The sequence below is a fragment of the Camellia sinensis genome, chromosome 7 (assembly GCF_055761805.1).
Source record: "Camellia sinensis isolate YWXY chromosome 7, ASM5576180v1, whole genome shotgun sequence".
Lineage (NCBI taxonomy): Eukaryota > Viridiplantae > Streptophyta > Magnoliopsida > Ericales > Theaceae > Camellia > Camellia sinensis.
In genome coordinates this window covers 176,554,117-176,615,064 of record NC_138967.1, presented here as the reverse complement: position 1 = coordinate 176,615,064, position 60,948 = coordinate 176,554,117, and the positions used below count along the sequence as shown (strand labels likewise).

Genomic DNA, 60,948 nt, shown 5'->3' with positions numbered 1-60,948 from the left:
AAAGAACAGAACCTTAGCAAGTTTACAACTCGATAAGCAAGACACAACAATGTTGATTAAACAAAGAGTAACAACTCGATATACACAACTCGTCAACTCAACAAAACTTAATACCTCGATAAACTAAACAACTCGATAAGCAAAATAACAACTCAGTAAGAAAAATAACAACTCGATAAGCAGGATTTAACAACAACTCGATAAACAAATGCATTTCGGACGATCGGGGTGACGGAACGCATCCGAAACAGAGGAAAACTCACACCTTCAACACCCCCAATGCATGGAAATGCTGGAAACTTTCTTCTAGAAGCTAGAACAAGACCAAAGCCACCTTTTTCTCTACGGCCGACCACCTAAGGGAGCTGGCCGACCAGCTTTTTGCATTGGAGGGGAGAGGGGTGGTCGGCCTACCAAAAAAGATGGTCGGCCGACCACCTAGCTTGGCAGCCACCAAATTTTCGACACGTGTCCTCCGAACAGTGTCTTATCCTCTTTAAAAGCTCCAGCCTTGTGGCTCTTTCATTTCATCTTAGTTTTGCATCAAAATGGAGGCGTTCTTCACCCAAAATCTCACAGCTTGGATTGCTTCTCTAGACGGCTCGAAAAAGTTAAACTTCCGGGGCTTCGGCTTGAACGCACTATTCACGCTGGGCCGTACTCCGCTGCATCTTCCTTTCCTCTATGCCGCGGCAAGGTTTTGGAATCCAGTAACACACGTCTTTAGCTTTAGCGGGCAAGAGATGTGTCATACTTTCGAGGATTTCCAAGTTTTGATGGAGTCCGAACGCAACGAGGAAGTCTTGCCTTAATTCCGATTCGGCCACGTCCAAGCCTTAGGACAAATGTGCGGCCTCACTTTGCATGATGCTCGATCATTGATTCATGACGGGGAGTTGGACATCCCGAGCTTGGTTTACCGGTTTTCTGATGCTGGTGACCGCGGTGACCATCATTGGCAGGGCTATTGGCAACACGCGCTTTGCCTATGCTTGTTATCTCATTTCTTACTTGCCTCAGGTTCCGGAGGATCCAGTGTCCGGTTGATCGAGGATGCCCAAGGTTTGAAGAAAAGCAAGAGCTGCATTGCTATGACATTAGCTGAGACATTGATGGGCTTAGACGCTTTTCACCGCTGGGAGACGGCTAGGCTTGCGGGGAGCCCACTACTATTGCAGGTAATGTTTCCCACCCAATCTCGCACATGTATTGCTCACATCACTCGGTCCTCAGGCTCGATTTTTTCTCGCAAGGCCCTTTTCTTACTTTTCTTTCATCGTACATCTCTCTATTCTTTATTCTCTCATTTTTCAATTCCTCCCCAGGTGTGGCTGATGGACAAGTTACAGATTGTGGAGTCTTGCCCCGCATGCTCAGCTCGCGGCTACTTTTTCCGACAATGCCTGGTCGATGCCCTTGATGAGGGATGGTGGTACAACTGGATGTGCAATTTGTCTGTAAACCGCATTGCTTGGCGCTGCCTTTGGCTCGATCTGCCAGCGATGAGTTACAACATGACCCATCAACCTGGGATTCAATTGATTGGCATGACACACTGTGTCTTCTATTTTCCGTTCCGGTTCCAGCGCCAATTCGGACATGATCAAACTTGCCTGCCAGAAGGGATAAAGTATCCTGCTGCATTCCCGGTTCAAGGCGCACAGCTTGCCCGGTATGCCACAGCATGGAGGACTAGAGAGCTCTTGGCCTCTGCTCCCACTTTCAGTTGCACTTTGTCTGATGAGTGCTTAGATTGGCTCAATGAAGAGGCACAGGAAGGGCCCACTTTGGCATTAGAGGCTTCGACTAGCTCTGGGAGGGGGCGCAGGAACACCTGACTTATCTATGCCCCGGATTTATTGCTTTATTAGTACTTTCAAGTTTTCTTTATGATTGTAATAAAAAGCAACTTCAATTTGTATACAAGAGAGGGAGAACTCTGTATTGAAATCAATGAAATTGAAGGTTGTGGGTACTGAAAATTTTTCGCTTTGGTCCAAAAATGGTCTAAGTTGTAAAAAGATTAATTTTGAACAAAGTCAACTTTTATTAAAACTTTCAAAACCATTTTCGATATGGATCAGAACTGGACACGCCTGAAATCTGTCACTGAGATGCACAACCCCGGATCCCAGCAACTGGAAAGTTGCCCCTAGTTTGAATAGTACTGCAAGACAGCGCAGTAACGGAAAGTTGCCCCTAGTCTGAAGAGCACTGCACCGGAGATCATAACCGAACTCTTGAATGCTGAATAGACAAAGATGGCCGAGATGATCAAATAGACAAAGTTGATTGGGAAAAAGTTTATGGCTGAACTTCAGGATGAAGTTGCCTACGTATCCCAAAGATGGGAATCAAGCCTTACGTAGTTCAGGCTTAGGTTCACTCGAGTATTTTCACTCTCCTTTTACGCTCTAACTTTTGCCAAGGCCGCCCTTTGCGGGTTTTCAACCTTGCGAGCTCAGTTTTTATAATTTCAAATTTTTTGTGCTCTGGCTTTTGCCTAGGTTGCCCTTTCGAGTTTTCAACCTAACGAGCCTCTCAGGGGTAATATTTCTTCAACTTGTCCATGTTGATCGGTTGCGAGAACTCTAGGCTATCTAGGTCCATTAGAACCACAGCTCCACCTGACCAGATAGACTTAATGATGTAGGGACCAGTCCAATTAGGTCTAAACTTGCCCCTCGGGTCGTGGATGGGAGCTCGGTTGTCCTTGAGCACCAAATCTCCTTCTTTTAGATTCCTGGATTTAACTTTCTTGTTAAAAGCCTTGGCAATTCTGCGCTGATAACCTTGAACATGGTATAGTGCTTTCAGTCTGCGCTCGTCAAAAAGCATGAGTTCTTCAAATCTGTTCAGTTGCCAATCTGCTTCGGCTATCTGACACTCAGCCAGCACTCGCAGAGACGGAACCTCAATTTCAATAGGTAGAACGGCCTCCATCCCATAAACTAATGAATACGGAGTCGCCCCAGTAGAAGTTCTAATTGAAGTCCGGTACCCCCACAGAGCAAACGGCAGCTTGTCTGGCTAATCCCGGTAGGTTTCCACCATCTTCTGCAATATGTGTTTGATATTCTTGTTGGCGGCCTCGACCGCTCCATTGGTTTGCGGCCGATATGTAGACGACTTATGAAAAGCCACGTTGTATTTCTTCAACAAGTCAATCACTTCCTTCTTGAAGTGGGAACCATTATCTGAAATGACCTCGTTTGGGACCCCATAACGACAGATGATGTTGTTTCTAATGAATTTTGCAACATGTGACGCCTTCAACACCACATAGGATTGGGCCTCAACCCACTTCGTGAAATAATCTATCGCGACCAGGATGAACTCATGCCCGTTAGACCCCTTCGGAGTGACAGCCCCGATCACATCGATTTCCCAAACTGAAAATGGCCATGGCGAAGTCATATTGTACAGCTTCGACGGTCGGATGTTCATGCGATTTGCATGGATCTGACATTTGTGGCATCGCCGAACAAAGCCGATACAATCCTCCTCCATGGTGGACCAGTAGTAACCCTGTCTGAGGATCTTTCGTGCCAGCAGTACTCCGTTCATATGCGCACCGCATTCCCCTCCATGGATGGCCTCCATCAGGCGTTTTGATTCTTCAGCTTCAACGCACAGCTTATGCATTCCCAGATGACCTCTCTTATACAATTTACCTTTGCAGATGGTGAACTGAACGGCCATTCTTCTTATTGCTGTTTTGTCCTTGGCATTTGCCCTTGGTGGATACCCCTCTTTCTCTAAGAAATTTCAAATATTGTAATACCAGGGGTTCTCATCTTGAACCTCATCTATAGTAGCGATTGATTCATATGCTGGCGCAAACTTCTGATCAATGATGACTGGACGCATCCGGACTCCAAATGGGATGTCTATCATGGAAGATAGAGTTACTAGTGAATCTGCGAACCTGTTGTTCTCTCTTAACAGATGAGCGAAGTTTAACTTCTCAAACCGAGAAATTAACAAATCCAAGGTCTAGTGATACATCATCATTTTTTCTTCTTTGACTTTCCAATCTCCTTTCGCTTGAGATACAACAAGGTTCGAGTCCCCGATGACGTCCAACCGTTTTGCCCCTAGTTCTAGGGCTGCTTCTAAATCGGCAATGCATGCCTCATATTCTGCTTCGTTGTTCGAGACTTTGAATCGGAGCTTGAATGCTAAAGGGATACGAGAATTGTTGGGTGCTATCAGCAACACTCCTATCCCATACCCGTATTGATTTGACGCTCCGTCTAGGGATGGCAATTTGAAACCGGACCGACGGTGACCCGACCCCCCGACCCCGAATTCAGAGGTTATTCACCGAAAAATATCCCCTACGGGCCGGGGACGGTATTTAAAAATTCATCCCCGATGATATCCGGGCCGGGGACGGGGATATGTGTTTCAGAACCGGCCCCGGCCCCCGGCCCCGGCCCCGGCCCCGCCCCGCATGGTCCCCGAGCTGAAATTACCCTTTTGTCCCTGGATATATATATGCATATGTTGTCTTGGTTAGGGTTTCATCAGACACACACTCAAAGCCTCTCATCATCTCACACAGTACTCACTCACGCGGCTCCTCTCTCTCTCTCTCTCTCTCTCTCTCTCGCCACTACTGGTCTGTTCCTCTCTCTTCCCTCCGTCACCGCTGCGGCTCCCTCCGTCACCGGCGATCCTCCATCCGTCACTCAAAGCCTCTCACACTCACTCACGCCGCTCCCCTCTCTCTCTCTCGCCACTGGTCTGTCCCTCTCTCGCCACTGGTCTGTCCCTCTCTCTTCCCTCCGTCACTGCCGCGCCTCCCTCTGTCACCGGCGATCACCGGCGATCTTGGCCGCTGCATGATCGATCGATTACCACCAGATCTAGTTTCTCTCTCTCTCTCTCTCTCTCTCTCTCTCTCTCTCTCCCTCCCTTCTCCGTCGTCCTCTCAGATCTGTGTCTTTTTCTATCAATTTTTTTTTTTTTGATGTTAATAATTTGTTGTTAATGTTGATGATATTGATGATTTTGTGCCTCTCAGATCTCAGATCTGTGTTGTTGTTGTTAATGTTTTTATTCATGTTGTTGAAACAAATTTAGGCCGGGTAATTTTCGGGGTCGGGGAAACCCGATCCCCGATCGGGGGTGGGGATGGGGAGAGTAATAGGTTCCCCGTCGGGGATCGGGGCCGGGGATGGGGCAATGTTCACCATCGGGGATCGGGGACGGGGAGGGTGATCCCCGGCCCCGCCCCGCCCCGTTGCCATTCCTAGCTCCGTCAAAGTACATTGTCCAAAACTCGTCGTCGATATGCAAAATAGCCTCATCTGGGAATAAGTACTCAACTGCTTCACTTCCTTCCACTGGATGATCGACTAAGAACTTTACTACCGCTCTTCCCTTGACTGACTTGCGCGTTACATATTTCAGATCAAATTCGGAAAGCAACAACAACCAACGAGCCAGCCTACCCGTAAGCGCCGGTTTCTCGAAAAAATATTTAATGGGATCTAACCGCGAAACCAACATTACGGAGTGAGCTAACAGGTAGTGCCGCAGCTTTCTAGTAGCCCATACCAAGGCTAAGCAAGCCTTCTCCAATGGTGTGTAGCGAGTCTCATACTCTAGCATCTTCTTGCTCAGATAGTAGATAGCCCTTTCCATTTTGTCTTCTGATTCCTGCGCGAGCATGCAGCCCATTGTGGTCTCAGTTACTGAAAGGTACAATATCAATGATCTCCTCGGTTCTGGTGGTGACAACACGGGTGGGTTCTGTAAATATTCCTTGATCTTTTCAAAAGCAGCTTGGCACCGGCCGTCCCACTGGAATTTCTTTCCTTTCTTCAGGAGACCAAAAAGTGGTTCACAAGTCAAGGTTAATTTTCAGATAAACCGTCTTATGAATTGCACTTTGCCCAGAAAGCCTCGCACCTCCTTTTCAGTCCTTGGTGGTGGCATTTCTAAGATGGCCTTGATTTTGGAAGGGTCGACTTCGATACCTCTCTGTGTAATGAGGAACCCCAACATTTTTCCTGCTGTAACACCGAACGTACACTTCTGAGGATTCAACCGCAACCGAAATTTTCTAATCCTTTGAAAGAACTTTTGCAAGGCAGTGTAGTGGCCCTCTCTTTCCTTGGACTTGACAATCATGTCGTCCACATACACCTCAACCTCTTTGTGGATCATGTCATGCAATATTGTGGTCGCAACTCGTTGATATGTAGCTCCAGCATTCTTTAGCCCAAATGGCATCACTCTGTAGCAGTAGGTCCCCCACGGGGTGGTGAATGCAGTCTTTTCCCAGTCTTTAGGTGCCATCACTATCTGGTTGTAGCCAGAAAAACCATCCATGAACGAAAGCAAAGCATGCCCCGCTGTGAAGTCCACCAACTCATCGATATGCGGCAAGGGGAAGTCGTCCTTCGGACTAGCTTTATTCAAGTCCCTGAAATCCACGCATACCCGGATCCTGCCATCCTTCTTCGGCACTGGAACAATGTTGGCCAACCAAGTCGGGTATTCGGATACCAGTAGGAAACCTGCGTCAATTTGCTTGGTGACTTCTTCCTTAATCTTGAGGGCCCAGTCCGGGCAGATCCTTCTGAGTTTTTGTTTAACGGGTCGGACCTTGAGGTCAAGAGGGATCCGGTGCTGTACAATCTCAAGATCAATTCCAGGCATGTCTTCGTAGGACTATGCGAAAACGTCTTTGAAATCTTTTAATAAAGCGACTAAGCGCTCGCGTTCCTCCGAAGACAACGTGGACTCGATCTGGACCAGCCGCGGATCCTCCTCAGTACTGACATTCACAGTAGTGATTTCATCCATTAAAGGTTTAACAAATCTCTCATGCTCTTGTTCAATTAAGCGTTGCAAAACCGGAAGAATTTCTTCCTCGTCGTTTTCATCAAAATTTTGAAAGTCTGAGTTAATGCAATAAATCAAAGGCACAGAAAAGTACTCAGAAACCACAGCCACATCATTCTCATTAAGCACATCCAAATCGTCCGATTCTTCGCTTACAACAGACTCAAAACAGAAAGAAAAAGACGACCTAGACAGGATTGTGGTATCCAGGTTATCACCCCTAGGAATACCGGACTCAGACTCAGTCGAGCTGGAACCTGATTCTAGCTCACAAGACTCGGTGGAATCAGATTCCGGCTCACTACCTGACCCGGTGCTGCTTGACAAAAATCCCTCTTCATATTGCCAAATGAGAGAGGGTGCGATAGATGCATCCAAAATGTTTGCTGGTAGGCCCGCAGCCATTTCATTCTTAATCACGCATACCGAGAAATTATCCCCCAAGCACTTCTGTTCGATCGGAGGATCTGAAAGTAGACATGCCAGCGCTACCCCCATCTCACTTTCGGCGTCCTCAGACTCCACTTTCTTGCTCTGCTCAACCTCAGCTAATGGGTCTGTTTGCTCTTCGGCAACGTCATCCCCGGGTAACTGCAGGTCAAAGAAGATCTCAAACCCCAGCACGCGCTTCCTCTCCGCGTTCAGCCACGGCTCTGGGAAGCCACAAAACGGAAAGTCCTCCTCCTCTCGGACGAAGCGTCCGTTTAGGGTACCCTGAATGGGCCGGTGCATTAACTCAAAAGGCTTCCCTGCCTTCTTCGCTTACCCTTCCTTATCCAATCCTCTTTGGTGGGCAGATAACCCAAGCCAAAGGTATGTGGGTTGTGTGGCACCTCGGCCAATGCCGCGACGCCCTTCCGGCCGCTCTTTCCCAATCCCATCCCGGGGATGTGTTGAAGCTTGTTCATGAGGTATATTGATTGAGCACTGACATACACCCCCTCATTAACAGCTAAGATGTTCTGCATGACCCGGGCCTCAGCTAGGGTAAAATCGGATAAGAACACATCCTCCATACCGTTCTTAATTTCCAAAACTGGCATAGATACTTCCGGCGGTGGATGGATGGATGAATTCCCAAAACAATGGTTACTCCCTTTCCATGGGGGTATTTCACCATTTGATGTGAGGTAGAAGAAACTACCTTCACTTGATGCAGCCACGGCCGCCCCAAGAGTAGATTGAAAGTGGCGGGAACCTCTAGGACGTGAAAGTCAATTTCATGCTGCCCCGGCCCAACCTTGGTCTGAATTTTCGCTGTCCCTATGACTTCTCTGCTTGTGTTATTGTATGCCCGAATCACCTGGGTTGTTGGCACAAAGTCCGCAGTCTTCAAACCGATTGCATAGGCAGTCCTCGCTGGACACACATTGATGGCGGACCCTGTGTCGACAAGCACCACGGGTATCCACTTGTTCCTGCACTCCACGGAGATGTAGAGTGGCTTGTTATGGTTCGCACGCTCAGGTGGCAGTTCTTTGTCAGAAAAGGTCAACATCGGGTAGCTCATCCCGGAAAAACTAGGCCCACCAGCTGTTCCGGTGTGGTGTCTATTGAGAGCTTGGCCTTGTCCATGGCCGATAAGACAGCTTGTCGATGCACTCGCGATGCCATAAGCAGTCACCAGATGGAGATGTCTGCCTGTATCTTTTTCAACTGCTTCAGTACAGCCTCTTCTTCGAGTTGCTTTTCTTTCTGCTTCTTTGCCTCCTTATCTTTCTTAGATGCCTCTAGCTGGTCTAGGTACGGGGGCTTGAAATACCGCCCGCTCCTGGTCATATGATCGACTTCGCCGATATACCATGTATCATCTGGCTGATTGCTCCCCCAATCCTCATCCGTGTGGGCAAGACATAAATCATCGTCCTCCCACCACATTCCGTCGGCAGCCAATAGACACTTGTCTGGCTCCGGTTCAATTGCACCCGCAGTACTCTCCATCCACATGCTCGTAGCATTCTCTATCTTCGTGCACACAGCACTTTCAGTCCCCTCAGGGCCCTTGGCTTTCCTGATTCTCTCAGCATCCTCAAACCTTTCTTGTTCCAACTGCGTCAGTACAGCTGGCTGTTCAATAATTCCCGCATTCACAATGCCCAAGTCTTGAGCGAAATTCTTAGCACCGGCGCTCTCTGGCGATTCATTCTGATTTCTGGCCCTTCTGGCCACCACTGATATTCTTGCCCCTGCCGGGCCCTGTTCCAACCGAGTTTCGTCAACAACGTCTGGCAGGTCATCAAGCCACCCGGTGACCTCTGCTGACTCCTCAAAATCTAACCAGTTGACTACCACGCCCTCTAGCTCTTATTCATTGAAAAATTAGAGGTTGGCAAAGTCCTCTTCCACAGCTGCCAGGTCATCTATCCTCTGACCAGATTCATCCTGTTGTATCATGCAAAGCTTTGCCCCCACTGGCAATTCAAAGTTCGACCCAACTTGGCCCACTGATCGGATATAGTCACTCGGACTGTATAAAAAACTCTCAGATTACTCAGACCCTGGCTCGACAATCCCATTCTCCCCTGGAATCTCCCCTGTTTTGTCTTCGACAGCCATCACCAATGGTTTGGGTTGGGCTCTGGAGATGTCCAACATGCACAAGTCAGTACAGTCAGGAAGGAGCACCTCCAACTTGGGTAGGTGGGTTGTGGTAATATATATGCTGGGATCGTAAGACACGACCCCAGTCTGGATAAAGTTGATTCTTTTGGAAGGTGGAGCTTGGTTGTGCGGTGGGAGAGGGTTTGTTGTGACATTGGGGTTTTCTGGAGGCACAATCACCTGCTTGTCAACGAGATCCTGAATCTCGTGACGCAATCTATAACATTGGTCGGTGTCATGACCGTGTTATTGGTGATATGCGCAATATTTGGTTGGATTGTGGGAGGAGGGAAGTGGATTTGGCAATGGCCTCGGCTCCAGAGGCTTCAAGTGCCTTTTCCTGATTAATACCCTTAGAGCCTTGGACAAGGACATATACAGTGGGGTGAAGGTTCTTTGGCCTCTGGGTTGGAATCGAGTGGTTTGTGTGTTGCTTCCGGACGCGCCGGAGAAAGGTGTAGCTGCCATGGGTCTGGGAGGGGGGATGGTGGTGACCACGCTTACTTCTGAAGCTCTAGTATTTGTGGCATTGCAGGTGCCTGTGTTGTTGTTGCTGTTGAAAGTTCTTCGAGGTTGCTCTATATCTTGGTCAATCAGACCTTGTTTCATAGCGTCCTCTATTTGTACCCCCATCTCGTGCAAATCTGAAAAGGTAGGGAAGGGGAGCACAATCATTTTCTGCATCAGTTTTGGTTGGAGATTGCGCACAATCATCCGGATTTGATCTTTATCTGTAGGCCTTAGGGTCATCATTGAGGCTTTCACCCTCCATCGGGCCACAAAATTAAAAAAGCTCTCCTTAGGCTCCGGCTTTGTTGTCTCAAGATCACGGGTTGTAATCTCGATTTGAGTGTTATAGGAGTACTGTGCAATGAAAGCCTCGGCCATCTCGTCCCAGTTCCGCTTAACATCATCTTCTAATTTTGCATACCAGATAGCGGCCATCCCTGACAAGGTCCGACCGAATAATGAAAGCTTCTGTGGTTTGGTGAGGCCCATCGGTCGCAGTATATCTGAGAACAACCGAAGATGGACCATAGGATCCCTGGATCCGTCAAAACGGTCGATTTGTGGCATTTTGAACCTATCTGGCAGCGTCACAGCCACATCGGTATATCCGTCCTAGATGTCTGGGATGGACTTCACCTCTTGGGATTTCTTGAACAACTTCTCGAACTTGCTCAATTTCAACGCTGTATGGTCTACCTCAAACTCAAAGGGAGAATCCGGTTGATTGACAGGCGTAGGTGCCTTGGATAGTTGAGGTAGAATTGGGGGTGGGGCCGGCCCCGTTGGGATGTCCGTATCTGCTTGGACATTTGGTGCCTCCCCAGGCACCGGAATTCCTGGTGGGGGAGGAACTTGGTGGGAAGCAGATGCCCCAGTTTGTTGTTGCAACCTGGTAATTAATTCTGCCTGCTGGGCCATGATCTCGGCCTGTTGTTTGGCAAACTCATCTCGACGAGCAGCGTCCTGCTGTATGGCTCTCATGATCTCCTGCATCTGACGCATCATTTCCTCAACTCCTGTCGGTGCCGCCATACTGTCCTGATCTGTCAGAACTATTGGCAGGTCTATCTCTATAGCAACAATTGGGATCTCAATCCGACTGTCCACTGACAGGGTAATCCACTGCTCTGGCAGCCTCTGCTCGGATACACTGCGTCTTCTCGACCTCCGTCTGATAACCGGGGGTAGAGAATGGAACACTGGTTGTCCGTCGATCAAATCCTCAGATCGATTGAGTCGGTGACCTCTTGTCTAGAGTGCTTGGGGAATATCTGCTTGGTCTGAAGCAATTGTGCTAAACTACCTAGTAAAAAGATAAATAAAGCAATAAAGGAAATAAACGAGCAGACAAACGGACAGCATAACAGCGTAAATAAACACAACGCACAGTCGGGTATAATTAACACGCAATTGATACACCGTTCTCAAAGACTGATCATTATTCCCAAATCACTGTCCCCGAAGCTGAATCTGATACCCGCAGATAACTGATTCCGAAAATACTGAAATGGTGCCCGCAGGCCTGACTCCCAAAATACTGAACTGGGGCCCACAGGCCTGATACCCAAAATACTGAACTGGTGCCCGCAGGCCTGATGCCCAAACTTGTAAACTGATACATGCATTCGTATAGAGACGCACTCTAAAAGCACATAACAAACAAGTGAGAGCCAAAACACCCCTATGTTGGGGTAAGGTTTCCCTGCCCTATTTTGTCAGGAGCTAGGGTTTCACTACGCACGCAGCGGTTTCAAACAACCTATAAACGGGTAAGCAACCTGTCCTAGTTTGGAATAGTCACTATGGATTCCAAATATGCACTAGGTCGAATGGTCAAAAAGGTGCCCCGGTAAAGCCGGGGTTTGTGTTCCCGTCGTGGCAGGGCTCGCAACCGGTCAGCCTTATGACACGCTTCTCGAAACGAGCCTTTGACAAACCGTTCAGGAATAGCATACGGCAAACACGGTGTCCTAGGCGCACCAATGCACATGCAATGCAAAAAATACACAAGTGTAGTCAAAACCAGATATCACGAGTTCGAGTCAAGTTCTCTAAGTCCCCAGCAGAGTCGCCAGAAACTGTAGACGCGCCCTTGGGCCTCACTATAGTTCGGACTCAAAAGTCATGGTCCTGTATCTAATCTCGCGGAGTGCAATGCAAGACCGATGAATCATCAAAGAGTCCAAATCCGACAAATCGTTTTTGAAAACAGATTTTTTAAAAGAAGTGCCAAACATGGACTGCTTTGCCAGATACAGAGTCGCCACCTAAATATTTTATTTTGGGAAATTTAGGAAATCCTGACTCGCTGCCTAAGGCCACGTGTCCGTCCTCACCAAAGTTGCCTCGGCTCGGGAACTTGGGTACGATTGGGGAAGGTCACTTCGTGAGCACCCCCGCTCGCCCGATCAAAGATCGGCCTCTACTAACCATGATATCTAGTTTTGAAAACATTATGCGTTCTTATTCCGGTTATTAGTCTAGATTTACTATGTGATGCGCACAGCATACAAATATAGACCGGATCGCCTGAATTGGAACAACACATCTCATGTTTGTTTTGAAAATGGTTTGCTACTCGCAAGTAGGCTTAAAATGCAGATTTTGCCACCCTCGGGTGGGCTTAGAAAACAAGATGATTTGCCACTCTCAAGTGGGCTTAAAACTCACAATTGATGAATTGTTCCAATCCAAATAACCCAACCTTCACCCACAGACATTCAGGCAGGTATACCACGTAAGCACGTAGCCTCATGGTAAGCATGCTATCATGGCAGTCACTCACACACATGCAAGGATGCTAAAGCATAAACACTTACCGAGTACTCTAAGCCAAAACAGAAGCTATGTTAGAAATCCATGCATGATCCTAACTATATAGAAATGCCTAATGCAACACATGCAGGAATGCAATTACAATAGGCTTGACTATTCTAAAGATGGCATGTGATGATGCTACAACTAACACGTATTCAATTTGGAATTGAAATACATATGCAGTTAGTATGATACGCCGAGCCCGGTGCATGCAAGACAGATGAATGATGCAAATATGCAAGCATAAGTATGCTAATTAAAACATACCCTAATCTAACCGTCATAAGCTGGTAAATAAAAGGGAGAAAGACGTGGGGTTGGAAGACATACATCACACGCACGCACACTTATTACAATTGTGCCCTTGCTCGGAGGGTTCGAATAAATAATATAGTCCGAATAAATAATTAAATATTACAAAACCCTAATTAATTAACAAATTAACTAGGAAAGCAGATAAACTAGCATGCAAGCTTATGGACCGCCTCAGCTCTGTTCCGAATGATGAAAGATGCATGCTTGAGTTGCCTGGTGTGGAAATCCATCACGATGCCCCGATTTGCCTCTGTTTGCAATTAATGCCGGAATGCTGTGCAAGGCTTTAGAAAGCTGGTGATTTCTGATTTGCTGCAACAGAGAGCAAGAAAGGGGCATAACAAAGTATTTTCACATATGTATGCATGACTACTCTTCAAGGAGTGTAGTCCTCGATCCTCGTGCCACCAATCACGCATCTCAATGCATGATGGCCGAGGAGTCGAATTGCACGACTCGATGTGAAATGAATGTACATATAAACACAACAAGACCTAAACTCCATCATGGGTAATCCGGAGTGTCGGCAACCGGGAATTGAGACACGTTCCGTCACTCGGAGTACGAAACGTCCCTCGTTTCCCATGCTTGGGCTAACTCTTATCCCAAACACAATGCAAATGAGATGGCATACACAATGCGACTAACATACAACCTAGCATACACAATGCTATGAAATGGCATACACAATGCTCGATGTAACATGTCATACATAATGCTCTAACATGCAACTCAGCATACACAATGCTATGGACCGAAATGGCATACACAATGCACGATGGACTTACACCAACATGAGTGAACCTCAGCCACACTTGCATTAGTGGCCATTAGATGGAAATGAGACAACCGAAATGCGTGCACATATGCACGAATACCAAGGACCGAACCTAAGGCATGGAATGCCACTTTACCAAAGCATGGCAAGGATGAAACATGACATGGAATAGCCTAAATTACAGCTCTAAAACAACATGAAATATGGTCCCGAAACATGCAAATATGGCACACAATGTCGAAACTAGTGAAGTGCGTTACACTAAAGGTACCCAAAGCAATACACCAAAGGCAAAACCAACCCCAAACCGGTCTTAGGCAGATCTGAAACAGTGGAAAAATGGCCTAAAATGATGGCTCGGAATGCAACGGAATGGAGCTCATTCAATGGTCGGTAAATGAGGCATACAAGCCCGACTTTCAAATGCATTTAAAGAGATGAAAACATGGCAACATGGCATTCAAACAAGCTCTGAAATGTGATGAATGATAGGCTCAAATCATGGAAATATCTCAGTACATACATGCAACGAACCTCAAAACTCGAAGATAGACAAGTGCATTGAACTACAAGCATGCAAAACTAACATCATTCAACCACAAGACCCAAAAACAGAGCTAGGGTAGTGCAAAATGAGCACATTATCAGTTCAAGGCGTGGCCAAAAGGTGCCAACATGAAGGGCCAAAACAACATGCAACATAGGCTAGTGAACCATGAGTTGTTCTACAGCTATATGAAGCATATGAGGGCTCACCCAACCAGCCAAAAATAGAAGTATTTCATGCCAAATAAACCCCAAATAACCACTGAAATGCATCCAATGCATGCAAAAATGATGAGCTTCTTTGGAGGGCCATGCAAGGGGTTACTCAACACATACAACAAGGACATTTAGCATGGAAAAACCAACTCTGGAAATCAAGTATGACAAGCCTAAAACTCACCAAATTGGCCCTGAAATGGGTCAATGAAGTATACACTGAAAGGCCCCCTCAAAAGGCCTTGAATGGAATTGCTCTGCACATGCATTACGGACACAAAATAAGACCAAAGAGGCTCCGGACAGAGCTAAGGCAGGCCTTGAAACTCACCAAATTGAGCCCAAAAAGTGACTTCACAACATGCAAGTGAGGGTCCCTTTGGGAGGCCAACAAAGCTAGTAAAGAGAATGAGGGGTGCGAGCGTCACCCCTCTATGATTTTGAAGCTCAAAGGCACAATCAAGGCCAATGCAAGTGCTCACATGCATAGCTCAAAACATGAGGAAATAAGGCATGAAAGGGGGTAGATGACCCCAAACAGAGAAAGTATCTTAAACAAATATGTTTATAAGCTCAAAAGGAAACTTTTTCAAGTTTATGACAAATCTCAAAAATGCTCACAAGTAGGGCAAAGATATGATGCAAAATAACCCTACAAAGAGGGACAAAGCATACAAGGGTGTAGGAGACCTCAAACAGAAAAGTGTCCTTAATAAATATTCAAGAGAAGCTCAAAATGTGACACTTTTTAGTTTATGACAAAGTCCAAAAATACTTGCAAGCAAGGCTAATCAATGGAGAAAAAAAATGCAAGTTTAAGGGAAATAGGTGCTTACCCTTGAAGAGCAGCAAAGCTGGAGCTTTTGGACCACGTTGGTGAACCTTAAACCCTTTCAAATCAGTCCCAAAGTGCTGGAATGGATGGAGGAGGTGTGGTGCTAAGGGTTGTAGTGCAAATGGTCCAAGAAAACTAGGGTTTTGAGGGTCAAGTGTAGAGATATATATATATATAGAGAGAGTTATAAGTCTTCAAAGTTGGTCAACCCTTGCCATAGAAGATCAGCCTCCCCTTTATAGAGGAGAGGCTCTAAAATATCCCAAAAGGGCTTCACATATCCTCCATACACGTGTATGGAGGATGGTCCAATTGCCTCACAGCTGGTACAACTGTGATGCATTCAGAGAGGGCAAAAAGCAAGAAGCAGGCCGGCCAATTCAAGTGGCCGGCCGGCCACTCCCCCTGGTCGGCCGACCAGGGGTCAAAAGGTTCAAGAAGAATTTTTGGCCGGCCACCCCAAAAAGGTGGCCTCCTAGATGAGTGCAACACAGTTGTATAGTGAAAAACCAGAAAATGTGACCTAGGAAAGAGATAAACCAGATTTTTAGCAAGGTTCAAAAGGGTCAAAATGAATTACTGGTCGGACTACCCATATTGGTGGCCTCCCAGATGAGCACAACACAATGGTGGTATGAAAAGCCAGAAATTGTGGGTCAAAAGTGAGAAAAACCAGCTTTCTGTTAGAAAAATCGGCTTTTGGAGAGAGAAAAAGAGAAAACTGGTTTTTCAGGGGAAAATGTGGCCTCCCAACATACTACCACCTCGCTAACAATGAAAATAGGGTCGCTACCAAAAATGGACCAAGACGGATGCAAAACGAGAGTTCGGGGGCCAAAACGCGCAGTCCAAGGCCCTAAAAACAGGTTGTTAGGCACCGGAAGTGGCGTATGACCACGAAGGTGGTCTCCCGGCCACAGTGTCCCTCTAAAGGGAGGAAATTAGGTGTGTGCCAAAAATCAGAGTAATTGGAGGTAATTAAGCGGTCCCGAACCGAGGCGCACGGCCGACGACTCCAAAAACTAGAAACTGGCCTCCAAACGGGAAAAATGGCCTACAACCGCGAAACGTAGCCTACGGCCATTGAGAGATGGTCTACGGGACCTCTCCCTCCCTTCAGGAAGAGAAAACAGGACTTGGTTCACAAACCGAGGCAAAGCACAAAAGAGCCCCGAAGTCCGGAGGCAAGGCTCGCAGCCGAGACTCTGAAACCTCAGAACGAGCACAATATGCAACATCACCGAGCACTCAACTAGTGACGTCTGAGTCTTAAGGTCGGTCAAAAATGGGGTGTCTACAGGTAGCAATGTGAATTTTCAGTTTAGAATGGTAACAATCTTCCAATTGTGTTTCATTTTCAATGTAAATGATGTGAATGTTCAGATCTGCTAATGATGACTGATGTCAAAGATGTGAATGTTCACATCTGTTAATTTGTCAAACAGTCATGCAATGTATTACAGATTTGAATGTTCACATCTGTCATATTTTGTTGTTGTTAACAATCAAATCTGTCTATCATTTAAGTTGATGTTAATGTTCACATCTGTCTATCATTTAAGTTGATGTTAATGTTTACTGCGAATGATGTTAATGTTCACATCTGTCAACGTTAATGTTCAAACCTGTTAAATTCCGTATTGTAAAATGTTTGTGATGTTGTGCAGGGGCATGCGTTATGGGGAGATGACATCTAATGCGGCAGAGTCATTTAATAACTGGATTAAAGAAGCACGTAATCTTCCTATAACTCAAATGGTGGACACAATTCATACTCAGTTGATGCGGCAAATGTCTGCACAGCGTGACCAAGCAAACAAATGGAATGAGCTTATTTGTCCTACATTCGAAACAAGGCTTATGGATTCGTTCAACGACAGCAGGTCTTGGCAAGTTAGCAATGCCAATGAGGATGTGTTTGAAGTTTCTTCGATACCATCTGTTACAGTTGATGTTGCGAGGCGTACATGTTCTTGTTTCAAATGGCAAATCAATGGATTCCCGTGTGACTATGTTGTTATTACCATTCAGAAGAGCCGCTACAATCTCAATGATTGTGTGGAACATTACTTTCATGTAGAGACATATCGTGCAGCCTATTCGGGTGCCATATTCCCTATATCATCGATGGAGAAACTGACTTTTGATCAGACGGACTTCACTATATACCCGCCAACTGTGAAAAGACCACCCGGAAGGCCAAAAAAGAATAGGATCCCATCAAGGGGTGAGAAACTGAAGCAAATAAGGTGCAGGAGATGTAAGAAGTTGGGGAGCCATAATCGGAAATCATGCAAGGAGCCGATATAGGATGTACATTTTTCATTTGAACATTGTGTTTTGAATTGGATTCTTATATTCATTTTTGAAATAAGATTGTGTTGTGCTGGCAAGCAAAATAATGGTTTGGCAAACTTAGTAATTCATTTATGTTTTTTCTTTTTCTTTTTGGGTACGAAACTGATATTTTGTTAAAGTTGTGATGATGAATTCATGATGTGGACATTCATACTTACGTAAAAGAATCATATTATGTGAAAACTTGCACATGGGTTGAATTTTTTTACCTTATTATTGTCAATGTTGACATGAATATAAGCTGTGATGTGAACTTTCACATGCATAGAGATTGACATGGTGTGAACATTCACAACTGTTATGAATGAAAAGAAATGTGAATATTCACACCTGTGTATGTTATCCGTAATGATGTCATGCAAACAATGTGTACATTCATGCACAAAGTATGTGTATTACAGAAAAATCGGGTTCCAAAAATCGCATCAATTATGCTCATCACAATATGGCATTATGAATATCATAAGTGAATATGAACATTCACATTATTATAGTAACTGTGCACATTCACATCTGCAAACATTAGTGCATATGAATATCATAAGTGAATGTTGACATTTGGCAGAGAATAATAACATTCACAACTGTTAGAAACAAGAACAAATGTGAATATTCACACATGTGTATGTGATCCGTAATGATGACATATAGACATTCTTGCAGAAAATATGTGTACTACCGAACAATCGGGTTCAAACCATCGCATATATTATGCTCATCACAACACAGTAGTATGAATATCATAAGTGAGTATGAGCATTCACATCAGTGTTGCAACTATGAACATTCACATCTATAAAACATTAGTGCATATGAATATCATAAGTGAATGCTCACATTTGGTAGAAAAAAATACCATTCACAACTGTTAGAAACAAGAACAAATGGGAATATTCACATGCGTATGTGATCTGTAATGATGTCATGTAGACCAAGTGTACACTCCTGCACAAAATCTCTGTATTATAGAACAATCGGGTCCAAACAATCACATAAATTACACTCATAACAACATAGCAGTATGGATATCGTAAGTGAATGTGAACATTCACATTAATGGTGCAACTGTGAACATTCACATCTGTAAAACATAACAACACCAAAGGTAGTTCAAAATTCGCAGAAGGCTTTTTCCCATTAATAGATGTTGTATCACTGTTTTACAATCAGTTGTTGTGTCAAAATGTCAAAGCATTCCATATTAACATTCATATCGAGTGTTGGTTAGTTTGTAGGTGGACACCCCCCACCTATAGGTTTTAATGAAGCTCTGATTTCTTATGATTCCAAAAACTATGTACTAACAAATCTCATAGTCCATACCATTTTGCACTAGTGAGGCTGCCCATAATTTCTTCATGGTATATGGGCGCCCGCATGATGTAACATACTGCAGGTCCGCAGTACACTCTGTAAAAGCGAAATGGTTTTGATTAGCAGTTGACATGTATGTTTACATAATGGTTATGGAGGATTTGTAAAAAATGTATGTTTGCATAATGGTTATTGAGGCTTACGAGTCGTCGTCTTGCTGAGGACAGACATCAACTGCTATGATTGATTGTGATGGATTTTGGCCTCCTAACTTAGTGCATAGCGGTGATGACTCGCCAATAACGCGCACAACATGCTCGATGTACTTCCTCTGTGTAGGGAATTTCAAATTAGGCAGCAACAAACATATGTGTGTATACAATCATTTAATGCATGAGAACAAGTCATATTTGTGTTAAAAAATAGCCACTTACAACTTCCTGTGCTTGGTCGATATGTGGGTCATGTATGCTTGTCCTTGGGCGCAATGAGTTGTAATGCCTCCACAAATTGTCTATAGCATCATACACAACTATCGTCCAGTGGTACTCATGATGCAATGGGAATAGTAGGTATCTCTCTCCTTGGTAGTTTTTGACATATGCATCAATGTGTTTACTCCTTTTGCGAGGATGGTACTCTCGTATCACTTTCTGTACACATTAGACAAGTAATTAATGGACAGTGAAGTTTCGCATTAACATTAAAAATAATGGAATGATAGATTTTACCAAACACATGCTCGTGAAGATGAATGACGCTTCATCCGAAGTTGGCTGACGACCTCTTGTTGTTCATGTAATAGTTCGGCATATGCATCTATGAGCTGCACAAACATGGGTCATATTATTTTATTTGTGGTGGGTAAAGAATGTGTGTCTGTGGCTGTGAGTGTGTGTGTATCTCTGTGCGTATATGCATGAAGAGTGAATCATCTTTGTAATGGCATACATTGTTGTATATCGATTCCTCCTTAATAAGGTTGACAATGTCATCAAAACACACATGTGTAGCCTTTGAATCTCCTCTCTACACCAGCAGCCTATGCATTATGAACAAACCAATGTGAATATTTACATTGCACAGATCTAAACAAACCAAAACAAATAAGCACAGTGATGAATATTGACAATTGTGGAATGTGAATGTTAACATGAGGTGTTTGTACAGCCACTTACTCATCGCCTCCACTCTTTTGTAAAGCTTGGACCTTTTGCTTGTCTTGTTTGGACATCTTACTCCAAACTTTGAACTTGTTGGTCAGGGTTAATTTTTTTGGCTGCTTCGCTGGTGGGTGTTTCTCGACATCTTCAACCATTTCGACTGTGTGGGGCTGCTTTCGGCCAGGTAAGTCTGGGTACTAGAAGTCAGGCAAGCGATGTTCTTTTCGATCTTTTTCCTTTATACGTTTCACCCTAGAAGGTGGGCTGATATTGTGTTGCATTGGGCTAGGGGGTTGCTTCTGTGCCACAGCCTGTGTGACAATGTGGACTGACTGGTCATCATAAAGGTCCTGAAGCATTGTTTTCTCGCATTCAAAGTCGATGACCAGCTGCGTTAAGCGTTTTATTTCTTCATCCTTCTGCTCCATGCACTTTTTTTTTTCGGTATTCATGTTGGGTGGGCTGGACTGGTTGAACAATTTATGTTCAAGATCAGCTATGACTCTTGCTCTTAACTCCCATAAAAATTGAAGGTGTTTGTACTTTGCTTCCCATTGCCTTATGACGCCCCAAGCCTTCCGATTTTCTTTGATAAGCACATCAATAAAATCGGGTTGTTTTGTGTTTGGTATGACAATATCTCTGTCATCATGTGGGCTGCTGAATGGAATGTGAATGTCCTTATCACTGTCCTTTAGCTCCACCCCATCCCCAGAAAAGTGGGAGTTGCTGCCATTGTGTTGTTCTTCCTTCATGTCAGATAGGTTGGGAGATGTTGTGGCTGGTTCATAAATTTCGGGCTCCACCTTCAATGTTTTACGCTTGAACTTTTGTAATTCTGTTGGGATTGCAAAGAGTTCACCGGCATTAACCTGAAAATTAAAAAATTATGTTACTTAACGTATATATTTGGGTGGTGTTATAATGTGAATGTTTTGATCAGTAGTTGAAGGTTGTACCTCATTAAAACCCAAATCAGCCAAAGAGGTGGTTCTCATCTTCTTTTGTAAAGCAGTCAGATCCCACTTCACACAGCGAGGAAAAGCATTGGGCTTGTGAGGTTGTAAGATAGTTGTGTGCACACACAACCAATACTTCAATAAAACAACAAACACATATTGTTATTTACCATTTGCATAGTAATGTCAACATATGTGAACATTAATAACAGTGGCACTGTTGTGAACATCGCAGTAGTATATTATGAGTGAATGTAAACATTCATATCAGTGGTTCAGATGTGAACATTCACATCTGTCAAACATAAGTGCCTATGGACATTCACATCAGTGGCACTGTTGTGAACATTCACATTAGTATATTTATGAGTGAATGTGAACATTCGCATCAGTGGTTCAGATGTGAACATTCACATCTGTGAAACAAAAGTGCCTATGGACATTCACATCGGTGGCACCGTTGTGAACATTCACAGTACTATATTATGAGTGAATGTGAACATTCGCATCAGTGGTTCAAATATGAACTTTCACATCTGTGAAACATAAGTGCCTATAGACATTCACATCAGTGGCACTGTTGTGAATGTTCACAGTTGGCTTAGATAAACAACACTGAAGGACATGTGAATGGTATTATTTGACAACATGGGTACTTACCATCAATAACATGACACAGCTGGTAACTTTTGCTGGCTTTTTGTCATTTTGGGAAATGGACGATGTCAACGTTGTTCTAATTTGCTTCGCCCAATCATATTCTTCCATGCTTTCCAATGGGACCATATGTGCGTAGTAGCCCCATCCTATTGTCTCTACGCTTGTTGAGAAAAAAAAGCTTTTGGCAAGCATACATGCATACTAGTCGGACGACTTCTTCGTTGTCATCTTTCTTTTTGCCTTTCAATGCCTTGGTCAAAAGGGTGCGTATCCATTTTAAAGTCGACCGGCTGACATTTTTGCATCTTTTTTTTATAATGCCAGTCTTTGGTTTCGCACCATATGATATGTCCATCGGCTTGCTGCCACAATCGACACCAAAAATCAACTTGATGTCGCTGTTGTGCATGTTCATCTTCTTCTCCCCAATGTAGAAGACATCTTTTGAAGCTTTGTACGTTTGTAGGACATGCACAATAACATCATCATACTTCATGCATTTGTCAAGGTCGATCTGATTGTTTCTCAATGCATCTAACAAATTCCAAAATGGTGTTTGTTGCAGGCAGCCAAGCTGTGCTTGTGTGAACTTGGTGCTTTTTATTAATTTTACCAGTCCGGTCATGTTAGATCTATAGTTCACATGGCGCATGTCGACATTGGTGCTAGTATTTGTTTGTGGGGTTTCTTCCTTGACATGGTACTCCTCTCTCTTTCTCTTTAAGGTTTTCTTTTATGCAACATCTGCAAAATAGAGCATTTTAAAAAAATTAAGTCAAGGCTCATGTGATTTGCATAGTGGAACAGATGTGAACATTCACAGCATTGCCACTGATGTGCATGTTCACAGTTGTGTGCATGGGTGTGAATAACCAGATTTTGAGTATGGATGTGAACATTCACATCTGTACATAGATGTGTATGTTGACTGTGTCAGCACAAACACAATGTACATATTGTGTGAGTGTGTGAAAAATAATGTATTTTTATACAACCATGAACACCATTGAAGAACATGTGGATGTTAACACAAACATATAAAATGATTTTCAATCCATGTAAATGTTCACAGCATAGAACAACAGCACCAATAACATATAATTTTCAAAAAAATTTCAGTCAATGTGAATGTTCACATCTTTCAACAACAAGAACAACAATAGAATTGGCCAAACATTTTCAATCAATGTGAATGTTCATAGCATAAAACAACAACTTTAATCCCTGGTTACCCAAACATTTTCACTCAATGTGAATGTTCACAACTTTTATCAACAGCAACATAAAACAGAATTGGCCAAAACATTTTCCAAACCATGTGAATGTTCACAGGATTGAACAACAACCGAATAACATCTGGAAAAACTTGATTATGCAACCATTTTCAATCAATGTGAATGTTCACATCTTTCAACAACAACAACTACAACAGAAACATTTTGGAATGTTCACAGTTGTGAACACAATGTAATGGCAACTGTAATATTTTTTACTGAAAAAATCAATATAATTAGAGATTACGATTGAGGGGTTCAGATTAAATGTTAGGGTATGAACAATATGAACTCCTATATATTGTATGTATAGAAACAGGGGATATTTGTAAAAGTTCACAATGTTGGTTGTTGATAAAGAGGTTTAGCGTTTAAATACATGAATGAGTAGAATGCTTACGTTTTTTGCCCATTTCGACGAAGAAGATGATGAGACCACGAGACGATGCAACGAACGAACGAAGACAGTCTTCTGGGCGTAGGGACGACGAAGAAGATGATGAGACGATGCGACGATGGAACGAAGACAGTCTTCTCGGCGTAGGGACGACGGAGAAGATGATGAGACGATGCGACGTTGTGACGATGGAACAAACACAGTCTTCTGGGCGTTGAGACGATGTGGAATATAGATTTTGATTTCTGGACTGTAGAGGTACTGTACGTGATTTCCTACGCAAGAATAGAGAGAGGAAGAGAGACGGTTATTGCATTCAAAGAGAGAGAGTCGCGTGTTTGTTTGAGGGTTTTTATGGTTCTTTTTGTATGAAATGGACCTAATGGAATATTGTAAAACACTATGGGTCTTATGGAATAACACTCTTAGATAATGGATTTACCGAAAAAGATCCCTTTTCAAATTACTTCTTAAACAATTTTTAATAGGGTAGCGATATATACAAATAAAAAATTCATATAATTATATATAATGATTTAGTAAAATTTTGAGCTTATCATTTTAGAATAAAAAGCTGAGCAATTTACACAAATAGTCCCTATAGTTTGGGGCTTGTGTCACTTTGGTCCATGACTTTTCAATTGTGACACATTTGAACCTGAATTTTGAATCTTGTTCCAAATAAAAACAATCAAAGATGCCATTGTTTAATTTCAAGGGCAAAATCATCAATTTAAAAAAAATATAAACTAATTTGACAAATATAAATGTCAAAAAAATATTTTTATCCACCAATGATAAAATTATGTAAAATTGATAAAGATTAATAAAAATTACATGATTGATTTTTTAAAATTAATTTTACATGATCACCATCCAAACGCATAATAAAAATTAATTTGGTAAAAAAAATAAATAAATGTTTAAAAGATTTATCAATTTTACATAATTTTATTTTTAGTGAGTAAAAATAATTTTTAAAAAATCAAAAATATTTGTTTGACATTTATTTTTATCAAATTAGTTTATATTTTATCAAATTAACGATTTTACCATTGAAAAATCTAATAATATTTTCAATTATCTTTATTTGGAACAAGATTCAAAATTCAGGATCAAATATGTCACAATTAAAAAGTCAAGGACCAAAGTGATACAAGTCCCAAACTATAGGGACTATTAATATAATTCACCCTAAAAAAACTTATTAAAACAAATAATATTGTCACATTATTTTGGTACAATATTCAGTACAAAATATCTGATGAGTTAACCCTTTCACTTTCAATATTAACCAATCAGCACAAGCACTCTCGTTAACTGTTCATACCCAAACATCGGGTTTGTGTGTGAAGCCTTTGCATTGAGGTATATCAACCAAGAAGGACTTGCCATGTCAACAGTAAAAATGGATCTAAAAAGCTCAGCATGCAGCTTATATCATATCCCTAAATGAGATTCATGTAATCCCACTTTGGAGAAATTTATGACATTACTCCAATTTGTTCCGAACTTTCTTGTACTTCGCTTAATTGTTCTTTGACCATCCTAGAAAGGGATCTATTCATTTGCAAGCACTTTTTTATGGTTTATTTCCTTTTGGTTTTGTCTTGGTGTATTTTTCCTTCTTATAATTTAAATATAGGCAAAGAATTCATATATGATTTTAGATTAAAATACAAAACTAATTTTGTTAAAATTAAGAACAAAATTACTTAAATACTCGTATGGTATATTCTCTTTCTCTCTTCTCAAATATATATAGTTTTCTATCTTGATCACATATTTAAAAAATAAAGTCATAACAAACTAAGCATCCTAATTTATTACCATAAAAATACCTTAATCTAATTTTTAAATTTTAATCCAATTTCTTATTTTACAAAATTTTAAATTAAATAAACACCTTAATTTATTATCATAAAATTATCTTAATCTAATTTTTAATTTTTATAAAATTTTAAAATAATGTATATACATATAATTAAATCATAAATTAAACTAAACACCCTAATTTATTATCATAAATACCTTAGTTAATAACATTTTTAATTAAATATATATATATATATATTTAACAAATTAAATCATAAATTAACCTAAATACCTTAATTTATTATCGTAAAATTACCATAATATAATTTTTAATTTTTAACCCAATCTCTTATTTAATAATATTTTAAATTAAACATTTACATATATATATATTAAACCATAAATTAACATAAATAATATAATTTATTACCATAAAATAACTTAATCTACTAATTAATTTTTAACACTATTTCTCATTTACTAAAATTTTAAATTAAATTAATTTTTTTATAAAATATGGCAATTAGGGTTAGGATTTGGGTAGGATTAAGATTTAATTTGGAGAATAAGATAAATATGAGAGTTTTATTGATATTTTATTCAATTTTTGACCTTTGACTTAATATCTTTGCATAGCCCACTATCATTTTGAGAGAGTGTGGCACACCATACATTCTCTTTAAAGAAAAAATTAACCTTAACATTTTAGGCTAAAATATAAGAGAGTTTTCTACTTATATTTGAATATAGAGTGAAAAGTGTTTCGCGACCAAACCATAAAAGGATAAAGTGAATGTTACCCTTCTTTATATGATGTCATGGACTATTTTAGAGATCAACCAAAAATAGGAAAAGATTATAAATGTTATATTGTTAGAGACCAAACTATCTTTTTTTTTCACCTGTCTCTATTTTTATGAGTGGCGCTAAATGCATCAATTAGTATACTAATTAGTGTACTAACACTAATTATGACATAATTATTGATCCTTACACATTATACAAATTACAAATACCAAAAATATCTTAAACTATGTCACATTATCAATTGGTACACTAGTTAATGCACTAATTGATGCATATAACATTAGTCTTTTTATATATACTTTTCATAATGGAACTTTTTAAAATATTTTTATAAATGACGTTTCATGGATTTTTTTAAAATTTTTATGTCCTTTATTTTTTATATTTATTAATTTTTCTTACACCATATAATTTAATTATAATTGAAAGTAAAAGACATTTAATTTTTTTTTAACAAATCCACGAAACATCATTTAAAAGCTTAGGTTAGATTATTGCCACATACGTAATTTTAATAAATTAAAAGCTTAAATTTTACTTAAATATCAACATTAAATATTGGACTAGATATTATACATGTATCTAATAGTACATAAAGTTATCACATGAGTTTTAACACCAAAAAATCTGGCATTTATCCCCAACCAAACAAATGGACACTTATGCCAATTATTTTTATGTGAAAAGACATTCGTCAACATAAATTCCCTCCTTAGTTTGATGCTTCATGTTTGATAATAACTTCAATTTGACACAAAACCTAGTACATATCTACGATCTATATAGTTGGAATCTCGTCTAGATTTCTCACTGTAATCCAAAGAAAACTTTTGTCACAGTTTGGAACAAAAACAACCTATGTTCTTGCCACTCCAATCCTCATTAGGGCAACATAGGCCATGAGCCTGTAACCTATGAGCATTACAGCCAAAGCCACCACCGACAACACTCGTCCATCGAGTCCCACGAGCTTTATAGAAGGCAACTCCCCAACCAAACAAGTCCCAGTGTCGCCACACGGGTATGTATCGGTGGGCTTGTATTGCGATCCCAACAAGAGCTTGTATGTGTATTGACTGATAGAAATGTACTTGATCCAAGATATGAAAGCCGGGACATGTTGAACATAGTACCCTCCGGCTAGAAGGAATGAAAGCATGATGACCGATCCAAGCGTTGTGGCCGATTTTTGGTCCATGACTGCAGCGCCAAGAGCGAGTCCTAGGCCTTGAGAAACTAGGACACTATAGAGGAGGACAAATAGGGTTTCCATGAAATTTTCTGCTTTGGGTTTGAGCCCGGCCATCCAGTACGTTATGGTGAGGAAAACTGTGGGGAGAACAAGCTCCATTGGTAAGTCACCAATGATCCTCGCCATGAAATATGAGGAGAGACGGTACATGCCCGAAGATCTTTCCTTTTCGAGCATCAATCGTTCTTGGGGGAAAGTGAAAATGGCTTGGAAGAGTGGGAAGAAGCCCCAAAATCCAGAATAGAAGAACAGAAGCCCTATCTGTATCAAAGCCAAGCATGGTTTTACGTATGATAAAAGAATGACAATTAGTCAGTTAAATAGGAGACAAAGTCGGTTATTTTGTTTCCAAAAGCACAAGAAACGAAAACGAATTATCAACAAACAAAGAAAACAAACACCCGAACCAAATTTTTAGGAAGAGTACTGCTATACATCAAAAATTGTTTTTGAATTTTCAAACACTATTTTGGCACAAAAATGGCCAAGATATGAAACCATTTGTGTTTTCAAACTTTTCATTGTTTGTTTCAAAAAACACAACAAACAAAAACAAAAAACCAAAAAATGAAGATACCAAACATGCCATCCCTACTGAATTTTCCTTCAGTTTTCAAAACAATGAAGCAAATTTTGTCAAGAAAAGTGAGAGTCAATGACCAATGTTAGTTAACAAATATTCAGAGAGAGTAAAAATATTGGTTACCTGATCTTGTAAGTGAGTTATACCGGATTGCCACCATAGGAGCCCCGAAAGGATAGCTACCACAAGGACTTGTCCAATCTTAAGGCCAGAGAATGACTCGTGTTTCCTTTCTTTCACTCCTCTTTTGAGCAAAACTGTAAACTGTTGCCACCAAGTTGTGGTCCACCTAGCACACTGCTTGTCTTCCAATCCCCTGCGATGGCCCATGTCGATTTCTTGAACTTCTACTTTCAAATTTTCAGCAATGTTGTTCTTAAAAGCAGAAATCAAAACCTGCTTAACCACTGCTGGATCCTCCTGAGAATCATATGATGCAATACCTACAAAACAAATGTATTTGATCTTTGAACACACATCAATGTCACTAGTATCACATTTCAAATTTTTACATAGTTGATATGAAGTTATATGGAATGTACATTGCAATATTGTTATTGATCACATTACCAGTGGGATCCACCTGATTGTGCCTATTTCTATTCTATTATGTGATTCAATTTTGTGCAACTACCACAGCTAAAAGCCAACGCCCCCTAACCGTAAAATAATTATATTAGTTGGATGCAGTCATGAGGAGCACATATACACTTGGTATTTCTATTATTTGTTTAAGATTATCTACATTTTGTTTGTTGATAATGAAGAACAAACAAAGTTTTCTCCAAGAGAAGAAACAGAGTACTAAGCCCACCAAAAACACAATATTGTGTCAACTACCACATCCCACATTCTTTGCAATCCCAACAACCAATGTAACAAATCCTAATCTTAAATAAATAACAAAAAACAAAAAACTAGAACCCATATTTAAGATATATATCGCACACTTACCATTTGCAAGATCCAACAGGAAATCAGAAGGATTCATGGCAACCGATGGCTCATATCCGATACTCGAGAAGTAATCCATGGCTTCTTCTCCCTTTCCAAAATACAAAGGATTGCCTTCCGATAACAGCAGCACCTTATGAAACATGTAAAACAGCCTACTCGAAGGCTGGTGTATTGTCATCACCACCGTTCTCCCTCCATTATTCGCTAGCTCCCAAAGCGTCGACACAATCCTTTGAGCAGTCGTTGAGTCAAGCCCCGATGTTGGCTCATCCAAAAATAACAAACTCGGATTAATAAGCATTTCTTGCCCTATGCTCACCCTTTTACGCTCTCCCCCAGAAATTCCCCTCAAAAAAGGCCCCCCGATAATGCTGTACCTGCACTTGGTCAATCCGAGTTGAGTTATAACAGCTTGGGCATAGACAATTTTTTCCAATTTTGTGAGAGTATTAGGTAATCGGAGAAGGGCTGTGAATACAAGCGTTTCTGTAACGGTCAAGTGCGGATAGAGGACATCGTCTTGTGTTACGAAACCGGTATTTCGCTTTATTATGTTGGAGAAGGGCTCGCCATTGTAAGTAATTGTTCCTTTGAGCCGGCCACTGAGTCTGCCACCGAGTGCTGTTAGGAGAGTGGTTTTGCCACTACCGGAAGGGCCTAACATGGCTAGCATTTCACCGGGCAGGACTATGCCTGTGATGCCTTTTAAGATTGTTTTCTCTTCGGATTTTGACTTCTTTAGGAATCCTCCTTTTTCTGGTTTAACCTTGTACACAACATCTGCAAACTGTACAATTGATCCAACAATAATTTTAGTATGAGAACTAATGTAGAATGTTAATTCAGAAATAATTTTGTGAAGGAAAAAGAAAATATACTAGAACATCTGCTAAGGAAAAATAAAATAAGAAACTTAACAGATATTCAAGTATGAATGAAGATATAAAGATCTAAAACAGAGGAGAAGTAGTGATATATGTGAATAGAAAATTTATAGAGAATTATTAAACAAAATAATATGATTTATTATGATCTCATGATCTCTTCATTTAAAAACATATTGCTCGTCATTATGATTATAATTATCACTATGTTATCACTCCATTATTCTCATGTAAATTTTATTTAAAAATTATAGTGACATGGTAGTTTTCTTTAACAAAAACTTAAAATATAGAAAAGTAATCCCATATCATTTACCAACAATGCTACTGACTCTAAAAAAACATAATCCCTACAACCTCATTCATATGTGATTGGTCCAGAAATGAAAGAAAAAAAAAAAAAATACATAATTAATCTACATCATTTTAGAGTCATGAAGGTCTCTAAGTTTGAGAGTCTCAAACATTTTTATCATTTATTACAGGAGTTTTCAAGAATCTTTTTAAAACTATAATGAGGGTGGCCCTTCGCACATAGTGCCAAGGGGTACAATTGTTCCACTGTGACGTAAATGTCATGTGTTGAAACCATAAAAATAGTCACTCAGCATGAGCAGATAAAATAATGTGCATTAAAGTGTTAGAAGTTTCTTGTGCAAAGAGAGGGCCTTTTCACTTTTTAAAAACTAGCATATTAACTCGTGCGGGTTAAATAAATAATTAAAAATAATTTTAAAATAATTAAATTTTAATCATTTTATTAAAATATATATTACTGTTGTTATGTCACTAATTGTATATTTTAAATTCATAATATAAAATAGATATCATAATTTAATTGGTAAAGATGAAAAAAAATAGAATAAATTAATATTGCGGTTAAACTAGCAAATCAGTCAAACCGAAAATGATTTAGCCTAATCGGCTAGGTCAAAAGACCAAACAACTTATACAAAAATTAATTAATTAATTAAAACTTTTAAATGTTATTTAAATTTTAAAATTTAAACTATCTTGAATGATAACATGCACAACACTACAATATTAAATGAGAGTATAAGGTTCACTTTATATAAGTAAAACAACTTACCTTTTTTTTTTTTTCGCTAATGTAGAATTATAAAATAAAAGTCAACAATTGTTTGGACGGAAATTTTATTTCTAATCAAGCAAATCTTAGTCATTCAATTTTTAACCAAATCAATCTTTAGTTCATTTCGAATCAAATAAATCTAACTAATATGTTTTAATAAAACCGCTAAAATTGTGATTAAACCAATGAATTAGTCAAACCAAAAATGATTCAGCCTAATCCGCTAGGTCAAAAGACCAATCATCTTATATAAAAATTAATTAATTAAAACTTTCAAATTTTATTTTAAAATTTAAATAAATTGTACTAAAACATGCACAACACTACAATATTTAATGAGAGTATAAAATTCACATTATATAAGTGACACAACTCACTTTTTTTTATTCTTTTTCGGATGTGAGATTATAAAATAAATTATAGGCTAATTAGAGTTTTTATTTTAAAATCTAAACTGTTTTGAACTAATAAACTATAGACAACACTATAATATTAAATGAGAATATAAGATTCACTTTATATACGTGAAACAACTCACTTTTTCATTAGAGTTTTATTTTTATATGACATAAATCATAAATTAATTAGAGTTTTATTTTTATATGATTAAATGGAAGCTATTAAATAGAGATTTTTTAAATTGTTTAAAATTAAGAAAATCAATATGAGAAATCGGGATTAAAGCAGCAAATCATTCTAACTAAAAACGGCTTAGCTTAATTGGTTAGGTCAAAAGACCAGCCAACTTATACAAAAATTAATTAATTAAAAATTTTAAATGTTATTTTAATTTTAAAATTTAAGTTATCTTGAATTGAAGCATGTACAACACTATAATATTAAATGAAAAAATAAGGTTCACTTTATATAAGTGAAACAACTCACTTTTTTTTTTTTTCTTTTGGATTATAAAATAAAAGTTGATAATTGTTTGGGGAGAATTTTTATTTCTAATCAAATAATCTTAGTCGTTAATCAGATTGATTTTCAATTTGTTTCGAATAAAACAAATCTAATCAATATATTTTGCTAAAATTGCTAAAATTTCTCATTTGCCCATTCAAATTGAGAGGATAGTTTGGGCTTAGTGAACCCATTTTGATGACTTCAGTCATTCAAATCATTTATTTTTAAGATTTGTGAAATAAAATATTAATGAAAAAAAAAAATCAACACGATCATATATTAGTTATATGTTTAAATTATATTATACTACTTAAAATTTATGGTTATTATTCAAATTATACAAGTCTTCTATTTTTTAAATAAATATAATTTAAATATATAATTACTAATATTCAATAATTTTAATTTTTTATATTAATATTTTACTCTTCAAATTCTAAAAAATAAATGAATTCGGTCACCGAAATGGCACAGGCCCACTAAATTTAATTGCTATCTAGAGAATCCAAACCCAAATTGGATCCCAAATGTTCAAGATGTATAATTTGAAGATAATTAATATTTAATACTAGAAAAATATTTTTTATTTTTTATTTTTAAATCATTTAAGATTAGCAAAAAATATACTAAAAATATTATGAATCACCCTTTTGAACCCATGACTATCCAAATTTGATTATACAATAGAAATTAAATTGATAAATATCGGGTTATGAATAAAATAAATTTAAATCATTAATTTTTTTTGGATAAGTTTTGAGTCTGTAGTGTTGTTGAGAATATATACACAATCTTTCGTTTTTCTATACACGACGGATTGAAGAACATGAAACATTATCAATCCAAGAAGAAACAACACATGCATGTCTACATTAGATGAGGAGAGAGAGGGACCTTCAAAGTAACAGGACGATTAACTTTCTTGAAGACGGCGGCGGCTTCTCCGTCTGTCGTGGTCACCATCGTCGTCTGAGTTTGCACCATCTCCTCTTCCATTCTCGCTCTCTCTTTCTAAGATCAAAGAACCGATCTATCACTTGCTCTCATTCTTCTTCCGGGTCTTCTTCTATATATAGAAAAAGAAAAAGAAAAAAGAGTAATCAGGAAGTGTGTATGTTGTGTTGGTGTTACGTGTTTACGTTACTAGTGCTTCACAATAAATGATAGTGTTGGTGGGTTTGAATTCAAGAAGCGCTTTGAAAAAATGTACAGAATAAGAATATGATTACGTATATACTATTACGTATACGTACATGTATGTGTAGATACATGAACAATGTTGATTTTCATGAGAGAGAGATGAGAGGAGGAGGTGGGCGGTTGTGGGTTGTTCACAAGTGTCGAGCCATTCCCGGCTCTTTTAATGGGTTTGATTTTCCAACTCCGTCTCATTCTAGATGATTTACCGGCTTTCTAGTTGGAGATAAGTCTAGTTTTGGTTCGGTTAGTTTCATTTGCCTTATCATATATTTTTATCCTTATTATCATTATTTAAGTCATTTATCATTGAAAAAATTCCATTTTAGTAGGGTAGTGGGAAAAAAAAAAAAAATCATGATGATACAATTTTTTTTTTTTTTTTTTTTTTTGTGTGCATGATATAAATTATTCTTGTATTTAGTGCAACTCTTGTTGTGTGTTAGAATTGCACTAAAAAAAATTCTCATTTGTAGTGCAATAATTTTTTGATTGTTCCATGTATTTCTCTTTTCTCATTTATAATAATATTAAATTAAGAAAAATAATATATAAGTTTACTTTATACGCCCAATGATGTACAAATAAAAGGATTGGTTAAATATTCTAATTGGCTTTCATATTGTGCTTGAAAAATGTAGCATTACTCTTAAATTACTTCAATAATTATAGTCAAATGAGTTATTCAATTTATTTTTTTTAAAAAGGGTAAATCATACTAACTTCCTTTTATGTTTCAAAAAATATAGTAACTTCATAATTTTTGGGTGAGTTTCTTTTTAATTCATATAATACTGAATTTTCTTTTTTTATTAATATTTTGTTAATCATATGGATGAAAATATTATGTTATCATCTCTAAAGAGAAATCTGTGTAGTTTTACGAAATTTAGTTATCATTTTGAAATCAATTAGGTTTTTGTTTTTGTTAAAATAAATTACTATAGACAAAAATTTATATGTTGAAGGACTCAAATTAACACGATTTTGTAATATTAAACAATTAGCCGAAGGACTCGGTTGCATTTCCCAAATTTTTATGCATGTAACATCACGTGTCATGACAACATTTCCATGACACCTGAGAGCAGGAATGTTCTTTTCCAAAACGTGGTTTGGATTATGAGACAAAATAAATGAAGTCATAAATTGGGGATTTTAATGTATAAAAAACATTACAAAGAGTGAAGATACAGGAAGCCTTATATAGGCATAAGAGGACTTGGGGTAGATTTCAAGTCAATACAAGTATGGACATGATTTAAATAATAAAGTTATGTAAGGAAAAATCTATACATAGAAATAATACAACTCACGCCAACACTCCTCCTTAAGTTGGTGCGTAAATATCTATTATGTATCAATAAATCTGCTAGTTGCTCCTCTGATTTAACAAATGGTATAGGCACCAAGTTTGTATCTAGCTTCTCTTTGATGAAATGCCGATCTACCTCTATGTGTTTCATTCGATCATGCTGAACAGGATTGTTTGCTATTTCTCGAGCAGCCTGATTATCACAATAAAGCTGCGTAGAACTCTGTGGTTCAAAACCTATCTCCGTAAGCAACAATCGTAGCCAGAGAAGTTCACAAATTCCATGAGTCATACCTCTATACTTAGCCTCAATTGCGGAGCGAGAAACCACATTTTGTTTCTTACTACGCCATGTGACTAGATTACCTCCCACAAATGTGAAGTATCCTAGTGTGGAACGTCGGTCTGTAATATTGCCTGCCCAATCCGTATCGGTGTATCCCTCAACCTCCAAATGTCCATGCTTTTGGAATAGCAAACCTTTCCTTAAGGGCAGACTTCAAATAACTCAGGATACACATTACAACCTTCATATGATCCTCATTTGGAGAATGCATGTATTGACTAACAATGCTAACTGCATATGCAATATCAGGTCTAGTGAGCGATAGATAAATTAATTTCCAACTAGCCTTTGATATCTCTCTCTTTCGTCGAGACTTGATTTGGACATATTCCCAGATGATGATTTTGCACAATAGGCGTACTCACGGGTTTACAGCCCAACATACCAGTTTCAGTAAGTCCAACACGTACTTTCGTTGTGACAGATAAATGCCACTACTAGAGCTGGCCAGTTCAATTCTCAAAAAATACTTCAAACCTCTCAAGTCTTTCATTTTGAACTCAGAAGCCAAATACCCTTGCAACTTTTGAATTTCATCAGTATCATCACCTGTAACCACCATGTCGTCAACATAAATAACTAACAAAGCAATCTTACCATCATTTTTGTTTTTTTTTTCTTTTTTAATAAACAAGGTATGATCAGAATTTCCTTGATGATACCCATATTTTTTCATGGCGTTTGTAAACATCTCAAACCATGCTCAAAGAGATTGCTTCAAGCCATATAGGGCCTTACACAACCTGCATACTTTCCCTGATCTATTAATTATCCCATAACCAAGCGAAAAATCCATGTATATTTCTTTTTCCAAATCTTTGTGTAAAAAGACATTTTTTACGTCAAACTACTTCAAAGGTCAATTCAAATTAGCTGCTAAAGATAGTAATACTCTAATGGTATTCATTTTCGCTACTGGCACAAAAGTCTCATGATATTCCACGCCACATGTTTATGTAACCCTTGGCTACTAACCTCGCCTTGTGTCTGTCAATCGTTCCATCAGCTTTGTGTTTGATAGTAAATACTCATCTGCACCCCACTAGTTTCTTTTCATTTGGCAGCAAGACTACATCCCAAGTCTCATTTTTCTGTAGGGTCGCCATCTCTATATTCATAGCATCTATCCATTTTAAATCCTTTAAAGCTTCCTCAACACTATTCGAGAACTTAACTGCTGTCATTTGATTCACAAAGGATTGATATCATGGTGACAATCTGTGAGTGGATACATATTAAACAATGGAGTACCTTGTCATTCCTTCTGGTGAGAATCTGTCAGGTGGATGGCCTCGATTCTGTCTTGGAGGCAGTTGATAAGGTTTGTCAACAATGGTAGGATTAGTAAAAATATTAATGTCTAAGTTACTTACCTCAGGGATATCTATAAGAGTATGAACAGGTACTAGAGAAGGGGAATCAACAACCTCAGTATTCGGAACAGCCACAGTCACAACGTGCTTCGGTTTGGATGCAGGAATATCTTCGTGTAAATTGGGTCGGCTTGTATCAACTGGAACCAAAATAAGGGCAATGGTAGTGACTGGTATAGGTGAACTGTCCTTTGGTTCAGCTGCCATTGGCGTGTTGAACACTACTTATTCTGCATCTTCCAATGTAACCTCAAACCAATCAGGTTCTTTAAGTGTACTCAACTCCCCCTGAAGGACCTGATTAGACAAGGTAGGGTCAAAAAACATCTCATTTTCTAGGAATGTCACGTCCATGGTAACATAAAATCACCGGGTAGGAGGATGATAGTATCGATAGCCTTTCTGATGTGGAGCAAAGCCGAGAAAAACACGGTGAATAGCGCAAGGATCCAATTTGCTCCACTGATTTTTATAAAGGTGAACATATGCCACACACCCAAAAATCCGCGGAGTAAGATTTAGTGTAGACGATAGAGGCACGTGATGTGCCAAGGCTTCCAGAGAAGTGTGAAAATCAAGAGTCCAAGAAGGCATCTGATTCATCAAATAGACAGCATTTGTAACAGCATCAACCCAATAATGTTTGGGAATTAAAGCACCAATAAGCAATACCTGAGCAACCTCAAGAATATGTCGAGTCTTATGCTTCACAACACCATTTTGTTCCGGAGTCTGAGAACAGCTAGTTTCATGTATCATGCCATGGTCTTGAAAAAATTGAGAGAGCTCAGAATTAATACATTCCCCTCTGTTGTCAAAGCAGAAAACCTTGCTGGGTAGAGAAAATTGTGTTTTGAGCATTTGATGAAAAACTCGAAAAATTGGACCAACATCACTTTTATGTTTCATCACGTACAACCAAGTCGTACGAGTACAATCGTCCACAAGGGTAACAAACCATCAAATACCAACATAACTAGTAATAGGGGAAGGACCCCAAACATCAGAGTGTATTCAAACAAATGGAACCGTACTTTTATTCAAACTCAAAGGATAAGAGACACGATGACTCTTAGCTAAAATACAAATACTGCACTTAAACTCAGAGTCCTTGACATCTTGAAATAACGAAGGGAGTAACTTGCGTAAATAACCAAAAGACACATGACCAAGACGACGATGCCACAACCAAATTTTTTTCATTTTCTTAGTCTCTGTCCCACACACTTGATGAACCCGACCTGCTACAACATCATCAACATAATATAATCCCTCTCTCTTAGTACCACGCCCAATGATCTCCCGAGTCTGGATATCCTGTGTCATGATCCTCAGATGAGATTAGAGCTTTTCCAACGGCATCTTTTGGGGATTCTGAGAGAGAGTTGAAAAATAAAGGACACACCCGGTACTAGATTACCAGAATGTTGCATAATAGTGGTGGTTGGTCTTGTGGTCGCAACTACCGCAACCTCGGCCACAATGTCAGTAACTTTAGCATGACTTGGACGTCCAGTCGTGCGCTCAGCTTTGAGTTGATTTCGACGCTCCAAATACCAGTCGGGAAACCTATGCTTCTTAAAGCAAGTATCAGCAGTATATCAAGTACCATTACAAAAAATGCAATGCAAATCATCTTTACTTTCGACATCAGAAAAACGAAGAGTACCAGGTATCGGGATGCCAGGGGCTTTAGATACCATGGCAACAGACGGAGTACCAATGGCACCTCCAGAGCAAAGCATAATAGTTTGTCATTGAGCCTTGAGACGGATATATGCAAAGAATTCCTCTAAGCCAAGAAGCGACTTGATCCGCAAAAAATCACTACAGACTTTATCAAATCCATCATCCAATCCTGCAAGAATGTCATAGACACGATTTTTCACAATTTCATCTCGACGAACTTTTATATCCGTAGCACAAGTCATTTTAACAGGACGACGCTTATCAAGCTCTTGCCATATGGTCTTGAGCTCGACAAAATACAAATGAATCGGACGACTACTCTGTTTTATACAAGCACTACAAGAAAAAACATTTTCTGTGACCAACATTTTGGTCGCGAAAAGTAGCATATTTGGTCGCTAAAACCTTTTCGCAACCAAAATGTGTTGGTCGCGAGTTGGTCGCTAAAGCCTTGTCACATATAGTTTTCTGCGACCAAAAAAGCCTTTGGTCGCTAAAAGTGACCATTCACGACCAACTTTTTTGGTCGCGGAAAGTCCAATTCATATTAGTCAAAAGTAAACTTTTAGCGACCAAAGATAAGTTGGTCGCCAAAAGTCAGCGCCTTGACCCAAAAAAAATAATTCTTTTGTGGCGCCTAGGGCTTGAACTTCTGACCAAGGAGCCACCATGCACCCAATCCACTCTGCCAATAACATGCTTCTTGTTCATATTCGGCAAACAATATATATAATCCATAAAAATTGGGTTATATGTTATTTCATAAAACTTTTAATGCCTAAACAGAAAAATAGCATGTAATTATAGTAGTATCATTTTTTTTTAAATTTATCCTGCCATAACTTTCCGCGACCAACTTTTTTTTTGGTCGCCAAAGGGTAATCTTCCGCGACCAAAAAAAACTTTGGTCGGCAATAGTATACTTTCCGCGACCAACTTTTTTTTTTGGTCGCCAAAAGGTGATCTTCTGCAACCAAAAAAGCCTTTGGTCACCAATAGTATACTTTCCGCGACCAACTTTTTTTTTTGGTGGCCAAAGGTTAATCTTCCGCGACCAAAAAAGCCTTTGGTCGCAAATAGTATACTTTTCGCGACCAATTTTTTTTTTGGTAGCCAAAGGATATACTTTCTGTGACCAACTTTTTTTTTAGTCGCCAAAAGATGATCTTCCGCGACCAAAAAGCCTTTGGTCGCCAATAGGTATACTTTTTACTACCAACGTTTTTTTAGTCGTCAAAAGGTGATTTTCTGCAACCAAAAAATTGTGGTCGCCAAAAGTTAAATTTTGGTAGCAGAAAGTGGACTATTTGAGACAAAAAAAAATAGGTGGTCGCCAAAAGTGTTTTTTCTTGTAGTGAAGTGGCTTTACAATGTAGTACGTAAATCTGTGATTCATCCGATCCATCATAGTACATTTGAGAAACACCGTCCCAAACTTCTGTCGTAGTCGGTAGGCCAAGAAAGAGACCAAGTAAATCAGGCTCCATGGTTTTCACTAACCATCCTTTGACAATGGCGTTCTCCTTACTCCACTTTGCATAACCAGGATTAGATTTTTCCACTTGAGAAGTCTCACCTATCAAGTAACCGAGCTTGCCTTGCCTAGTAGCATGCAATTCCATCATCTAAGACCAAATAGTGTAATTGGAACCATTCAATTTGATTTCAAATAGAATGGTAGAGGAATCACTCTGGATAGTCACCACAGGATTAGGGTTCCACCAATTGTCACAGCAACTTGCTGAGAACTATCATCTGTCATGATGATCGGGGTATGTAGGAGGTAGAGTTTGTTTGGAGATTAGGGTTAGGGCAAGCGAACCAAGACCTAAACTGGGTTAGGAATCTCTCTAATACCAAGACAAAATAAATGAAGTGATAAATTGGGGATTTTAATGTATAAAAAACATTACAAAGAGTGAAGATACATGAAGCCTTATATAGGCATAAGAGGACTTGGGATAGACTCCAAGTCAATACAAATATGGACATGATTTAGACAATAAAATTTTGTAAGGAAAAACCTATACATAGAAATAATACAACTCACGCCAACATTATGTGTGTGTGAAGCCTCTCCATTAAGGTGTATCAACTAATAAGGACTTGACTTGTCAATAGTAAAAATGGATCTAAAAGCTTTGCATGCAGCTTCTTATTGCCCTAAACGAGATTCATGTAATCCCACTCATGAGCTTAACTTAATTGTTCTTTGACCATCCTAGATAGAGATCCATTTATTTGCAAGAACCTTCATTATGTGGTGTCATTGAGTAATTAAGAGATGAACACGTGCAAAATAAATAAAAGAGTGGTAGTGCAGCACAAAGACAAAAATCATTCATAATTATCTTTAAAAAAAAAACAGAATTGCTTTTCTCCCGACATTTGGGTTTGAACGAGAGAAAACAGTCCAGCTCAAATAAATTTTTAAAAAGTCAAATTTAAATTGTTTATAAACTATTGAATTTTGTTTGCAGTTTTAGGTTTGATGGAACTTACATGCCTCTTATTGAAAGTGTACTGAAGAGAATTTGAGCTCAAAATTAAAAAGTTTGTAAATATATCTACTAAAATTCTCTTTATATCCACCACATTATAAACCTTGTGCTTTATGAAGAAACACCTGTTGGTAATATCAGAGAAATTTGGCACCACTGTAATGAGAAGCTCCCACAAAATTAATCATATTCATTCTGATTGTAAGTTCAATGATTTTGAAGTAAATATGAGTTCCACATTAATTTTTTTTTTTTTTTTTAGTCTTGCTAACAAATATCAATAAGACATAAGAAAAAGTTACTTATTTATTTATTTAAAGTGAGAGAGAGAAGAATACAAAGTACTTTTCACTAATTGCAAATATTTTTATTCATTGCACAAAAAAAAAAAAAAAAGAACTTTCATCATTTTTAAAATAGTTTTTATACAACTTTCAATAGATTAGTGAAACGAATAGAAAATTTATACAAAATACTTACACATAATGATTTGGATAAATTTTTCACTTCAAAATAAAGAATCTATTTAGATGACTTTAATTATATAAATAATAGAAAAATAATATATAAGCCTACTTTTTAAATTCACTTTTTAGATTCAGTGATATGTCAATAAGATGATTGATTAATAATTAGATAATGAACAAGAGAGATAATTGACTTAAATATTTAATAAAATATCACATCATTTAATCTAAAAAGTGAGTCTAATTTTTAAATTTGAATAACAATACTCTAAATAATATTGTTACATTACTCAGCACAATATTCTATATAAAAGTTGTAATGGGTTAACATTTTCTTTTTCAATATTAAACATTTCCCATTTTTTTATGCATGTACCAGGACATGTCACGACAACCTTTCAGTGATACCTGAGAAGATGAATGTTCACTTTCAAAGCATTGGGTTTAGATTAAGTGTGCGAAGCCACTCCATTAAGGTGTATCATCAACCAATAAGGACTTGCCATGTCAATAGTAAAAATGCATCTAAAAACCTTTGCATGTAGCTTATTATTATAGTAAATGAGATTCATGTAATACCACTTAATGAGATTTATGTCATTACTCCCAATTTTTTCAAAATTTCCACGGGCTTAACTTAATTGTTCTTTGACCATCATAGATAGGGATCCATTTATGAAAGAACTTCCTTTATATGATGCCATGGACTATTTAAGAGATCATCAACACATGCAAAATAAATATAAGTGTGCTGTCATGGACTATTTAAGAAATCAACAAATGCAAAATAAATATAAGTGAGTGTATCATAAACACAAAAATTATATAGAATTGTCGGACGAAATATAAATTGGTCTTTCTCCCATTCGAGTAACAAATTTAAGCCATATCAAAACAAAAATTTAATTACAAGTTTAGATTATTTTTTTTTACCCATTTAATCTATTTATTAAAAATTGTGTTTAGGATTTTTTTTTACTTGGATCTAATATTGGTTTTATAAGTAAGTTGACAAAATCTAAACCAATAATTTAGGGGGAAAAAATTGCCAAATGTGGTTAACTCGGCTATTTAGATTGGGCGTTCAATTCGAGCTTCCAAAAGCACTACAAGAAAAATGAGTTTTAGCGACGTAATATTTAATGACGTTTTTTAAACGTCGCTTTTTTTAAAATCAAAACGGTGCCGTTTCAATAACAAAGGCGTTTGAAAACGCCTTCGAATGTCCTATCTCTCTCTCTCTCTCTTAAATGCGCGAGCGGTGAATATAAAATGTAATACATAGTTTGTAGCCCTAATCTCACTCACTCACCCAGTCTTTCTCTCGCGCTCTCTCTCTCTCTCTCTCTAAGCCGTCTCAACGGATCGATTCATCTCTCGCTGTAGCCCTAATTGAAGTTCTCTCTCTCGATTCATCTCTAAACCCTATCTTTCTCATAGATTCATCTTTGAGATTCAAAGCGATTTCCATTTCGAAGCTCCACCGTCTGCACCGGCTCGATTTCTCTGATTCGATTTCATCTGACTCTGTAATTTCGATTTCGATTTCGAAGCCCCATCGCCACCACCATCTGCACCGCCACGCCATCTGCACCAGCGAGGTATCGATCTCTCTCTCTCTCTCTCTCTCTCTCTCTCTCTCTCTTAAGCTCTTCCTTCCCGTCTCTCTCGATTTGGTTATTGAAATTGTAAGCAAGAAACTACAAGTTGATTTGTGTCTGAACACATCCTTTTCTTCTTTTCTTCACTCTCTGCTTCGTTGAACTAGATTTAAGTATTTGCTTGAAGTTCGGATGAGAGAGAGAGAGAGAGAGAGAGAGAGAGGAGGAGGAGGAGTTGATTTGTATCTATGTTTCGGAAAAACTTTTATATTGTTCATGGGCTTTTCAATGCTTTACTTGCCCCTCGCTATACGGGTTCCACGGTAATCCATTCTATTTCATGTTCATAGTTGTTTCACAAAGTTGGTTTTCAATTTCAAACTTAGGTTGCTTGTTTATGCTAAAACAGTCCTGCCTTTTATTTGAAGTTCTATTCTGTTGCAGCACTTTTGATTCTTGTGGATTGGTTTTATTTATTGAAGGTTGAGTTCATTCCAAAATTTAGTGTGAGGGCAATCTGGCAGAGATGGCGTGAATCATATCCGAAAGATGGGACTAAGGCGGATGATGCTATAATTGTGTTTACGGAAGTAAGTCGAGTATTTTATGGCATGAATTAAAATACTATGTTCTGTGTGGTTCAGTGATTGTTGTTTATATTTGCCAATTTTCTCACTACCTATGGCCCAATTTGGGACTCTGTTTTTAAGGGTTTTTCTGTTTGGTTTTTTCTCATGAGGGAACACTTGGGACAAAGTAATATTTTATTTAAAAAAACTATGAAGCATTTATGGCCCATAATGTGTTGATTCCAGATTTCATAGGATTGTCGTAATGTTATTGTTGTAATGCTTTTTGTAATATGTAGGTTCCAACTATGTATACTCGATTGATACAAGGTTATGAAGCAATGGATCCAGAATTACAAGAGGCTTCTGCCTCAGCTGCGAGCAAGTTGCGTCTCATGGTAATCAGCTTGCAACACTTTCTTTCTCAGGAAATTTTGACCAAAATCCAATAGCCAAGACTACTGTGTGTGGAGAGGGGTAACACGTGGCAATGTTACCTTCAATGTCATTGCATTGTATGTGTTTCCCTTCCCTTTGTTAACAATTCATTACCTAACATTGCTTTTTCCTTTTTTCTTTTCTTTTTTTTAAGTCTACAAGACTTTACTTCCTTTCATAGTGGTTCAATTCAACTATGGTTATGAAATCACATACTATTATTCTTGTCAGTTTTGATGTCCTTGGCGTTTTCTCTTTTGGGCTTCATGGTGTTCAAAATGTTGACTTTTTGGTTGGTTATTCGAACGTTGTAGCAATCTCTCAGGTTTAAATCTTGATGGGGAAATCTCACCTGCGATTGGCGACCTTAAAATTCTGCTCTCTATGTATAATTTCTTCACTTGTATTGTATCTCCCCTTCTTTCTTCTCTATTTGTCATTGTATTTGTACTAAATTCTTTCTGTACAGTACATCAACTTTAATGGGTTTTTATTTTGGAAATGATTGTAATTGCACTGTCTTTTGAATAGTGATATGAAAGGAAATCACCTCTCAGGACAAATCCCCGATGAAATTGGTGACTGCTCCTCTTCGAAAAGCTTGTAAGTGTTTTATATTTTTGGAGACAATAGTTCAGTTTTGCCACTAGTCTGCAGCATTTGAAGCTCACGCTCACTGACTTTTATATTACTCTCTGGTGATATCCATTTTATCTACTATACACCAATTGATATAAAATCTGTTATTGTTAGGGACCTATCATTCAATGAGTTATATGGGGACATACTGTTTTCAGTTTCAGAGTTGAAACAACTAGAACACCTGTAAGTCTCTAGACAACCTCATGTTCATGTTTAGTCCCTTACTGCGCTAATTCTGTCTTGTATAATTTTTTTTCTTCCCTTCTTTGGAATGGGTCTCCCCAGAATTTTGAAAAACAATCAGTTAATTGGTCCAATTCCCTCAACCTTGTCCCAAATTCCAAATTTAAAACTCTTGTAAGCCCTCTTTCTCCATTCTCTTCTCATTTAATTTCTATCTAATTTTAGAATGATGACTGAGATGCATATGTTTCAATATATTTATTCTAGAGACCTTGCACAGAATAAACTGAGTAGGGAAATACCTAGGCTTATATACTGGAATGAAATTTTGCAATATCTGTGAGTATACTTCTCCTTCCATTTTCTCAGTTATCTTTTCCATATTGGCATTTTTATGATTTCCTATGTTTTTCACATTGTGAGTCGGAATTCTTATGAATTTGTGCCTATGTATGTTTTTATTCTTAACTTAAAAGAGGTTTGCAAGGGAACAATTTGGTTGGTACTCTCTCTCCTGACATGTGTCAGTTGACAAGGTTGTGGTACTAGTAAGTTTTTGATCACTTCATTCTATTTCTTATTGCTCCTTGTGTTTTCTGTATCTTGGGTCATTTTGTGATATATTTTACCATTTTGCTTCAACATGCAGTGATGTAAGAAATAATAGTTTGATTGGTAGCATCCCTCAAAACATAGGCAATTGCATCGCCTTCCAGGTCTTGCATGTATACCATCTAATGCAATTGCGACAAATTCTGGATAAACGCTACTATGTCTAGTCCAAGAATGTTTAATCACTTTTGATTGGTAGGGACTTGTCTTACAATCAGCTGACTGGAGAGATTCCTTTTAATATTGGGTTCTTGCAAGTCGCTACATTGTACGTGTATAGAAGTCCAGTGATTTAATTTCTTATGACTTATTTACTTAAAAAATTGCTCTGAATTTTATTTTGCATGCTAGATCTTTGCAAGGTAATCAACTCTCAGGAAAAATCTCATCGGTGATTGGCTTGATGCAGGCACTTGCTGTGTTGTAAGTGCTTTGTAAATTCTTTCAATTCTAGGAAATTTGACCTATCCCTCCTATTCTAGGAAATTTGACCTGCACGGAGAAATTGTGAGTATTTGCTTTGTAATTCTTTCAATTTTCTTCATTTTCTTGATCGATTTGCATTTCAAAGATGCATACGTCATTTTGAAAATAGTTGATAGTCTTTTGCTACATATGACAAACTGCTGAACTGTGGTTAAACTTCCATTCATCAATTTATATTTGTATTAATTTAATGTGAACAACAAACAATATCATTACATTACATGATACTTAAAATGTATATTCTACTCCGTGATCTAATTGTCAACTTTCTAATTCCGATATCGGATGTTGTAGGTATCTGCATGGTAACAAGCTGACTGGGCCCATTCCCCCAGAGCTCGAAAATATGACAAAACTCCACTATCTGTACAAATTCTTTTTCATTATCCAAGCCTGTTTCTGTTAATTGATCTCTATTAATGTTTCTTTAACTGGAAATATTGTGGAATATATATGCATTTTGTCTTGGACAATCAGACTATGATATTAAGATCTCATGGCTAGAATGAACTACTCATGGTCGCTTCTGCCATCAGCCCCATTTGAGGGGTTGGTTGAGACTTGGGAACAACATTATACCATGAGTAGAATTCACCAAAATCCATGATCTGAGTTCTATCCAATCCGAGAGTAATATGAAAATAAGGGTTTTTAAGATCTATATTAATATTATACCATGTACTACCTTAAGAAATTTTCTATTTATCCTTTTTATATAATATATTATTACAATATCAGATATCAATCAGATTGATTTACTTAGATTAAAGTTTGAGTCAGATATCAATCAGTAATCTCACCGATTTTTCTTACAGGATGGACAAGATGCTAAAGATCTAAAGCAAAGCACTGTTGATATGACAGTTTTTGTAAGTCGCGTGATATGTGGTCCTCTCGATAAGAATTTTTGTAACTATGTGGCTTTCATCTTGCCATGGTGAGGTGATACTTTTTTGGTGATATGAAGCATACTTCAGGCATTTGGATTTTTCTGCTCTTATTGTGACAACTCCTTTGTTCAAATGCATAATACATACATAATACATAACATATATTGTTTGTTCAAATGCATAATTCATACATACATATATACTTTTTGCTGTTGGAGCACATAATGTTATTGTAGACCTTTTTACTTGTCTGCATGTGAAAAGGTGATGATGGAGGATAAATATCACTGGATACTGGCTTGGTCTCAAATCAATTCTTTTGTTATTAATCAGTATATGAATTTATCAAATCTGCAGCTTTTGGGCGAACTTAACCTGCGAGGTTTGAGAGCAGATGGTGATGACGGTATGTCAACTGAAATTTCAATAAACTTGGATCATGTTTATTTCCAGCATTTTCTCCTTCCTAAAATCCATGGTGGTGGTGATAAAATATTTGATGTGCACAAAGAATCTTTATGTAGATGCCAAGGTAGGACTTATTGTGGATTCTAATTTACTTAATTCTTTATGTTTAATGTGTTTCATATATTGTGGTATCTCTGACTATGGATTCCTGGTTCTTGTCATGCTTTCATATTTATCAGGTCAAGAATAAATATTGAATCGTTTTATTATCATTTGCATCTTTCTGTAGGGTGCTGCTCATTATGGTGATGAGCTATACTTTGTACCAAATAGGATTTCTATTGTTTCAATCTGATGAATCTGTAAATTTTGTGATCATCGAGATTAATTGTTCAGTAGATACTAAATGTGGCAGTATTGTTCCATGCAGATCATTATCTTCTCTTTGACTTCCCTGGCCAAGTAGAATTATTTATTATAATATATTATCTTCTCATGTTCAATTCTAAACTTTAAGTAGTCTTAATTAGAACTGAAGTTCCACTTGTAGTGACTCTAACCAGTATAGTTGATGGGTGTCATGCTTCAGGCTCTTGATCTAACTGTGGATCTGAGTGCCGCCAGTGCTGCTGCTGAAGAATGAATGAATGAATGAACTTTTTGGGTCACACATCCATCCCACAAGAACAGAGAGAATAGAGTTCAAAAGAACATTCCCTTTCCATGATGAAATTTTTTTGAATGCAAATGATAGCAGTCCTTAAAAACACATTTTGCACTTTCTCCACAAAAGACTTTTATTTATCATTCAATATTACAAGAAGAGATTCTTTTTTCTGGATTATACATTGGATTATTCAAGTATGGCTAAACTTTTCTAAGGGAGTAGCAACGGTCAAGAAAAAAACTAGAGGTACAGAAGATGCATTTGGCCATCGTTTGTTCCACACACAATATGCTTTTGTCACTTTAATTTTCATCCTCCCTTCTTTGTGATTGGCTATATGAATGCATTTTTTCTGTTTTTACTATATGTGTTCAGCATCTGAGAATGCTTTCAAAGGAATTCTGACCAGTCTTCCCAAGGCAGGAGGTGGTGAGTTTGGAAAGTTCTATAGCATACCAGCACTGAATGATCCAAGGATTGAAGAGTTAGTGCATTGAAGAGTTCTGCATTTTGGTTTTTTTATTAGAACATGATAATTGTTCTAATAATTGTTCATAACCTCTAAGATTGTAGGCCTATCTAGAAGCTTCCCATTATTTTTATTTCTAGGTTTTTCTTTTTTTTTTTGGTTTTTGTTTATCACAATTTTTTTGTTAGCTCCAGCATCTACAGAAAAATTTCTGTACTTGCGCTAACTTGTAGGAATTAAAGTCAATTTATTCCATTGTTAGTTTATTTTATATTGTGAGCATGTGGTTGTGATTTATTCCATTTTCGTTTTTCTTTCTGTCGCTATTCAGCCTTGGGAGGAAAGATTGAAGAGTGCACATGAGCAAGGAACACTTGTCCACCTTTCAAATTTGGATCCAGAATATACTTCAGGAGAAGCGGAGGTAATGTCCGTATTATTTGGCAAGATCGATATATTGTGCATGACTCCTGTGTCAGTTTTCTTTCACAATTTTTATTGCACATCTAGATTTCTACAATGCTTCAATCAAGGGTGGGTGAATTTATCATCATTACTATTGCAATCATATAGTAGGTGTTCTTTTGAAATTATGGAGAATATTCTTTTGGAGAAAAGTACTTTTAGTTTCACATTTTTGGTCTAGACATGGTCAAATGACCCCAATTTGGCAGAAATGCATAATCTACAGATTGTTCCCACTTGATCTCCAATAATGTTTAATTTATTCTACAAATGGCTCTCCCTACAATCATTGAGTGACATTAAGTGGAGAGTTATCAAGTTTTGTTTTATTTTTTTTGTTTTTATCATAGTTGATGACTACTAATGATGTACTTTGGGGTACCTAATGAAGTTCAAATACAAGACCTACATACTACATTTCTAAAACATATTCTTGCCATGGGATCATAAGCACCTTAAATAATATATTGTGACCCCCCACCCCATAGCATACAAATAGTCTCTACTTTCTCTACTGTCTCTATCAATTTTGAAAAATGTAGGTAATTCCAAATAAGGGGAACAAAATGTACTTAGTTCCCCTCAAACTTGTTCATTCCTAATCTCATACTTCCCAAATGTTCAACTTCCACAGCTATGTCATCAACTCATTTCACAAGGCCTCTAGTGGGATATAATATTGTTATGAACAAGTAGCAACAATGAAGGCATAGAAAGACGTTTTTTTTTTTAAATTCTGTCTCTTAATTCCTTGTTTGGCTAATGTGAATAAGATTCATTTACCATAAGTTGACATCTTGACAGCCCTTGATTCTTTGGCAAATCTGGATATATTTTGATGGCTTAGACTTTTTGAGGAAAAGGGAGGCATTTCTTTTTTCTTTTTTGACATTTTTGCCAAAGAATGTCAAAAAGGTGGGAGTTTTTTTTTTCTGTTCAATTTTTTTTTTTTTTTGGTTTTATTATGCTTTATGATACAAAAAATAATATGAAATTGGGGTTTGCATGTATGAGTTCCAGATACAATATGGATCAATTGGCTGGGCTGTAGGTGTGACTCTTGGATATGCACTGACTGCACAGAATAAGCGAGTGATTGCTTCCATTGGTGATGGTAGCTTCCACGTGATTATGCATACATTTCAATCTTCATTGTATATAATATAGTTTTGATTTTTGTAAATTCTCCGAATCTTATGAATACTGTATTGGATATACTTCCTACGTTGATGTTTGTGTATCTTCATCTTATGTCACCTAGCATGCACAATATGAAGGATTATAAACTTAAGGGATTGCAGTAATGGGATTTACTGCTCTGAATTTGTCCTTGTTAATACCTATTTTGGTGAATGCTTGGCAGGTGACAGCACAAGATGTGTCAACAATGCTGAGATGTGAACAGAGGACCATCATCTTCCTTATAGAACCCGAGAATTTTTGTTTCTTAGTGGATGCTTTCATAGTACTTGCATGTATAATTAGTTTGAATTTTGTGCCGATTTGTTTTGTAATAATTTTTAACTTACCACTAGGCACTAGTTTAACTTTATTTCATCTCGGAATTGAAATATTTTTGTATATTGAGAAACATGAATTGATCTAGTATTATGTTTACCTAAATTTAGTCAATATATTATATATTTTTCATCTTTATAAAAGGTATTTTTTTTAAGTTAAATCTCACAGAACTAGCACAATTTTTTTTTAAATTTTTTTTAATAAAAAAATGAAGCTATAACGGCGTTTTTAAACGTCACTATAGAATACCAACGGTTATATTTTTAAAATAGAAAAGATCTATCACGGCGTTTTTAAAACGCCGCTAAATGTGGAGTGACGTTATTGTATCATTAAGAAGCACATTTAGCGATACTGATATAGCGACGCTTTTAAAGCGTCATAAAGTTATAGCGATGGCCGCATCTTTGGCGTTTAGTATTAAATGTCACAAAAACAATTAGCGGCGTTTTTAATACCTATGGCGGCGTTTTTTAAACGCCACTAAAAGTTACCCTATCTGTGGTTGGGATCTATGATTTATATCGAACATGTTCTATGCTCTATTACCGAACTTTTATAATCGGCTCTGCTTCGTAGTACGAGCACAAGTACGGATACGAAATGTGTGTTTGAATATTTTCATAGTTTCTCTCCTTGATGCTTCTCGGTTTTATTTCACTTTGTTTTGTATAAGTTTTGGGTTGGATGAACTATTTGTAAGTGCAGTTCGGCTTTCTTGAATGAGATTTTCTTCAAATAAGAAAATTAAAAAAAAAAACACTGCGGAGGAGCTCAACTCTACAATTCATTCAATTAGCCATGAAATATTGTACATTTGAAAATATTCATGTAAATTTATTTTGCACAAAATAATATATATGTTTTTTTATTTTTTAATAGTTGGTTGACACTTGAAACAAAATGCATTGGGCAGAACTCAATAAAGAGCAACCATTTCACCTTTAAAATATCAATATTTCTAAAAGTGCTCAGCTAGAAGTGAACCTCCTAAAAAAAATTTATTATGAAAATTTTAATTATAAGTAATTTTGAAAACTATGACAAAAAAATTGTTTTTCTTGAAAAATATTTACTTATTTTTTTATTTCAACTCTACAATTTTTATATGTAAAAAAATACTTTGAAGGCAAGCATCGTCTAAAAACACACTCTTTTTTTAACATCGATAAAAATATTTCAAAGACACAAAGTCCTTAATAATTGGTTGGGCTAACCCAACATCGTCTTAACTGGGTAAATGGGCTTAGTCCAACTTGAACACTATGAAAGCCCATGAGTTTGACGACCCAATCATTTGGATTTTTTATTTGAACACTATGTTCCATGTGGGCTTCATGTTAATTCGGCCCAAATACTATTAATAATAGGTTTTTGTGACTTTATTTTATTCAACAAAATGGATTAAAAAAAAAAAGAAAAAAGAGTCAAATATAAAAGAAGGCGCAAATTACGTGGTAGATTTTATGATTTAATTTACTTTTATTAATATAGTATCTATTTATCGACATGAATAACCTAATAGCTAAGGATATATAAGAGTTTGATAATGGTGTAATTCTAATATTCAACTCTCATACAATACAAAATACTCGAGCTTATTTGATACATGTGATTTTCAATTAATTACATATATTTAAAATTTACTCATAAAAGCTTATACTTGCTTATTATACCTTTAGATTTCTAATAGTTGTGCCAACATAGAAACACGAACCTCCAAGCTTCACCAAACTGATCATGTATATATACACATATGAACTAAACCTAGCAAAAAAAAAAAAAAAAAATGAAGAAATTATGGGCAATGAAGAAAGTTATAAAATCTCTAACGATAACTTAGTTTGTCAGTTGGTTTATTCCCTATATGTCTAACTTAGATTCAACTCTTGTCAGTTCTTTCTATTTGTCCAAATCATGCAATTATGGAGGGTTGTTTGATCCTTAAGTTTATACTCTTAGAATGAAGTCAAAAAAATTCTACCCTACTTAAAACACAATTTTCAAAACAAAATATGAAAATCTTTTTTTAAATATCTCCTAAAACTATATAATCAAGTTTTGTAACCTGACAAATAAGTCAAATGCACCCATAGATATTGACATAAAAATCTTTTAAGTGAAGAAGAAAAAATAAAATCCAAAAGATTATATTCCAAACACGCCGCAAAGTCGAGCAACAGACATTCAAATGATCAGTTGTAAGGGACGAGTTTGAAAACTTTAAATGGCCAATTATTTAAATAAGACAAAAAAAATTACATTAACAAATCTCCAGTACTTCACGTTTTAGGTTTTTGGAGACTGATAAGAACCCAATTTTTATGTGATTGACCCATAATTAAAGGGTTCACAAATACCTTATAATATATGTTCACTAGAACCAAAAAAAAAAAAAAAAACAAATGTAATGCTATAGAAAAATAATAGTATGTAAAATGTACATTAAAATGGTATTGTTGAATTGGGTACTTTTTTATATTAAAAAACATATATCAAGACGACTCTTATATCTTTCTATAATAAAATAAAATATATATAATAAAAAAAAAAAGGAAAGAAAGAGAGATGACACTTAAATCTTAATTTTAATAATATTATCGTTACATAAATCTGAATGTATTATATATATATATATATATATGAATCTGTTAAAACCTATCACCTACTTCACCCACTTAAACCTACTCCACTAAACCTAACCCACTACACCACTACCACCTCCACTTCACCTACTCCTTACCTACTACACACTCACCCTCTTCTATATATAGGAATCATGAATCATTGTAATAGAAATCAATATAAATCAATCAATAATACAATTCTCTATTTCTCTTTATACATTAAATTTCTACATGGTATCAGAGCAAGGTTAAGACCTTAGTATTTCTCGCTTCACCGGCGGGCGGCAATCTCGCCTTGGCCGCCCGCCGGACCTCAACCTAGTCCGCTAAAATTCTCTACACAACCCTCACTTCTTCTCTCTCCTCCAAACCCAAGACCCAAAATTGGATCTGACCAAGACCTCTTTCTTGGACCAGTCTCTCTTGGCGTCAAATGACTTCTTCTCAATCCCCTTCCCATGACTTGCACCTTGCAAGAAAAGGAGACCTCCCAGAAGATCATTATCCAAAATTTACTGAAATGATACACAGCAACACCACATCATCATCAAGCATAGAAGATTTGCACTTACAACAACAGGCGACAAGCTACGCGACAAATGAGCAGAGAGATTTGAATGATCTCAGTGAGAAGCTCTTGCTCAGAAACTCTTCAGGTTGTCAGATCAATGGGATTCAACTTCCAGCCGGAGAATTCTACTCCGGTGGTGGCGGTGGGGCGACTGTAGCACCACCTAGTAGAGGGAACTTCAGCCAGATTTTTCCCACCATAAATATTTCAACTTGAATCGACCGTCTTCGGCGATTTCAAGCTCCATGGACATGCAAATGCAGGCTTTGGATCTCTTCACTTCTGGTAGATTTTCAGGTGCAGAAGAAGTGCCCCGGAAAAGGCTTTCTCCCTTGGTTCAAGTTCATTTATAGTCAGGAGGAAATCCGTCAGTTAAATATGAAACCATTCATAGAGGAAGCCGTGCTACAGGTTTGCCATTAGAGTTTCAAACTGTTTACATCAGGTTTCCCATGATAATCTTGGACTTTACAAAGACAGCCCACACTCACACACACACCCACGGGATTTGACAGACACACATGCACCCACTCCACTTTCTCTTATTTTAATATATCTCTATATATATATATCTATGTTTATTTTATATATATATACATCTCCCTTTCTTTATTTTTTTCATTCTTTCCACACACTCATGTTCCCCACTCAATTTTTTTTACTCCATCATTCCACCGCCCACTTCATACCTATTTATTATTATTATTATTATTATTATTATTATTATTATTATTATTATTATTATTATTGTTTATTCTACTTTTTGACAGGTTATTATTGACACTACCAACCCATCATTCCACCGCCCACTGCATACCTATTTTATTATTATTATTATTATTATTATTATTATTCTTCTTCTTCTTCTTAAAAAAAAAAAAAAAAAAAAAAAAAACCAAACACCATTGCAAACAATTTACAAATTTGCACCACCACTCATATTTTATTCATCTCAGGGCACAACCCCGATCACACTTTTACAAAAAAAAAAAAAAAAAAAAAAAAACCACATCCACCGGCGGGATTTTTTCTTTTCTACTCTGCCGCAGGTCTCTTCTTCTTTCCTCCATCCTGGGCGGCCCTTGACGGTGCTGCCTCCGTGTTGCTTCCTAGAACACCAAGCAAGTTGCCTCCTCCCTGCTCCTCCACTCCAGCATATGGTGGACCTCCAAATCGGAACATCACGGTGGCCTTCCGCTTCAGCTCCTTGTTTTCTGCCTTTAGCACACTCATCTCTGCTCGTGCATCCTTATACATACGTTGGAGCAGAGCCAGTTGGGCGTTTAACTGCTGCACCTCATTTGTCCTACTCTGCAGTCGGTTCGACAAATTTGTGACCGCCGTCATGGTTTCCACACATGACTTCAAAGTATACTGATTGGCCTCCACATCCGACTGCACTGCCATTCTTTGCTCCACCGACCGCATCGGAAAGTTCAACGGAGCAAACTCCGGGGCGCTTGGTTGAGGTTCCAGTGCCACCGCACCAGTTCTCTCTCTTGTTGACTCGTTGAGGTCGGGAAAGAGGGTGAGCAGCCCGCGGGAAGACGAAGCCATTTTTCTGGGCTACAAAGTGTTCCACAATTTCTCTCTCCGCAGAGGCAGAGTTTTTTTCAGAGAAGGGTTGGTTTCAGAGGTTTCAGAATGGTATGCCTCAGCCTCAGCCTTCGTCTTGGTTAAATAACCAAGGCAGCCACGCGTATCGCGCGCCACTTGACGCCAGACGACAAACGGGCGCACCAACCAAGACACTCACGTGCCTCGCCATCATGTCCGGCACACCTTTTGATGAATTGGGCACGCCTTTTGATGGCACGCCTTTTGAAAAATTGGGCACACCTTTTGAGGGTGCAACTTCTACAAGGGTCCGACAAGACTCTGTAAACTGTCCCGACATTGATTCCGGTTAGTTTCTACAAGGGTCCGACAAGACTCTGTAAACTGTCCCGACATAGATTCCGGTTAGTTTCTACAAGGGTCCGACAAGACTCTGTAAACTGTCCCGACATTGATTCCGGTTAGCTCCTTCATGGGTCCGACAAGACTCTGTAAACTGTCTCGACATTGATTCCGGTTAGTTTCTACAAGGGTCCAGCAAGACTCCATAAACTGTCACAACAACTGTCACAACATTGTCTTCTACATCGGTCTGACACAACCATCCAGTGTCCTCTACAACGTTATGACACCACCATACAGTGTCTTCACCATCGGTCTGACACGACCATACAGTGTCTCCTATCCTCTTTTCTTTTATGTATTCGTCTATTTTCTTGTTTTGTTACTCTCTCCAAACTCAAGTTGGCTAGTTCCTATCCCCCTTGAGTTTGCGGGGGGCTGTTAAAACCTATCACCTACTTCACCCACTTAAACCTACTCCACTAAACCTAACCCACTACACCTCACCTACTCCACTAAACCTAACCCACTACACCACTACCACCTCACCTACTCCACTAAACCTAACCCACTACACCACTACCACCTCCACTTCACCTACTCCTTACCTACTACACACTCACCCTCTTCTATATATAGGAATCATGAATCATTGTAATAGAAATCAATATAAATTAATCAATAATACAATTCTCTATTTCTCTTTATACATTAAATTTCTACAATATATATGAATCCAACTTTTCTCGGGTTGGGAGTGAAGATTGGATTGAGTTGTTGGGTTTTTGTAGGTGCACCAATGGTCCATTTTAATGATTCAGACTTTTTAGATGTTTGACCCCTAGGTATTCATAAAAAATTTAAAATGATTTGATAATCGTAATCATAAAATTTAATTATTGTTGTCTTACAAAAAAAATAATAATTTCTTTTCAAAATCATACTTATTGTCCTTTTCTTATTAAAAAAAATATGTATGATAAAATTTTATGGCTATAATATCAAATTAATCTAATTTTTTTATTATTATAAACAAAAAATGAATGAATGAGATTATTAAAGTAGACCTATGGTAGGCCTACACAATACGGTCCAAGTTTCTATCCTAACTAGAGAGAGGTGAGACCTTTCTGTGAAAGTAGACTTCTCAAAAAATAATCTAAGCTGTAGTTATTCCAAACAAAAGCGTAAAGGCTCAAATTTAATATCAAGGGATTGGTTTGGTCGAGTTTTGCTAAATGTGACGTAACTTTTTTTTTTCTCTTATTGTTCTCTTATTGATTATTAAAATAAAAATAAAAATAATAAATAAAAATTTAGGATGAAATTGTAAACCACAATAGTTGATGCCATTTGCTGCAGTTGATTTCAGCCGCATAATCTGGATATTGCTTCCATTAATTGAAAATGGACAAGTGAACTTTATATATTTCTAAGACTTTTTTTTTGTGAAAGTAAAATATTTAAGGAAAATTGGAAGTCAATAGGACAGTAAAAAAATAATTATACTATAAATGAATTTTTTTGGGTAAAATTGACACAGAGAAAGGAGTCGCATCAAATTCAAGAAGAATTTACATCATGCTCACAGAACATTTATACCACTATAAAAATGTAAATATTCTTTCACGGTCTTATAACTTCGCAATTTTCCCAATATTTTTAGTCCCTAAACATTGTCTCAGTTTGTACTTTTGTATATCTACAGTCCACATCTCTAATGACTTGCCGGACCTAATCAAATAAAAATGGAACAATTACCTGAGAGTGATTTCAAAGAAAAATATATATATAAATTAATAAAAAAATTTATAATATTAATTACTAATATTTTTAATGTTTTGGTAAATATGTTTTACTCTCGTCATGTTAGTGTAACTCTCCCAAGTTAATTGAAAATGCATATTTTCATGATCAGGCTTAATTGTTTTTTAAAAATTATCAAAATTATACTAATCATTTATTATTTAAAACATAAATATGGTCTTATCGTAAAGCTATACATGTTCAATTAATTTGATAAATGATATACTCGATAAATTTTATAATATAAACCATTCAAATTATTAAACAAACTGACGGTGCTTGCACGAATCCCACTTTGATCGAGAGTAGGTGGAACCACTGGCTGCAAGTTGAGAGCCCCACTCTCACTCATACTCCAACCTCCACACACACACACAAATGGAACTCACTTTCCCTTCTACCAAACACCCATCATCCACCAACCTTGAATTCTAGTATTTGTCATTCCACCAAGGAGCCAAGGGCTTTTTAGCCCCCCACATCTTCCAATCTTTGGGCATGTTGAAGGCTGTCAAGCTAAAATTATTAAAATTTTAAGGCTTCAAAATAAATTTTAATATATAGTTTTTGAGATGTCAAAATGTTAATTGCTTCTATAAATAATCAAAATTGCATAGGCTAATGCTTTTTCCTTTTCTTTTTTTTTTTTTTCTTTTTTTTTTGTTAAGTGTTGTAGAGCTAAAATAGAATTATAAAAATTTTGTAAGACTAAAATGTTTTTTGTTTTTATTTTTTTTATAAATACTTAAAATTTGTTGGTGAGTGTTTATTTTTCAGGCTTCTCCATTAGTGCAAGCGAACTCTATGAAAAATAGATAATTACTCATAAAATAAAACTTGAATACAAACTTTGCCACAAATAAAAGTGAAAACTTAAGATATTCTCCTTTACTATTTATCTCATGAGTCCATCAAGGACGGAGCTAGGATTTTTTTGGTGGGGGCCATTTCGCCAAAAAGAAGGTATAGAATAAATCTACTGAGCCCTCAATAGATTTATTGGAGTTTTATTTGATTAAATCATAATTAAATATTACTCAATAGAGGTCAATTGGACCAATAAAATTATAAGAGATTAGTCTTAATTAAATATTATTTGTATGAATTTTATGATTAAGGATGTCAAAATGTAAAAATTTATAGATAAACGTTAAGGTAATATTTGATAATAGTTAAAAAAATCTTAATATAATTAATCTATTATACAATATCCTGAGGTACATAAAGGTTTTACAAGTGATTCCATCAAATACATTATAGAAACTGACAAATAAACTATATTAGTTTTAACATAGACCGGATTAAATTTTTTCAATAATGTTATAAATTCTTTTTTTTTTTTGAATTACAATAATGTTAAAATGATCATCTTTTTTACCACAACTGTTTATTACCTTAATCACTCATATTTGATACTAATATAGCATTGACACATAAGAAGATAAACAATACATAATAAGAAAATATGATTACCATAACATTATTGTAAATGTTTTTTTTTAGAGGTAACTATACTATATTAGGGTATTTACAATTTTTTTTAAGTGTTAGATTGAAATTAGGGACTATTATGTAATATATATAAAAAAATTTTAACAAAAACATATATATATATATCTATAATGAAAATTTTACAGAAGGTAGAAGGGCTCAGGACCCCTGACCCCCCTCAGGCCATCCACCATCATGCTACAAACACATGCTCTAGTTGCACCACATGCCATGATAGTGTGCACTATTATAATGAATGTATTAGTTATTTTAATAGGTTGTTTTAGTTTTTAACTATTTTAATAGGTTAAAATATTTATGTTTGAAAAGAAAATTATATTTTTTTTTTTTATAGTTAGATATAATATTTGTGAGAAAAAAAGTGAAATGATTATGAATTTGATGTGATATTTTATTTTATTGACTATTTTAGTTTATTTTATCTTTTCTGTGAATTTTAGCCAAAAAAATCTAAAATTAACTTCCCAAACACCACATGTAATGCTAAATACAGTGGATTATGATAAATATTAAATATTATCTATTCACATTTTAAAATATGAATATTTTTAGTACTTTTGTACTTGTAACATATCGATTTTTTTTTTTTATATAACCTCTTCCAATATTTTTTTATCATAGTAAAAATAACAGCTGTAAACATATTCTCAAGTTAAATTGAATCAAATAAACTTTGTGTCGGTTTGTGTATGTCATTTATTTATTCTTTTATCTATTTCGTATTTCACATATTTTGACTAGGGTGTTTTGAGAAGTTGATAAAAAGTTAATTTTTTGACTTTTTTAACTTATTTTATCTTTCTGTAAATAAGTTATGTGAGAGGTGATATGACTCAAAATTAGTAAAAAGTTAGAAGCTGACCAGCTTCCCAAAAGAGCACTTAGCGATATCAGCATATATATATATATCACAAATTAGGAATTAAAATATGTGAACCCTAGGCAAAGACCATGGGTTGAGTTGAGGAGACTGGTTGGTAGTTAGTAGCTGTGAGGAAATCATGTGGGAATATCAAACACCTTTAACATATGACATGACTAACCAACCATCTACAAAATGTAATATCAGAGAGAGGAAATGCAAAAAAGAGAGATGATGGAGATAGCGATGGCAATGGTGGGACTGTGGGCAGTGTGGTTAAGACCGATGATGATGAGATATGCAGGAGAGATGATGGAGGTGATGGGTTACGCGATGTACCGGATCATGAGAGGGAGGCCTTCTTTTGAGCTCTCCACTTATCTTCCTCTTTCAACTTCTTTCCTTGATGAGTTTTACTACTGATGATGATCTTGATGATGAATAAGAAGACACCAACGTTAGAGAAAGAATCAGAAGATTATATATATGTATCATGTATGAGCTAGAAAGGGTGTTTTGGCAGATACTTCTATGTATGCTTTAGAAACCAGTTTTATTTTAAGCTTAGTTTTTGAAGCTTGAAAATTCCATTCCAGTATGTTTTTCAGACTGAGGGAATTTTAGTCTGTGCGTTGTGAACTAGTTTATGACTAGCCTCTCTTTTGTATTTTACTAAAAAAGGAAATAATTATGACTACTTTTTCTTTATAACCAGGTTCTTAGTTCTTTACATACTTGCTCTACTCTTCTCTCCCCCAAAAATAGTTTTTTTTTTTTTCTTTTGGAATTACATCCCAGTGAGATAGAAAGGTTTTTTTTCACACAAATATAGAGAAGTGCAACTCACACTTACACCCCCCACCCCCACAGCATTTGACTTGTATCTTATCACAGAATCACTTGCTCCTCATATATTTTTGAAATTTTTATTCTCAATCCATGTAGTTTTATTTTTATGTTTTTTTTGTTCTTTTTTTTTTAATTTTTAACCAGGTTTTTTACATGACACTATATTCTCTCTCTCTCTCTCTCTCTCTCAACAAATAATTATAACTAGTTTTTCTTTAACGAGGATGTTTACGGATTGTGATAATTTTCATTTCAAAATTATGTTCATTATATTATTCAAAAATTTATACAGTGGGTTTAGTTTTAGTTTTCTAAATTTAGTTTTTTAAAAATTGAATTTTTTATTTTTATTATTTTTTTTAGTGAATATTTTTAAAATTTTAAACATTGTTTTTTACTTTTTCAGATACACCTTATTTAGATGTTAGATATTTGTGAAAAATATTTTAAAAAAAATTAATAAATACACAAAAATATGAAAAATGTATTTTTATATTTTTTTTTGTATTTTTGGTATTTAAATTTTTTAAATATTTTTTTATAAATATTATACTTTTTAAGTATATTTATGTTAGGTGTGTCTAAAAATTAAAAAAAAATTACTTAAAATATTTAGAAGAATCTGTGAAAACAAAAAAATACAGAAAACGAAAAAGTAGAATTTTCTGAAAAGTAAATTCTAAAAATTGAAACTAAAGAAAGTGATAGTAATTTTTTTTAAATTAAAAAATAAAAAAAAATCATAAACAAATGTAATGGAAAGGATCTCATGTTTCCATATTCCTCTCTTGTCAACATTTGTTTTTAAATTAGAGAACAGCCTTTCTTTGCACCACATTTGCAGTCCGGCCAGCCCAGTGGGCTTACACAGGCTCCGTTTTCATGACTTGGATGGTCCATTTTATACGTATCTGTGCATAGATTAAGCAGTATATATTGTATTTCTTAATTTATGCAATTCAAAAAAGTTGAAAAATATATATAAATGTATTAATATCACAATATATATAGCGACTAATGCGTATGCAATTCAAGAGAAATGGTAAAAATATATATATTGTGTGTTGTTTAAGTTATAAAAGAGT

At 37.2% G+C, this 60,948-nt stretch overlaps 3 protein-coding genes across 9 annotated transcripts; 1 reads left to right on the top strand and 2 right to left on the bottom strand.

Annotated features, from left to right (window-relative positions):
• Positions 1 to 20,508: 20,508 nt before the first annotated feature.
• LOC145796307 (uncharacterized) lies at positions 20,509 to 22,056 on the bottom strand. The gene is made up of 3 exons (XM_082881395.1): positions 21,931 to 22,056; positions 21,271 to 21,405; positions 20,509 to 21,183 (listed from the first exon to the last, which is right to left on the bottom strand). Exons 1-3 carry the CDS (start codon positions 22,054 to 22,056, stop codon positions 20,509 to 20,511), a joined length of 936 nt encoding a protein of 311 aa, XP_082737521.1.
• A 5,023-nt stretch (positions 22,057 to 27,079) lies between these two features.
• Positions 27,080 to 32,894, bottom strand: LOC114260119 (ABC transporter G family member 9). The gene is made up of 4 exons (XM_028200175.2): positions 32,793 to 32,894; positions 29,013 to 29,802; positions 28,182 to 28,501; positions 27,080 to 27,736 (listed from the first exon to the last, which is right to left on the bottom strand). Exons 1-4 carry the CDS (start codon positions 32,892 to 32,894, stop codon positions 27,080 to 27,082), a joined length of 1,869 nt encoding a protein of 622 aa, XP_028055976.2.
• Positions 32,895 to 43,928: 11,034 nt separating this feature from the next.
• Positions 43,929 to 49,345, top strand: LOC114260094 (uncharacterized). Of its 7 annotated transcripts, none has more exons than XM_082879938.1 (12): positions 43,929 to 43,997; positions 44,148 to 44,219; positions 44,322 to 44,393; positions 44,487 to 44,558; positions 44,696 to 44,767; positions 44,869 to 44,944; positions 45,031 to 45,099; positions 45,183 to 45,222; positions 45,612 to 45,683; positions 46,133 to 46,254; positions 47,205 to 48,175; positions 49,237 to 49,345. In XM_082879938.1, exons 1-7 carry the CDS (start codon positions 43,930 to 43,932, stop codon positions 45,070 to 45,072), a joined length of 474 nt encoding a protein of 157 aa, XP_082736064.1. In that variant the 5' UTR covers position 43,929; the 3' UTR covers positions 45,073 to 45,099; positions 45,183 to 45,222; positions 45,612 to 45,683; positions 46,133 to 46,254; positions 47,205 to 48,175; positions 49,237 to 49,345. The 7 variants fall into 7 exon arrangements, with proteins under 7 accessions (XP_082736064.1, XP_082736063.1, XP_082736065.1 ...); XM_082879937.1 differs by having other exon boundaries at positions 45,183 to 45,338; XM_082879939.1 differs by lacking the exon at positions 45,183 to 45,222.
• Positions 49,346 to 60,948: the final 11,603 nt, after the last annotated feature.

Coding starts and splice junctions, on each gene's coding strand:
- LOC145796307 (XM_082881395.1), bottom strand. CDS start 22,056: ATGGTCCCATTGGAAAGCATGGAAGAATATGATTGGGCGAAGCAAATT. Junction 21,406..21,930: donor GCTGTGTCATGTTATTGATG/GTAAGTACCCAT, acceptor GTTTTATTGAAG/TATTGGTTGTGTGTGCACAC. Junction 21,184..21,270: donor CTGATTTGGGTTTTAATGAG/GTACAACCTTCA, acceptor TTTAATTTTCAG/GTTAATGCCGGTGAACTCTT.
- LOC114260119 (XM_028200175.2), bottom strand. CDS start 32,894: ATGGAAGAGGAGATGGTGCAAACTCAGACGACGATGGTGACCACGACA. Junction 28,502..29,012: donor CCTGTTGGATCTTGCAAATG/GTAAGTGTGCGA, acceptor TTTGTTTTGTAG/GTATTGCATCATATGATTCT. Junction 27,737..28,181: donor TAACTCACTTACAAGATCAG/GTAACCAATATT, acceptor GCTTTGATACAG/ATAGGGCTTCTGTTCTTCTA.
- LOC114260094 (XM_082879936.1), top strand. CDS start 43,930: ATGAAAGGAAATCACCTCTCAGGACAAATCCCCGATGAAATTGGTGAC. Junction 44,220..44,321: donor TTGAAACAACTAGAACACCT/GTAAGTCTCTAG, acceptor GGGTCTCCCCAG/AATTTTGAAAAACAATCAGT. Junction 44,394..44,486: donor ATTCCAAATTTAAAACTCTT/GTAAGCCCTCTT, acceptor TATTTATTCTAG/AGACCTTGCACAGAATAAAC.